We start from the raw sequence: 72,089 nt of genomic DNA on the forward strand, positions 1-72,089 counted from the left end.
TTGCCGCGACGGGCATCCTCACCGCGTCATGCCCACTAGGGGGCCAGCTGTCTACCGAGCCGTAAGTTATTCATTAATTCAAAAGTGTGGTGTTACTCCAAGATCCATAACCAGGACTTTGTCTTTTGTAGTCCGGCGAGCAGCTCTTCTCAACAGAGTTTGTCTTCGGGGGACCTTCGTCCGGAGATGATGGAGAGTGAGAATCCACCCACCTCTCCGCCTCATGAAGCGGGAGACACAGAGGTGTCGTCACGGAGGAGTCCGAATCTACCAAAGCCAGAGGCTAATATGTCAGTCGCCCTGAGCCTGGAGCATTTGGCTCCCACAGGGGGCGATGAGAAGGGTCCGGCGCAGTTTAGTGTCCGGCCGGACGTACTGACGGGTCGTCTGGAGCGAGCCGCGCTCTCGGAGGAGCACCGCTCCTTAATGAGCACGGTGCTTACGAAGATTTCATCCGCTACCAGCGGCTTGAATGAGGCATTTACAAGCCTGCTCAAAGGCTTTGAGGTATGTAGTAAAAAATGCACAACTTTTTGGTTATGAAGCACGCGCTAGGTGTGCTCCCTATAGATAGTAGCCCCTGAGACTCTGGTTGCCCGCCGCAGGCGGCAAACGGGGGATCATATACTAATGGCTGCATCGTACATTTGCGCAGGTATACAAGGATTCGACAGCCGACCAACCTTTTGAAGCTGTCGAACTAAGTAGGCAGATCGGATCAATTGATGCCGATATCACGCTGGTGAATAAGAGGCTGGAGGAGTCACAGGGCATGTGCTCGGCTTCCCTTGTTCTGATGTATAGGGAAATGTAAGAGGGGCAGAATATTAGTACCATGTGGTTGCACTGCAGATGGTGCTGCTGCCGCAGAGGCCCTAAGGGCGGAGCTTGCTCAAGCCAAGGAACAAGCTCGGGCTAGCAATGCGGCTGCCCTAAAGGCGGCCGAGGAATTGAGAGCCGAACAGGCTGCTCATCGCCGAAGCGAAGAAAAGATAGCCGAAATGGCTGGGGAGTTAAAGAATGCCACCGACCGGTACACACTCATCGAAAAGGAGAGTAAGGCTAGTTCGGCCGAGCTGGACAAGGCACTTAATGCCGCCAAGGAGATGCGGACCGAGATCCGCAGTATGCAGGAAGAGCTCTAACAGGCCAACTAAATCGTGGCTGGGGGCTCATACTTGCTGCAGACGAAGTTCTTGGATCCCAAGTATGCTCCCCTGGCGGGGCACTTGAGTCCGGCAGACGCATATGCGGACTTGGCGAACAGTACAGTTGACGCTATCAAGTTCTTCGAGGGTCAAGGCGATGAAGAAGTGGAGAAGCTTTTCTGGTCGTAGTTCAATGCTCCCACTCGCCCGCTGCCGCTGAATGAGAAGGTGGCTGCTATGGCAGAGCTCCACAGGATGTCTAGGCTGGCAATGCGGTCTGTAATAGACCATCTTTGGCCGAAGGGGCCTAAGCCGGACAACTATTTTGGTTTGGTGCAGCAGTTCCTTGGAGCCGTATCTCGGATTAACGCCATGAGGAGGTCGGCGTGCATAGAGGGTGCGCGGATGGCACTGGCCCGCGTTAAAGCCTATAGGACAGATATGGAGGCCACTGTAATAGCGACCCAGGACCGGCGGGAGGCCAATATCCGACCGAGCACTACTTGGCGTAAGTCACGGAAGGTGCCCGCCTAATAGAGGCATAGTGCCCAAAGAATGTTTCATTCGAGTGATAAGTCGAATCATTGTAGAGAACAATGTTTTAGGTTAATTATGAGGCTATGTTTATACTTTCGCCCAAAAGTATGATTGTCCACCCTGTGCGGCCGTTCTTATATGTATAAGTAGTCCGAAAGATAGCAGTCATTGGCTTCAGCCCCCATGCATGTAATGCGGGGGTGTTCGCGAAGAAATATGCTTAATCACACTTGATCCAACGTCTTGGTCCATGAAGGAGGTGATCGCACGTCGAAATAGGCAACCTGACTATATAGTTGTAACACTTTCGCTTAGCCATGGGAGTATAATGGTGGGCTACTATGTAGCCCCTGGTACTTGAGCATGCATCCGATACGGGCGCATGTGTACATGGCCGGGAAACGGCCCTTCGTTAATGTGGAGGAATCTTTAGGGATTCCGGTGAATCTTCGAGTGGTTGAACAGTCTCTCGCTGTATCATGACGGTCAGTTTTCGGCTTTCTCTACTGAGGCGCTCATCCGGAATAACCAGGGCACAATCGCAGTAGTTCTCCTTTGGCCTGCCTTAGCCGGATGATAGCGGAACGTAAGGCGGCAAACCCAGGAGCCGGGCAAACCCAACATTTGACCAAAGACATGTTTCAGAGCTGATGCATATACGGCCAAACTCGTGACGCCGAATACTCCCGAGGGTATTCGGTCTTTTGTAAAAGAAGATAGGCTGACAAGAACCTGTTGTAATCCCTTTATTCCTAGGTACGTGCAATTTAGTCTACCGTGGCCAAATGCCAAAAATGGCAGTATCCTCTGTGGGTATAGAACCCATGGGATGGTTTAAACAACAAGAGGCAGTAGAAAAGGTTTACACAGGGGCTTAATCTAAAAAGAAACCTGTAGCACGGGGCCCTGCTGCACGTCTGCGCCTTTGTCTCCATTGTGCCGTATCCTGGAAGGGTATCACGCGAACATTGTCTGTAAAAAAGAGAAAAACTTGTAGGAGGTTGCAACGTAAGTGTGCGATTAGTAATAAAAGTGTAAGTTATTGGCCTGCCAATAAGGCCGAGCCGAGCGTGGGGTTGTATAAAATATATACAGCCCCTGGTTTCCATTATGGGATTATATATATGGTGCCCTGTTTGAATTTTATCTGGGCGACCGGACTCGTCTAACCGTGTATGTGGTCGTAATTACCAATCATGTTTTCTAATACTGGAGACCACATATCGTCCGTCCGCCAGGGCCGTCGCGTACTCCTCTGCGCGTGAAGGGCTCTCTATGATTCCATTAACGGTGATGACGCCACGGGGGCCGAGCATCTTGATTGTAAGGTGGCCATACTGTGGCAATGCGTTGAAGCGGGCGAAGGCTGTTCTTCCTAGCAATGCATGATAGCTGCTTCGGAAGGGTGCGACAGTGAAGAGCAGCTCTTTGCTTCTGGAGTTGCCTGGGGAGCCGAATATTACTTCCAGCACGACGGAGCCCCTGGCGTGGGCTGCAACACCTGGTATCACCCCTTCAAAAGTGGTGTTGCTTTGTTTAATTCTGGATGGGTCTATCCCCATTCTGCGGACAGTGTCTTCGTATATTAAATTGAGACTGCTGCCGCCGTCTATGAGGACATGGGTGAGATGGTATCCATTGATTATTGGGTCAAGCTCCAAGGCCTGCGATCCTCCTTGCTGAATTGTAGTTTGGCCGTCCATGTGATCAAAAGAGATCGGAGGGGACATCCAGTAGTGAGACGTGGGTACGACGTGCTCTACATCGTGCGCTTCTATGGGCGCACGTTCATGCCTTGTCGTGGATGTGTGAGTCGTGTGGATCATGTTTACTGTTTTAACCTCTGGCGGGAATTTTTTCTATCCCCTAGTGTTCGGCTGGTGAGGCTCATCCTTGTCTTCGCTTGGTGTGTCCCTCCCTTTGTGTTCGGCATTTAATTTGCCGGCCTACTTGAAGACCCAACACTCTCTATGGGTGTGGTTCGCAGGTTTCTCCGGGGTGCCATGAATTTGGCATAGTCTGTCCAGGACTCTGTTCAGACCGGTCGGTCCATCTTTACTAACTTTGAATGGCTTCTTTTGCAGATCAGGTCGAGAGCCCCTGAATCCGGCGTTGACGTCGTGTTGTCCGGGCTCTCTTCCTTGTTTTGGCGCTTGTTTTTATTACGCCGTGGCTTCCCGTTGCCATCCCTTATTTCGGATGTGCTGGGGTCGCTGGTGCCTTTACGGGCCAGCCAGCTATCCTCACCCGCGCAAAAGCGGGTCATAAGGCTTGTTAAAGCTGCCATTGTCCTTGGCTTTTCTTGGCCGAGGTGTCGGGCAAGCCATTCATCACGGATGTTGTGTTTGAAAGCCGCTAAGGCTTCGGCGTCCGAACAATCGACAATTTGACTCTTCTTAATGAGGAATCTGTTGGGGAACGTAGAAAAAATTCAAAATTTTCCTACGTGTCACCAGGATCTATCTATGGAGAGACTAGCAACAAGGGTAAGGAGAGTGCATCTACATACCCTTGTAGATCGCTAAGCGGAAACATTCAAGAGAACAGGGTTGAAGGAGTCGTACTCGTCATGATCCAAATCACCGGAGATCCTAGTGCTGAACGGACGACACCTCCGCGTTCAACACACGTACAGCCTGGTGACGTCTCCCATGCCTTGATCCAGCAAGGAGAGAGGGAGAGGTTGAGGAAGACTCCATCCAGCAGCAGCACGACGGCGTGGTGGTGGTGGAGGAGCATGGCAATCCTGCAGGGCTTCGCCAAGCACCGCGGGAGAGGAGGAGGACTTGGGAGAGGGGGAGGGCTGCGCCAAAACTTTTGTAAAGCTCCCATGCACCTCCCCACTATATATAGGGGTGGAGGGGGCTGGTTCCTTGCCCTCCAAGTCCATTGGGGCGTTGGCAAAGGTGGGAGGAAAGAAATCCTATCATTTCCTTCCCCACCGATTGTTACCCCCCCCCCTTTTAGGGATCTTGATCTTATCCCTTCGGGATATGATCTTATTCCTTCTAAGGGGGAATCTTGGTGCGCCTTGACCAGTGGTGTGGGGCCTTGCCCCCACTACACACGTTCATGTGGGTCCCCACATGCTGGTGGGCCCCACTCCGGAACCTTCTAGAACCTTCCCGGTACAATACCAAAAATTCCCGAACATTTTCCGGTGACCACAATAGGACTTCCCATATATAAATCTTTACCTCCGGACCATTCAGGAACTCCTCGTGACGTTCGGGATCTCATCCGGGACTCCTAACAACATTCGGCAACCACATACAAACTTCCTTTATAAGCCTAGCGTCATCGAACCTTAAGTGTGTAGACCCTACGGGTTCGGGAACCATGCAGACATGACCGAGACGTTCTATGGTCAATAACCAACAACGGGATCTGGATACCCATGTCGGCTCCCAAATGTTCCACGATGATCTCATCGGATGAACCATGATGTCAAGGACTCAATCGATCCCGTATACAATTCCCTTTGTCTAACGGTATTGTACTTGCCCGAGATTCGATCGTCGGTATACCGATACCTTGTTCAATCTCGTTACCGGAAAGTCGCTTTACACGGTCCGTAACACATCATCCCGCGATCAACTCTTTGATCACATTGTGCACATTATCATGATGTCCTACCAAGTGGGCCCAGAGATACCTCTCCGTCACACGGAGTGACAAATCCCAGTCTCGATTCGTGCCAACCCAACAGACACTTTCAGAGATACCTGTAGTGCACCTTTATAGCAACCAGTTACGTTGTGACGTTTGGTACACCCAAAGCATTCCTACGGTATCCGGGAGTTGCACAATCTCATGGTCTAAGGAAAAGATACTTGACATTAGAAAAGCTTTAGCATACGAACTACACGATCTCTGTGCTAGGCTTAGGATTGGGTCTTGTCCATCACATCATTCTCGTAATGATGTGATCCCGTTATCAATGACATCCAATGTCCATGGTCAGGAAACCGTAACCATCTATTGATCAATGAGCTAGTCAACTAGAGGCTTACTAGGGACATGGTGTTGTCTATGTACCCAGACATGTATCTGAGTTTCCCGTCAATACAATTATAGCATGGATAATAAACGATTATCATGAACAAGAAAATATAATAATAACTAGTTTACTATTGCCTCTAGGGCATATTTCCAACAGACTCCCACTTGCACTAGAGTCAATAATCTAGTTCACATCGCCATGTGATTAACACTCACAGGTCACATCGCCATGTGACCAACATCGAAAGAGTTCATGAGTGTCACTAAACTAGTTCACATCACCATGTGATTAAGACTCAATGAGTTCTGGGGTTTGATCATGTTTTGCTTGTGAGAGAGGTTTTAGTCAATGGGTCTGCAACATTAAGATTCGTATCTACTTCGCAAATCTCTAGGTCATATTGTAAATGCTGCTTCCACGCTCCACTTGGAGCTATTCCAAATGGTTGCTCCACTATACGTATCCGGTTTGCTACTCAAAGTCATTCGAATAGGTGTTAAAGCTTGCATCGACGTAACCCTTTACGTCGAACTCTTTATCACCTCCATAATCGAGAAACATATCCTTATTCCTCTAAGGATAATTTTGACCACTATTTGGTGATCCACTCCTTGATCACCTTTGTACCCTCTTGCCAGATATGTAGCAACGCACACATCAGGTGCGGTACACAGCATAGCATACTGTAGAGCCTACGTCTAAAGCATAGGGGACGACCTTAGTCCTTTCTCTCTATTCTGCCATGGTCGAGCTTTAATTCTTAACTTCGTACCTCACATCTTAGGTAAGAACTCCTTCTTTGACTGATCCATCTTGAACACCTTCAAGATCATGTCAAGGTATGTGCTCATTTGAAAGTACCATTTAGCATTTCTTGATCTATCCTCGTAGATCTTGATGCTCAATGTTCAAGTAGCTTAATCCAGGTTTTCTATTGAAAAACACCTTTCCAATAACCCTATATGATTTCCAGAAATTCTACATCATTTCTGATCAACAATACGTCAACAACATATACTCATCAGAAATTCTATAGTGCTCCCACTCACTTCTTTGGAAATACAAGTTTCTCATGAAATTTTTATAAACCCAAAATCTTTGATCATCTCATCAAAGCGCACATTCCAACTCCGAGATGCTTACTCCAGTCCTTAGAAGGATCGCTGGAGCCAGCATACCTTTTAGCATCCTTAGGATCGACAAAACTTTTCTGATTGTATCACATACAACCTTTCCTTACGAAAATTGGTAAGGAAACTCGTCTTGACATCCATCTGCCAGATTTCATAAATGTAGCTAATGCTAACATGATTCCGACGGACTTAAGCATCGCTACGGATGAGAAAATCTCATCGTAGTCAACTCCTTGAACTTGTGAAAAACTCTTCGCCACAAGTCGAGCTTCATAGATGGTGACATTACCGTCCACGTCCATCTTCTTCTTAAAGATCCATTTATATCAATGGCTTGCCGATCATCGGGCAAGTCCACCAAAGTCCATGCTTTGTTCTGATACATGGATCCTATCTCGGATTTCATGGCTTCTAACCATTTGTCGGAATTTGGGCCCACCATCGCTTCTCCATAGCTCGTAGGTTCATTATTGTCTAGCAACATGACCTTCAAGACAGGATTATTGTACCACTCTAAAGTAGTACGCATCCTTGTCACCCTACGAGGTACGGTAGTGACTTGATCCAAAAACTTCATGATCACTATCATAAGCTTCTACTTCAATTGGTGTCGGCGCCACAGGAACAACTTCCTGTGCCCTGATACATACTTGTTGAAGTGACGGTTCAATAACCTCATCAAGTCTCCACCATCCTCCCACTCAATTTTCGAGACAAACCTTTCCTCGAGAAAGGACCCGATTCAAGAAACAATCCCTATTTCTTTCGGATCTGAATTAGGAGGTATACCCAACTGTTTTGGGTGTCCTATGAAGATTCATTTTATCCGCTTTGTGTTCGAGCTTATCAACCTGAAACTTTTTCACATAAGCGTCGCAGCCCCAAACTTTCAAGAAACGACAACTTAGGTTTCTCCAAACCATAGTTCAAACGGTGTCGTCTCAACAGAATTACGTGGTGCCCTATTTTAAAGTGAATGCGGTTGTCTCTAATGCCTAACCCATGAACGATAGTGGTAATTCGATAAGAGACATCATGGTATGCACCATATCCAATAGGGTGCAACTATGAAGTTCGGACACACCATCACACTATGGTGTTCCAGGCGGTATTAATTGTGAAACAATTTCCACAATGTCTTAATTGCGTGCCAAAGCTCGTAACTCAGATACTCATCTCTATGATCATATCATAGACATTTTATCCTCTTTTCACGATGATCTTCAACTTCACTCTGAAATTACTTGAACCATTCAATAATTCAGACTTGTGTTTCATCAAGTAAATATATTTGTATCTACTCAAATCATCTGTGAAGTAAGAACATAATGATATCCACTGCGTGCCTTAGCACTTATTGGACTGCACACATCAAAATGTATTACTTCCAACAAGTTGCTATCTTGTTCCATCTTACTGAAAACGAGGCTTTTCAGTCATCTTGCCCATGTGGTATGATTTGCATATCTCAAGTGATTCAAAATCAAGTGAGTCCAAATGATCCATCTGCATGGAGTTTCTTCATGCGTATACACCAATAGACATGGTTCGCATGTCTCAAACTTTTCAAAAACGAGTGAGTCCAAAGATCCATCAACATGGAGCTTCTTCATGCTTTTTACACCAATATGACTTACATGGCAGTGCCACAAGTAAGTGGTACTATCATTACTATCTTATATCTTTTGGCATGAAAATGTGTATCACTACGATTGAGATCCAATAAACCTTTCCTATTAGGTGCAATACCATTGAAGGTATTATTCAAATAAACAGAGTAACCATTATTCTCCTTAAATGAATAACCGTATTGCGATAGACATAATCCAATCATGTCCATGCTCAACGCAAACACCAAATGACAATTATTCAGGTTTAATACTAATCTTGATGGTAGAGGGAGCGTGCGATGTTTGATCACATCAAAATTGGAAACACTTCCAACACATATCGTCAGCTCTCCTTTACCTAGTCTCCGTTTATTCCGTAGCTCTTTTATTTCGAGTTACTAACACTTAGCAACCGAACCGGTATCTTAATACCCTGGTGCTACTAGGAGTACTAGTAAAGTACACCTTAACATAATGTATATCCAATATAGTTCTATCGACCTTGCCAGCCTTCTCATCTACCAAGTATCTAGGGTAATGCTGCTCCAGTGGTTGTTCCCCTTATTACAGAAGCACTTAGTCTTGGGTTTGGGTTCAACCTTGGGTTTCTTCACTAGAGCAGCAGCTGATTTGCCGTTTCATGAAGTATCCCTTCTTGCCCTTGCCCTTCTTGAAACTAGTGGTTTCACCAACCATCAACAATTGATGCTCCTTCTTGATTTCTACTTTCGCGGTGTCAAACATCGCGAATACCTCAAGGATCATCATATGTATCCCTGATATGTTATAGTTCATCACGATGCTCTAGCAGCTTGGTGGCAATGACTTTGGAGAAACATCACTATCTCATCTGGAAGATCAACTCCCACTCGATTCAAGTGATTGTTGCACTCAGACAATCTGAGCACGAGCTCATCGATTGAGCTTTCTCCCTTAGTTTGCAGGCTAAGAAAATCGTCGGAGGTCTCATACCTCTTGATGTGGGCACGAGCCTGAAATCCCAATTTCAGACTTTTCGAAAACGTCTTTGGTGCCTCTACTCTAAACCATTTAACTGAACAATCATGTAGTTATCAAAACGTGTATGTCCGATGTTCGCAACATCCATAGACGACGTTTGGGGTTCTGCGCACTGAGCGGTGCATTAAGGACATAAGCTTTCTACTGATCGCATAATCGCTACTATCAACTTTCAACTATATTTTCTCTAGGAACGTATCTAAACAGTGGAAGTAAAGCGCGAGCTTACGACATAATTTGCAAAGATCTTTTGACTATGTTCAAGATAATTAAGTTCATCTTATGAACTCCCACTCAGATAGACATCCCTCTAGTCATCTAAGTGATTACATGATCCGAGTCAACTAGGCCGTGTCCGATCATCACGTGAGACGGACTAGCCATCTTCGGTGAACATCTTCATGTTGATCGTATCTACTATACGACTCATGCTCGACCTTTCGGTCTCTTGTGTTCCGAGGCCATGTCTGTACATGCTAGGCTCGTCAAGTTAACCTAAGTGTTTCGCGTGTGTAAATATGTCTTACACCCGTTGTATGTGAATGTAAGAATCTATCACACCCGATCATCACGTGGTGCTTCGAAACGATGAACTTTCGCAACGGTGCACAGTTAGGGGGAACACTTTCTTGAAATTTTAATGAGGGATCATCTTATTTACTACCGTCGTCCTAAGCAAATAAGATGCATAAACATGATAAACATCACATTCAATCAAATAGTGACATGATATGGCCAATATCATTTTGCTCCTTCTGATCTCCATCTTTGGGGCTCCATGATCATAGTCGTCACCAGCATGACACCATGATCTCCATCATCATGATCTCCATCATCGTGTCTCCATGAAGTTGTCTCGCCAACTTATTACTTCTACTACTATGGCTACCGGTTAGCAATAAAGTAAAGTAATTACATGGCGTTGTTCAATGACATGCAGGTCATACAATAAATAAAGACAACTCCTATGGCTCCTGCCGGTTTTCATACTCATCGACATGCAAGTCGTGATTCCTGTTACAAGAACATGATCAATCTCATACATCACATATCATTCATCACATTCTTCATGGCCATATCACATCACATAGCATACCCTGCAAAAACAAGTTAGACGTCCTCTAATTGATGTTTGCATGTTTTACGTGGCTGCTATGGGTTTCTAGCAAGAACATTTCTTACCCTTGCAAAACCACAACGTGATATGCCAATTGCTATTTACCCTTCATAAGGACCCTTTTCATTGATTGGCACCCGCTAGCCACCTTATGCACCAAGTGCATGTCAGTCGGTGGAACCTGTCTCACGTAAGTGTACGTGTAAGGTCGGTCCGGGCCGCTTTATCCCACAATACCGTTGAAACAAGATTGGACTAGTAACGGTAAGCATATTGAACAAAATCAACGCCCACAACAACTTGTGTTCTACTCGTGCATAGAAACTACGCATAGACCTAGCTCTGATACCACTGTTGGGGAACGTAGCAAAAATTCAACATTTTCCTACGTGTCACCAAGATCTATCTATGGAGAGACTAGCAACGAGGGAAAGGAGAGTGCATCTACATACCCTTGTAGATCGCTAAGCGGAAGCGTTCAAGAGAACAGGGTTGAAGGAGTCGTACTCGTCGTGATCCAAATCACCGGAGATCCTAGTGCCGAACGGACGGCACCTCCGCGTCAACACACGTACAGCCCGGTGATGTCTCCCATGCCTTTATCCAGCAAGGAGAGAGGGAGAGGTTGAGGAAGACTCCATCAAGTAGCAGCACGACGGCGTGGTGGTGGTGGAGGAGCATGGCAATCCTGCAGGGTTTCGCCAAGCACCGCGGGAGAGGAGGAGGACTTGGGAGAGGGGGAGGGCTGCGCCAGAACTTTTGTAAAGCTCCCATGCGCCTCCCCACTATATATAGGGGTGGAGGGGGCTGGTTCCTTGCCCTCCAAGTCCATTGGGGCGTTGGCAAAGGTGGGAGGAAAGAAATCCCATCATTTCCTTCCCCACCGATTGTTATCCCCCCTTTTTAGGGATCTTGATCTTATCCCTTCGGGATATGATCTTATTCCTTCTAAGGGGAATCTTGGTGCGCCTTGACCAGGGGTGTGGGGCCTTGCCCCCACTACACACGTTCATGTGGGTCCCCGCATGCAGGTGGGCCCCACTCTGGAACCTTCGAGAACCTTCCCGGTACAATACCGAAAATTCCCGAACATTTTCCGGTGGCCAAAATAGGACTTCCCATATATAAATCTTTACCTCCGGACCATTCCGGAACTCCTCGTGACGTCCGGGATCTCATCTGGGACTCCGAACAACATTCGAGAACCACATACAAAATTCTTTTATAACCCTAGCGTCATCGAACCTTAAGTGTGTAGACCCTACGGGTTCGGGAACCATGCAGAAATGACCGAGACGTTCTACGGTGAATAACCAACAGCGGGATCTGGTTACCCACGTTGGCTCCCACATGTTCCATGATGATCTCATCGGATGAACCACGATGTCAAGGACTCAATCGATCCCGTATACAATTCCCTTTGTCTAACGGTATTGTACTTGCCCGAGATTCGATCGTCGGTATACCGATACCTTGTTCAATCTCGTTACCGGCAAGTCTCTTTACTCATTCCGTAACACATCATCCCGCGATCAACTCTTTGATCACATTGTGCACATTATGATGATGTCCTACCGAGTGGGCCCAGAGATACCTCTCCGTCACACGGAGTGACAAATCCCAGTCTCGATTCGTGCCAACCCAACAGACACTTTCGGAGATACCTGTAGTGCACCTTTATAGCCACCCAGTTACGTTGTGACGTTTGGTACACCCAAAGCATTCCTACGGTATCCGGGAGTTGCACAATCTCATGGTCTAAGGAAAAGATACTTGACATTAGAAAATCTTTAGCATACGAACTACACGATATCTGTGCTAGGCTTAGGATTGGGTCTTGTCCATCACATCATTCTCCTAATGATATGATCCCGTTATCAATGACATCCAATGTCCATGGTCCGGAAACCGTAACCATCTATTGATCAACGAGCTAGTCAACTAGAGGCTTACTAGGGACATGGTGTTGTCTATGTACCCACACATGAATCTGAGTTTCCTGTCAATACAATTATAGCATGGATAATAAACAATTATCATGAACAAGGAAATATAATAATAACTAATTTATTATTGCCTCTAGGGCATATTTCCAACAGAATCTGTTCCAAAGCTTGCGGGCGGACTCTCCGGGTTGTTGGATTATGTGACTTAGATCGTCTGCATCCGGAGGTCGGACATAAGTCCCTTGGAAGTTGGGCCTGAAAGCGTCTTCGAGTTCCTCCCAACTCCCAATTGAGTTTTCGGGGAGGCTTTTCAACTAGTGTCGAGCTGGACCCTTCAACTTGAGGGGAAGGTATTTGATGGCGTGGAGGTCATCCCCACAAGCCAAGTGAATATGTAGGATAAAATCCTCTATCCAGACCCCTGGGTCTGTCGTGCCGTCATATGCCTCTATGTTCACAGGTTTAAAGCCTTTTGGGAATTCATGGTCCAGAACCTCTTCGGTGAAGCACAAGGGGTGAGCAGCCCCTCTGTATCTGGGCGCATTGTGGCATGTAGTCAGCTGTTGTTGTTCTGTTCGGGGTTGATCCGAACTGGTATCTGGCTTGTATGAGCATTTGGGTGACCAAAGTCCCTCGCTTGGGTGGGTCTTCTAGATCCATATATGGAATTGGCTGCACCGGCCTTCTTATTCGGATGCTCGCGTGGATCGTGAGCAGTGTCCGCAGCCGCTCTGTTATGGTTGTGAAGCGGTACGTATGGTTTCTTGGTTGGATTTTCTTTTGGTGGAGCGGCCGCATCGTCGAATTCTGGCAGTAGCTTGCACTTTCGATAGCTTTTCGTATGGGGGTCATCGCCATATCTTTCTTCATTGTCTAGCACTTCATTCCATCTTCGGCTGAGCTTTTCTTGTGCAGCTTTGAGCCATTGCTTCTGTGATTTTAGACTTCTTGCGGTGGCCATAAGCTTTCTGTGGAGGTTGTCTTGTTCCACTTGTTCGTCTGGGATGATGAATGCATCGTCGTCCGGGATGTCTTCCTGTTCTGGGGCGGCATTATGGGCTCGTCCCTCCAGATCATTGTGATCGGGTATTTGCTCCGAACTTGATTTGGCGTGACCTAGCTCGTCCTGCTCCATCACTGGGTCCGTGTGGTCATTATTGCTTTCAGAGTTTGCGGGCATATCAACCATTCTTGGGCTCTTGTTGCTGTTTTTGCCATTGCTGGACTTTGAGCGACGTCTATGCTGCCTTTTTGGTTTTATCTGGGCGTTTTATCGTCCGGTTTATCACTGCCGTCCTTATTGGGCGTATCTACCATGTATATATCGTGTGCCAAGGTAGTAGTCCCACGCCCCAGGGATTCTCGAGTTTCTCCTGCATCGTCATCCATACCGTCGATGTCTTCGGAGTCGAAGTCATGCATGTTGGGTAAATCTTCGATCGTGGCAATGAAGTGGGTGGTGGGTGGGCATCGAATTCCTTCGTCGCTTGCTTCCCACTCAGGCCGGACATAGTTTGGCCCAGAGCCTCTTGACAAAGAGAAAGACCTTACTAAGTTTAGCATGTTGCCGAAGGGCGAGTGGTGAAAGGTGTCCGCAACTGTAAACTCCATTACCGAAGCCCAACCTGGCTCGGATGGCACAAGAGCGAGCGGACCGCCACCAACAGCCGGATATGAGTCCAGGGGCCGAGGGTAACTGGCCTCCACAGAGGTGGGACCTATGTTCGGCTCCACCGCCGATGATTGTGCGGCCCACGGGATGGGGTCCAGCCCTCCGTCCATAGGCAACGCAACTAGCCCTGGATGTAGATCCGGGGCTGCTTCAGGGATGATGTCCCAAGCATTGTCCGACTGCAGGTCTAGGCCGTGCTCGTTGTGATTCTCGGGCGTTTCTGGCGCAGGCTCGAATCCGCCGAAGATCAAGTCTCTGCGGATATCTGCCATGTGGTTCAAGTTTCCAAACCTGATCTGGCGGCCAGGGGCGAAGCTATCGATCTGCTCCAACTGGCCAAGCGAATTGGCCCGCAGTGCGAAGCCGCCGAACACAAAGATCTGTCCGGGGACAAAAATCTCACCCTGGACTGTGTTGTTGACGATTGAAGATGCCATCAAGCTTCGAAGCAAAGACACAGAGGAACTCTCAATGAAAGCACCAATGTCGGTGTCAAAACCGGCCGATCTCGGGTAGGGGGTCCCGATCTATGCGTCTTAGGCTGATGGTAAGAAGAAGCAAGGGACACAATGTTTACCCAGGTTCGGGCCCTCTCGATGGAGGTAAAACCCTACTTCCTGCTTGATTATATAGACACCGGAGAGCTAGGGTTTACATGGAGTCGGTTATAAGGAAGGAAACGTAATATCCGGATCGCCAAGCTTGTCTTCAACGCAAAGGAGAGTCCCATCCGGACACGAGCCGAAGTCTTGAGTCTTGTATCTTGACGCTTCTATAGTCCGGACGATGAATATAGTATGGCTGTCCGGATACCCCCATATCCAGGACTCCCTCACCCCTACTGTGCCTCTACTTGACTAACTCGTTAATCAAAGATGGTTATGTTTCCTAACCATAGACATGTGTTATCATTTGATGAACGAGATCACATTATTAGAGAATGATGTGATGGACAAGACCCATCCGTTAGCTTAGCATTATGATCGCTATAGTTTAATTGCTACTTCTTCATTCATGACTTATACATGTTCCTTTGACTATCAGATTATGCAACTCCCGAATACTAGAGGAACACCTTGTGTGCTATCAAATGTAACAACGTAATTGGGTGATTATAAAGATGCTCTACATGTGTCTTCGAAGGTGTTTGTTGGGTTGGCATAGATTGAGATTAGGATTTGTCACTCCGTGTATCGGAGAGGTATCTCTGGGCCCTCTTGGTAATGCTCATCACTATAAGCCTTGCAAGCAATGTGATTAATGAGTTAGTTGCGGGATGTAGCATTACAGAACTAGGTAAAGTGACTTGCCGGTAACGAGATTGAACTAGGTATGATGATACCGGTGATCGAATCTCGGGCAAGTAACATACCAATGACAAAGGGAAATACATATGTTGTTCTGCGGTTTGACCGATAAAGATCTTCATAGAATATGTAGGAGACAATATGAGCATCCAAGTTGCACTATTGGTTATTGATCGGAGATGTCTCTCGATCATGTATACATAGTTCTCGAACCCGTAGGGTGCACATGCTTAATGTTCGATGATGATCTGTATTATGAGTTATGTGTTTTTGATGAACGAAGTTTGTTTGCAGTCCCGGATGAGATCACGGACATGACGAGGAGTCTCGAAATGGTCGAGACATAAAGATTGATATATTGGAAGGTTATGTTTGGACCCCGGAATGGTTTCAGAGAGGTTCAGACATTTTTTGGAGTAAAGGGAGGTTACCGGAACCCCCCGGAGGATTAATGGGCCTTCATGGGCTTTAGTGGAAGAGAGGAGGCGGCGGCTAGGTGGAGGCGCCCCCCCCAGCCCAAATCGAATTGGACTAGGGTTGGGGGGCGCCCCCCCCTTTCCTCCTTCTCCTCCACCTCTTTCCCTCTTCTCCTATTTCGGAAAGGAAAGGGGAATCCTACTAGGACTAGGGAGTCCTAGTAGGACTCCCCACACTTGGCGCACCCTAGGCCGGCTGCCTCCTCCCCTCCTCCTTTATATACGGCGGCGGGGGGGCACCCCAAAGGCAGATCAATTGTTCTGTTTGCCGTGTGCGGTGCCCCCCTCCACAATTTACTCCTCCGGTCATATCGTCGTCGTGCTTAGGTGAAGCCCTACGCGGGTCACATCATCAACACCGTTGCCATGCCGTCGTGCTGATAGGAACTCTCCCTCGACTCTCTACTGGGTCAAGAGTTTGAGGGACGTCATCGAGCTGAACGTGTGCTAAACACAGAGGTGCCATACGTTCAGTACTTGGATCGGTTGGATCATGAAGACGTTCGCCTACATCAACAGCGTTAACTAAACGCTTCCGCTTTCGGGCTACGAGGGTACGTGGACACATTATCCCCTCTTGTTGCTATGCATCTCCTAGATAGATCTTGCGTGATCGTAAGAATGTTTTTGAAATTGCATGCTACGTTCCCAAACACTTATACCTTCCTCAAAACAACCACCATACCTAATTATCATGGCATTTCCATAGCCATTCCGAGATATATTACCATGCAACTTCCATCATTCTGTCACATGACTTGTGTGTTCATTATCATATTGCTCTACATGATCATATAGAGTTGATATGATATTTGTGGCTTAGCCATCGTTCATCATTGTTACACATGTTATGCTAGATCATCGCACATCGTGGTACACTGCCAGAGGCATTCATATAGAGTCATATTGTTCTAGTTTCATCGAGTTGTAAGTAAATAAAAGTGTGATGATCATCATTCTTAGAGCATTGTCCTAGTGGGGAAAGGACTACGGAAACTATGATTCCCCCACTAGTCGGGATGAGACTTCAGACGAAAAAAATAAAGAAAAAAAGAAGAAAAAAATGAGAGATAAACAGAGAAATGGCAATGTTACTATGCTTTACCACACTTGTGCTTCAGAGTATCACCATGTTCTTCATATACAGAGTCTCCTGAGTTATCACTTTCATTTACTAGTGGTAATTTTTCTTTATAAAACTTCGCTTGTATATTCCAATGATGGGCTTCCTCAAATGACTGAGGTCTTCATGAGCAAGCAAGTTGGATGCACACCCACTTAGTTTCTATTGAGCTTCCATACACTTATAGCTCATAGTGCATCCATTGCATGGTAATCCCTACTCCTCGCATTGGTATCGATTGATTGTCATCTCCATAGCCCATTGATCTGCCTAGTTGAATCGAGAATTTCTACCTTTTTGACTTCTCCTATTGATCCCTACCACCGCATTCTATTCCAGCTAGTGCTATATTCATGGCTCACACTCATGTATTGCGTGGGTGCTGAAGTATGATCCAATTGCCTGGTTTGACACCGAGCTGCTCATGATTTATATTCATGCGGTGAAGGCAGGGTCATGCCATGTTAACATGATAAAATGAGGGGGGGTATTAAGGATCGTATATTTTGAAAAGTAATGATTATGCTTCCTGTATTCATGGATATTATTATTGTTATTGTTACTTCACTGTTTTCAATATTTATACGGTAGAAGAGATTACATGATACACATGTTAGGTAGCATTTCACATAAAAAATTATGTGTTTACCATTTACCTACTCGAGGATGTTCAGGAATTAAGCTTGGGGATGTTGATATGTCTCCAATATATCTATAATTTTTAATTATTTCGTGCTATTATATTATCAATCTTGGATTGTTTCATATGCATTTATATGCTATTTTATATCATTTTTGGGGACTAACCTATTAACCCAATGCCCAATGCCATTTCCTATTTTTTGCTTGTTTTTGGGTTTTTAGAAAATCAATTCCAAACAAATCCCAAACATGATGAAACTTGACGGCAATTTTTATGGACCAAATGGGACCCTAGAAGGTCTGGGAGGAGGCCTAAAGAGATACGAGAGAGCCACGAGCTCACAGGGCGAGCCCTGGGGGTATGGCGCTGTCGGTGTTCTAGGAACGGGGGTCCCCAGACTTGCCTGCTTGCGGCCTGCGGCGTGGGTCAAGTGGTGGCCCAGTACGGCCCAACTTCATCAACCCAAGCCCAAGACACTCGCGAGGGGCCAAGCCTCGCGGGGCGTACGAAGAAAGGCTTCCTCACGAGCAGCCTCACCAGGCAGGCTCGCGAGGGGGCGGAGAGATCAAGGCAGGGGTACCTCGCGAGGTGCTCATGACGCAAGCCATGACGATCGTGACCAGGCGGGCGCCGGCCTATGCAGTGTCCTTGTTTCTTTTTTGGTGCAAAGGGGGCAAGCACAGGCGCGGAGTATCAAGGCATCAAGCAACGGTTACCGTTTTGGTGCAACGAGACCAAGACCAGCAGAGTGGCAGGACAGAGGTCATCGTGGAGCCCAAGACAGCGTCATCGCCAGTGCCTTTGGCAGCCAAAGACCAACTTTAGTCAGGATAACTTGTACTAGATGTGCCTTTGGGGCCCTTCCCGCTCAATATTTGGGAAGAGGACCAGGGCCTCTATAAATAGGGCTAGCCACCACAGTAGAGAGGCAACTGATCAAGGGCATCTGATCCAGAGCTGATCGAATCCTTCTCAAGAAAGCCACCACCACAAGAACACCTCTCGCGAGGTTGTTCTTCCCTTGTACTGTTCATCATCAGCCCCTGAGGCAATCCACCACACCAGACACTGGAGTAGGGTATTACACCACAACGGTGGAACGAACCAGTATAAACCTTGCGTCTCTTGTGTTGTTCATCGTTTAGCTTAGATTCTAAGTGAGGCGTTGGGACGTGGATCGGTAGGGGAAAGATCTTCGCACGCACCCCCAGAGTTTGAACCTTAAGGTTTTTCCGGAACCCCATATCCGACATTTGGCGCGCCAGGTAGGGGTGCGCCGGAATCTTTCTTCTGTTGTTCCATGTTCGATCGTTCGTCGCATCCATGGCTGACGCTCGCAGGGCTCGCGCCGAGCATCGGGCTGCTCTCGCCACCCACCTCGCCCAGACGGCTCCCATCGGCGGGCCTCCCCGTTGTTCCCCGTCGCCTGCCGCCCACGCCACCACCGGCCCGATGGGGAACGAGCAGCAGACGTTGTTGTTGCATCCCTCGGTGCGGCGGGAAGGCCGTACCGCCACCACGTCGCTGACTCTAGCTGGTTTGTCGTCAAATGCCCATCGCGCTCCCACGGACGCGCATGCGGCTTTGCTCCTGGCACGTGAGCTCCTGCACTACCGTCCCATCGACAACCTCTACGAGGAGTGGCTTGCTCGCATCACCGAGCTCGTCAGCACCGTAGGGGGCTCCCTGCGCCGTCCCTCTCGCTGCCTCGCCCTCCTTCCTGCGCGGGTGATGCAGCTCAGGAGGTGCCTCCGCCACCTCCTCCCCAAGAAGGCGCCCTGGCTCCAAGACGCGTGGCCCCTGGACGAGACCCACCGTGTCCAGTGCCCACGCGACAAGAAATGAGCTGCTAAGAAATCCCTCGTCCCCAAGAAGGTGCTTGCGTGCTTCCTGCACCGGCACGTCATGAACGCATCCCAGCGCCACTGTGTCAAGACCCCGCGCTGACTCTGGCGGCGGCGCGCGGGAATTCCCAGGAGCAAGCCCCGCGTCAGCAATGGGCTCCGGTGGCCACCACAGGCTGCCGCGCCTTCACCACCGACCTGCACAGTGTCGCCTGGCCGGGCAAGTTCAAGCTGGACCTGCCTCCTCGCTACGACGGCACTGCCGACCCCGCGGAGTTTCTGCAGCTCTACGAGCTGGGCATTGAAGCGGCCAACGGAGATGAAATGGTCATGGCAAATTGGTTTCCCCATGTTGCTCAAATACGGTGCCCGCACCTAGCTCCTGAACCTGCCTCCCGGCACATCTCCTCCTGGGACGAGATGCACACCCACTTCATCGCCAACTTCCAGGGCACTCACGACCGTCCTCCGGTCGTGGGTGACCTGCGCCGCATCAAGCAGCAACCCGAAGAGACCCTGCAGAAGTACATCCAACGCTTCAACAGCGCTCGCGTCAAGATTCCCAAGGTAACTAAGGAGGCCATCATCTCAGCGTTCTTTGATGGCGTCCGTGACATCAATATGAAGGAGGAACTGGCGATCCACGAAGACCTATGCACGTCCCTGCAGCTGTTCAAACTGGCGACCAAGTGCGCAAGGGCTGAGGAGGGACGCCTCTCCCTTCTCAAGCTCCTAGCTACTGACCAAGAAGAGAAGAAAGCAAAGGCCAAGGACGTGAAGCGCAAATGAGTAGATGTGCTTGTGGTAGAGCCAGACACGAAGCGCGGAAAGGACCAGGCAGAGTCGTCCAAGGGCAGTCGGTACTGCGTGTACCACGACCTCCACACCCACAACACCAACGAATGCCAAGAGCTCAGGGCCGTGCGAGAAGGACGTGTCGGTCGACGCCCCAAGCGCAACGAGTGGGGCTATGGCCGAGGAGGAGGAAGAGGTGGAGGACGATGTGACGACGGTGGCCCTCGCCAAGGATGGCGTGACCGGCCTCGAGAGGGGGCTTGGAGGGATCAGCCTCGTGAGGATCGCTCGCAAGGCAACACAGGCCTTCCTCCTCTACCACCACCACCAAGAAGGAATGACGACCATCATCAGGACGAGGGGGCCGAGGGCTTCCAGGAGCCACGTGCCCAAGCCCCAACCTCTCAGCGCATCTTCAAGCAGTTTGCTCATGAGGTGAATGCAATCCTCCCCAAACTCGAGGCCACGCTCCCTCTCAAGTTGTCCATGTGCGCCATTACGTTCAGCTCAGTGGATCAGCTCGAGTGTGCGGCAACAGCCGGTGTCCTCCCAATGCTCTGTTCCCCAGTCATCAGCAATGTGCAAGTCACCAGGACCCTCATTGATGGCAGTGCAGGACTCAACGTTCTATCTGTCGAGACGTTCAACAATCTCCAAGTGTCGTATGACCAGCTTCAGCCGACCAAGCCTTTCTCAGGAGACACTGACGGCTCCACCACTCCGATAGGGCAGGTCCGCCTCCCTGTCACCTTTGGACAACGCAAGAACTACCGTACCAAGCTCATCGACTTTGATGTTGCCCACAATCGACTGCCATATAATGCCATCCTTGGGTATCCAGCCCTGGCCAAGTTCATGGCAGTGACTCACCATGGCTACAATGTCCTCAAGATGCCGGGAAGCGGCGGAGTCATCATAGTCCCCTGTGAAGATAAGGATGTGGTATGCTCTCTCAAGCGTGCCTTCCAAGCCACGGCAATCGAGGACCCAGACAACAACAGAGGGAACCTTCCCAAGGCCGCTCCCAAGAAGAACAAGACATCACCCATGTCAAGGCCTCAGGAGGCAGGCACCTCCGGTGGCACCGCACCAGGATCTACGCCCGTCCAAGGGGCGCCGTTGCATAGGAAGGCGCGCCCGGTGCCCTGCTCGGGCAAGGCTCGGGGGCTCTCTTCTAGAGGGCCACTGACTTTGCCAAGCTCATGAGGGAGGCACTTGGGCACCACTTGGAGGTGTGCTTCGTGGCACGTTTCCCTCAGGAAGGCATGTGGCAAGGAGGGCCCAACCCTCAGGAGCTCATCACCAAGGTCACTTAGGAGCTGCAAGAGGCGAGAGTCATGCGCGGCAGCCGCCGCCTACCCGGCGTAGCTCCCCATCCAGGCGAGGATGGCGGGATGCGCGTTTGCATCGACTACCTAGGGCTCAATCAAGTCGCGTCTCAGGAGCACTTCTGGCCTTCGCGCCTGGGACGTTACAAGGGTCCACCTCATAGCTATGTTCGCATGCCTTTCGACCTGCCGAACGCGACTGCTGGTCACCAGAGCCTCCCGAGGCTCAGGGCTCTGAAGGCTCGTGAGGATTGGCTTCTTCACCATGTGTTGACAGCTACTCCAACACTCGCTCTGTAATGATATCAGGTGACATCTTTCGAGTTTCATTTAGCTGGGAGCGCCCTCAGGGCTGCATCATTCCCAGGTCGCTTGGGTCTGTCCCCGCGGCATGTATCCGTTTTGCTTATGTCTTTAGCTTACCTTGTTGGGGGCGCCCCTCGGGCTTCATCATCCCCAAGCTGCTTGGGCCTAACCCAGTGGCGTGTATCTTTCCTGCATCTATCTAAGCTGATTTGCTCCTTGCGGTTAACCTTCTTATGATTATCATCTCTCGCCCATCGCGGCCCCTTTCTTCTCCTTCATAAACTCTTGCACGTTAAAAGAGGGGCGCCTGACCATCACGACTCAGGGGCTCTAACTGGCTCTCCAGCCCTCACCCCCTGGCCTTGTCCACAACATCGTGACCTAGCATACGAGCGGCGGCTGAGCTAGCTCGAGGGCCGGGACCTGAGGACGTAGAGCGTTTGCATCTAATCGCCTTGTAGGAACACTCAGCCACCCAAGGCTCAAAATTAGGCGCAACCCGCCTTGAGGTAGGGCCTTGTGAGTCCCGTGCTAGCTCACGAGTGCCCAGATACACCTCGTCTAGCGCTACCGTGCCGGCCACGTGTCAGGGCAGGGTTGTACACGCCCCGGGGGCTCCTCCCGGAGGGCCCCCCCTCCCACGTACCAGTGGAAGCACCATGCTCCGCGCTGGCTGACGACACTACTGAGGAGCGGCTACGCCCGTACACATAAGAAAGCGCTATGCTCCGCGCTGGTGATAAACAACTGAGGGCAGCCCACGGCTGTATCAACCTCAGGGAGCCCAGAGCACAGTGTCTGACCTCATCTCAACGCCTCCCCTCGGGAGCGCCGTGCGAGGGGGCTGGACATGGGGGCTACGCCTGGGTCACGACCGAGCGCACACCACCCAGCCAGGTCCCTCGGACCTGGTCGTCGCGCGCCCCTCCCCGAGCGGAGCCAAGGTATGAAGACCATTTGAGCGTCGAGGGGGACTCCTAAGCATCGCGACTCAGGAGCCTATCTGGTCACATAGCCCCACACTCCTTAGTTCCAAAAGTCTAACGATGGTTGAGGTATGCGTGGGGCCGGGCCCTGCCGATGTAGAACGACAGATCCACTCCTACACCCCTCCCTATTTGCTGTTTGCGCGCCAAGGGGGACTCTTGAGCATTGCAACTCAGGAGCCTAACTTGCCACGTAGCCCCTCACTCCTTAGTTCCGTCCTGGTGATCCGGTCGGGGCTAACGGCGGCTTAGGTATGCGCGGGGACGGGCCCTGCCGACGTAGAACACAAAGCAAATAGGAAGGAAACCACAAAATGTCAGAAATTCAGAAGCAAATATTACAGACCATAAATTGTTCTCACGATACCAAACACAAGTTTAAACGCCTCCACGAGGCACGGTACATGTTGCAGGAATTGGAGCAGGAAAGAAGCCGCGAGAAGATCACCCTTGGGCAACGTCGCCGCTCGTGGTGGAGTTGCGCTTGTCAGGTCCACCCCACGAGGCCGCGGAGCCAGCAGCACTTCGCTTGGGCGCAGTGTTGAAGGCGTGGAACTTCGCCAGCAAGGCCTCCGCTTGGCCCTTCACGGCCTCAGCAGCAGCGGTGGAGCGCTCGGCATCCACAAGTTCCAGCAAGTCGTCAAGGTTGGCGTCGGGGTTGCGGAGGTAGACGTGGCTAAGGATCCGCGTCAGCGCTGCAGAGGAAAGGACGCGAGCTTCAACCTCGGCCATGGGACCGATGCCGGTCACGACCTCCTCAAGCGCCTCAACCAAGAAGGGAAGCAACTTGGCAGGGCCTTCCGTGGCTCTCGCCAGCGGCTTCTCCAGACCCTCTTCATAAAGCGTCTTCAGCACCTTGCGAGATCTCACCTCATAGTCCGTGAAGGCCACGAGGTCCTCGGCCAAGACCTTCGCCTTGGCGTCCAGCTCAACCCTCTCCGCATTTAGCGTCTTCTCTAACGTCTTCAGCCGGCCACGATCAGCTGAGAGTTCGGCGTCGCAGTCCCTGATGGCAGCCTCCCGAGCCTTCATATCCTCCTCCTTCGCGTGACGGTCGCGAACCTCCGTGGCGAGCTCATCACGCAAGCCTTGCAGCTCGTCCTCCAGCGCCTTGCAGTGGTCCCAGATAGTTGAAGCATCCTTCAACGCTGCGTCACGAGCGGCTATGGCCTAGGAGGTGACTTGGTTCTCCTGCTCGGAAGCCGTCACAGCCTGGCTCAGTGCCGCTCGGACGGAAGCGTCAGAGCGAACCCAGCCAGAGACCAGCTCTAGGAGCCCGGCCACCAGGAGGGGGTTGGCGCCCTGGAGATCTTCTCGTAGCCAACTCAGCTCGTCAGCAGCACGGTCCAAGGGGGCGGAGGAGACGGGGACCGGCAGAGTAGGAGGAGAAGACGGCAGCGTGATCACGGCTTGAGAGGCCGGGACCTCCTTAGCCTTGGCAACCTCGGCGATAGCATCAAGCGCAGGCGCCTCCAGAGTCAGCGGGGCCATGGGGGCTGGCTCCCCACTAGAGTGTCCCTCCTGGCCTTGCGAGGACGACCGGGCAGGGGAGGTGCGAGCCCTGCTGCCTCCCTTTCCTGCAGGTGTAGGCGCGGCCACAGCAGATGAGCCTGCCCCGAGTAAGGCCGTCGTGTCCCCTTTCAGCCTCTTCGCCACAGGCCGCGGCCTAGCCAAAAATGGAGGATGTCAGGCCTTGACGGGAAAAACAGAAGCAAAGTAGAGTTTGAGTACTTACTGATCGGCTGCTGCGGGTTCCAACAGCATCCGGACGAGCTTGAAGCCTGAGAGCCTCCTGCAGGGCTCAGCCTCGGGAGGTCCGGCAGTAGAGGAAGGCGCACCGGAAGGGCTGGAGCTGGCTTTGGGCAGCACCAGGGCTGGAGTAGACCCTCGGGAGATCAACCTCGACCTATCCTTCTTCGGGATCAAGGGCGGGTCCTCTCCCCCTCGCCTAGCGCCTGCTTCGTCATCGTCCGGCATGGAGCGGAGGGCGCTGGACCTGTGCTAGGGGGAAGTCTCCCCCGTCCCCTTGGTGGTTGCCTCCGAGTCACACTCTTCCTCCTCCTCCTCATCTTCCTCCTCTCCCCCGCCGGAATCATCGGAAGACAAGTCCACTGTTGTCATCGCGGCCGGGCCCTCAGGAGCCTCCGCCGGCACCAGACCGTCCCTGTTAAAGGTGGGCATGGCGTCCACCACCCGCTCCCAGTCGTCGCGAAGGAATAAGGGGACCGGAGCGCCCTTCGGGCTTGCCACGTCCTCTCCGACTAGGAAGCAGAGAGCTGCGGTCAGATCCTCACCAGCCAGGGCCTCCGAGATCAGGCGGAGGACGGCGTCCGCATCCTCAAGCCTCCACAGCGGGCGCGAGTGCGCCTGAAGTGGAGCCAGCCGGTGCGCTAAGAACTCCCTCAGGAGCGTGGCCCCGGTCAGCTTCGCTACCCTCAGGTTGCCCGGCCTCAGGTTAGCGTTCATCTTCTCCAGCACCAGCTTCGCCCGCCGGTCGTCAAGCTTCGCACGAGACCACGCCTCAACGGTCTGGGGCTGCCCCATGGGCAGCGCCAGCCGGGAGTTGATGCATCCGGCATCCATCATGACCCACTTGCTCCGGAAGCCGTCGGCCCTCTTCACGGCCTTCGAGATGGCGTTGGCTTTGGAGTACGCAACAAAGCCTGCGCACGCCGAGATATTGGCGCAAGTGACTCGGAGGGAGAAGAAGTGGCGCAGTAAGGCCACGGAGGGCATCACATCGACGTGTGCCTCATAGTAGTAGGCGAAGATCGACAGGAGGAGAACAGAGTTGGGGTGGAGATGCAGAGCATGCAGCTTATACTGGCGGAGGATAGCAAAGAAGAACTTAGAGAAAGGAGGCATCATACCAGCAATGATGATGCTCATGAAGAAGGGATAGAAGGTGCTCCCCTTGTCCCCCGGCTCGGCGGAGCCGGGCCGGAGCGCAGTCTCCCCCATCTCGCTGCCTTGCGCCACCGTCATCAGGTGCGTAAGGGCGAGATTCTTCTCCGTCATGTTTGGGGGATCCAGAGCCGACGAGTACCAGGCTGGTGGAGCCCCGGTCGCGGGCGCCATTGCTCGCTGGAGGTGAAAGGTTGAGGCGGATCTGGAGATTTCGGAAGCAGGAGGGCGAAGAGCAAGAAAGGGGATCTGAAGCAAGGCGAATGAGAGTAATGAAGGTAAGCCTAACACAGGCCAGCCTTTCGTCAGACGGGCGGTTGCCGAGGCAGCATGGGGAAGCAGAGACGCCCATGTCCAATCAACCACCACACGGTGACCAAGGCCGCAGGCTGTTGGGGGCCTGCGGCGCTCCGCACTTGCCCCTTCGCTTCTCTGCTAAGCTAAGTCCGAGCGCGCCTTGACCCCGGGGGCTACTGTCGGTGTTCCGGGAACGGCGGTCCCCAGACTTGCCTGCCTGCGGCCTGTGGCGTGGCTCAAGTGGTGGCCCAGTACGACCCATCTTCATCAACCTAAGCTCAAGACCCTCGCGGGGCGGACGACAAAAGGCTTCCTCAGGAGCGGCCTCACCAGGCAGGCTCACAAGGAGGCGGAGAGATCAAGTCAGGGGTACCTCACGAGGTGCTCGTGAAGCTAGCCATGATGATCGAGACCAGGCGGGCACTAGGCGGGCACCGGCCTGTGCAGTGTCCTTGTTTCCTCTTTGGTGCAAAGGGGGCAAGCACAGGCGCGGAGTACCGAGGCATCAAGCAAAGGTTACCATTTCGGTGCAACGAGACCAAGACCAGTAGGGCGGCAGGACGGAGGTCACCGTGGAGCCCAAGACGGCATCATCACCAGTGCCTTTGGCAGCCGAAGACCAACTTTAGACTGGATAAATTGTACTATATGTTCCCCTTCAAAATGGCCGTTGTTGGTGCCCTTCCCGCTCAATATTTGGGAAGAGGACCAGGGCCTCTATAAATAGGGCTAGCCACCACCGTAGAGAGGCAACTGATCAAGGGCATCCGATCTAGAGCTGATCGAATCCTTCTCGCGAGGCTGTTCTCCCCTTGTACTGTTCATCATCAGTCCCTGAGGCAATCCATGACACCACACACTGGAGTAGGGTAGTACACCACAACGCTGGCCCGAACCAGTATAAACCTTGCGTCTCTTGTGTTGTTCATCGTTTAGCTTAGATTCTCAGTGAGGCGTTGGGACGTGGATCGGTAGGGGAAAGATCTTCACGTGCACCCCAGAGTTCGAACCTTAAGGGTTTTGCCGGAACCCCATATCCGACAGGCGCACCCCTAAGCTTATGGGCCCTACGCAACTCCGTTTGACCTAATTCTACTTCTATAAATTCCTGAATATTCCCAAAACACCAAAGAGCCACCCGAAACACTTTTTCCGCCGCTGCAAGCTTCTGTCCTTCTACTGTGACAACCTCGATTTTTCCTTCTCACTTTTCCAGACTTTCATTTGCATTTGCTTTGGATTTGGAGTTTTGAATCAATTCAAATGGACTTGAACACTTGGGCCTACCCTTGATTTTCACCCAAGTGACCCATCCACCTCTAACTCACCTTTCCTTCTGTGAAAGCCTCCAACAAAAGCCCGAGGAATATTTTTCATAAAAGAAAAATATTCATTTTCTTCCCTGGAAATCACTTCACAGAAGTATGGTCCAAAGCAACCCCTAGATTTCTTGCTCCAAAAATCTTGAATAAATTCACAAATATACTTTGAACCCTAGGGCACCTTCCCGAGCAAAAATATTGCATAACTTTTTGGAATATTTTTGCTACAGAAAATCATTTCTGTTGTGGACAGAATGATCACTTTGCACAACAAGTATATTTTTGCTTCATCTTTCGGGGCTGATCTTTTGTGAGCTTGATTACCCTCCTAAGAGATTGCTAAACCCCAAAGCACAACCCTTAGTTCTCACTAAAATTTTCTTAGTGAAGCTCACAAGTTTCTGTCCAGAAACTTGCCAGGAAGAAAGCCACTCCCACAGTTCACCTATGACCCAGCCAACCGTGCAAAACAACTAAAACCACTAAGGACTAACTGCCAGACATAGTGTTTGCGCTTAGATTAGCCTGATGCCATAGTTCACGCGGTGACCATGTTCGTCCAAGGGGGTTGGCATGCAGCCGATGCGCTCTGAGGTGCGCTAGCGCCTTTGTTTCGCACGTGCTCGCTGACCTGGTAGGCGCACCTTGCCAAACCACGCTAGCATCTTCATTTGCACCCCCTTAACTCCGCCCTAGCGCTCGCCGACGCCGGAGCTCAGCGCAGCCAGCACGGGCACGACGCGGCCAAGGCAATAGTGCGCCCGTGCCCCTGTGCTCATCGCGTACCGCGGTCCTGTGCTCGTTGCAGCTCGTCTATAGCCCCTGTGTGATCTCCGGCGTCTCTCCCCCTATGACTGATGCCACTCGTCACCGGGCGACACTCCAGAGAGCTCCGACGAGCTCTCGATCCCCATCTTGGCCTCGCCTATAAAGAGAGCTCCCCCGAGCTCGTTTCTCTCTGCACACACATGCTTAGCACACCTCCACACCCCCGTAGGAAACCGCAGCTCAGCTGGGAAAGCCTCTGGCCGCCGTCACCGGAGCTTGTCGGCGATCCCCGTCCTCTGCCTCTCCCTCGCCAGAGCCACTCGAGCTCCACTAACCACTCCAATGTGTTCGTGGTGGTCCACTGGTGTGTTGTGGTGCTGTTGGAGCTGGTGGAATTAGCCCTACCTCGCCAGAACCGCCAGCTTTGACGAGCTCCGCCAACTGCCGCCGCTAGAGAGCTCCGTTTCGACCCCATCCAGCAACCCCTAGCCACACTACGGGTACGGGCAGGTGTGCCTCGATCTCCTCTACAACCCTATCCTCTCAGATCACACCGTCGGGCACTCCTGGCCGCAGAAAGCACCATCGGCGCGGCGCCCGACTCTGCTTCTCTCCCCCTTCCCCTCTGACCTGACCACTTGGGCCTGCTGTCAGCCACTCAGGCCGCGGCCGAAGCAGTCTGAGTGGTGGCTCCCAGCCGGTTTACGCCTTCGACGTCACCCCCCTCTGGTTGTTTCAATTCAAATTTAGTTCAAATTTCACCAGAACTTTGACTAGCTGTAACTTTTATTCTACAAGCCCAAATGAGTTGATTCTTTTTGCATTCTGTTCTTACTAGAAAATCCTCATAGCAGACCCAAGATGGGATTTTTCTTTGCTGCCTAGAATTTCTGGTAATTTTCATAAGTGTTCTTGATATTTTCTTTTTGTCATTTGATTTATTTTCGGAAGGTGAAGCTTATCTTGAAGGCATACAGGAGGAGTGTGAAGCTCCTCTGCACTAAGGCAAGCCACAACAACATGGTCATGGTGTCTTTGCAATATCCATGATTTTTTACTTGAATTTATATGATGTTCATTAAATATAGTATTAAAATAAATAACGCTTGTGTTATTTAGTTTGTCACGATCAAAATGCTTAGTTTCCAAAAGTGAATGCTTGAACTAGTCAGATAGAGCTTGAGTACTTGAACTAAGTAAATTTGTCATGGCTATGATAGTATGATCATCGGTATTATTTTTCCTATATGCATAATAAGTTTTATTTGATAAATGCCGACTAAAGTGATGCCTATATATAACCAGTAAGTAAGAACCAGAAATGTTGAAAGTTGAGTTTGTGCAAGTTGAACTTTGAATAAGGTTGATCTATTGCTTCTAAGTGATATGTGACACATGATATATGGTTGCATAAGCATGGCATATAGTGACTCAAGCATTTTATTTTCAAGTTAAACCTGATGATAATTGAACTCTAACATAAAGTTGGTCGGGCCATGGTGCCACTGAATTGGGCTGACAAGTACAACCACATTTGCCTTAGTATGGGTAGGCCGTTAGTCGTCTTGTTGTCATGCCTTTTGTCGGTGCCTCCAACAAGGGAAGGTTATGGACGTGTGTTACCCTGGCCCGGTAAGCAGACATAACCTTGTGGACCTGTTGTTGTTGTTGTTTTGGTACCTTGTCCCCATTTGGTACTGTTTATTTGCCACGACAGTGGTTGTTTTGCCTTTGGTAGGCTTGGTCACTCATGACTAATCCCAGTGGGGAGTTGGTCGGAGTGGCCGTAAGAGTGCCATGGCAATGGGAGAGTTCTGTCGGAATGTCGTTGGTCTACCTAAATGGGAGTGCGAGGACATGGGTTCTATGGTGTGGGTAAAGTGCGCTACCCCTGCAGAGTGTATTAATCTGTCGATAGCCGCGCCCGCGGATAAGGGCCCAGTTCGTAAGTAAGTCACACCATGGATCAACTTTCATAAATAAATCTTGCACACTAAGTTATTTGCATTGCACTAGTTGAATCATGATGTCAGTGAGACTGACTGTTGTGGTATCACTTGTGATCTGAGAGTGATCACTGATTGGTTACAAGGTAACCTGTTGAACCAAGTATGATTCCGGTTGTGATCTGTTGTGATCACTATTCGGTTGCGAGGCAACCTGTTGGTAAGAGAGAGTCCGAGTGACTCAATGGACAAGTTTGGTTTCACTGCATGAGTAGCATGTTGATGTTTGCATTTAACTTGATTAAATGTCATGATATTGTTTGTCATTATGGTTCTATTTTCTGTGAGCTTGCAAGTACATTCAATGTACTGACTTGGCGTGTTATGCCAGATTTCAGGAAAGTCTAGCTGGATCAGAGTGCTGCCGTGTCTAGACCGTGTCCACATTGGTGTCCCTGTGCTATGGAGTCCCGCTACATCGTTTTTCTGCTCTCGTGAAGATGTCGTGATCGAGGCCCCTTTATGTTCACTAAATAATGTAGATATTGTTCAACCGCACCGAGTGTACTGCTTGGCCTCGCTACTTGATGTAATGTCACATTATGCTTCCACTAGTTTCAATAAAGCGGTGATTTCTGTACCAAGATGTTGTGTATTGCCAGAAGACATGATCTCTGGGTTGGCAATGCGAGGCAAACCGGTTGCTCTGAGCCGGGGTGCCACAACGCTTGGTATGAGAGCCGTGCTGAGTGTAGGACACGCTGGACCCCGACATGCAAAGTAAACATTAGTAAGTTTGCTAATTGAGTGCCGTTAGTGTTTTCATCTGGACGCTGCATTGCATGCATTAGACTTATTCTTATTTCTAACCGGTTAATGGTTGTGAGTGTAGATGGCTCCGGTGTTGTATCCATGTCAGTTACAGCTGATGCCCTACACTTCTCCGCATCTCCTTCGTAGCGTGTGGCATCGATTGTACCCTCATGGTGATGACCCAGCATATCGAGTGTACTGGGAGCATCTAGCTGACTCCGTGTATGAGTATCACGCCGTGGTTACTCTGCACACCAGTTCGTCAGTAGGTTCTTACACTCGTACCTCTCAGAGCGGTTATGCATCCACCACCGCTCAGGCCGTCCAGTATGTTGCATTCGAGGTTCTTGTTGAGTTATGCAAAACCACCCAGGTTTTCATTTCTACCCATCTTTGCACGAGATGGTCATGTTCGCTTTCATTCTGTTGATCCGGAGTCTGATAGTGACACTAGCCACCTTTCTTAATATATCACTTCTAGTTATCTTCTGATTCACGAGTTGGCTCGAGAGCTGAATCGTGCTCGTTCTGCTTTAGCCGCCGCTAGATCCTACCCTACTCCACCATCTATGGGATTTACTCCTTATATTGTGCCTAGTTATAGCTCGCGTATTTCTCCAGTTACTCCCCCGAGTAACTCGGGCACCTCGACTGTGAACCCACACAGTGCTCCGGCTAAGTGGGCATCTCTTCTTGCTGCCCCTGCAGCTCCCATGATCCCTTCTATTCCCGTGCCTACACCTGAGGGAGAGCCCTTGAGGCAGAGTTGTTGCGTTACCTTTAACCCAGAGGTCTCGGTTAGCACCGTCAGTTCAGGATCTGGGTCTGACTCAGGAGAGGATCCAGCAGCACCAGCAGAGTCCTAGAGCGTCTGAGTATCTTCAGTGGTCATGTGATGTATGGATGTAGTTGTCTGAGCCATGATGTATCATTGCATGTATGCGAGTATTCACACCCGTCATGATGTCTACCTTTCATGTATGAGTCTATGTATAATTATGTTGGAACTTTCTATTCGATCGATGTGTTTCTCGGTTCGTTCGTTTTGCTTTTTCGGGTTTGTCGCTGGTTTTCTTCCCATGATTGGATGTTTTTCATCACGGTTGCTCTTATTGGAAAAAATAAAAAGTAGGATGACACGGGGAGGCAGCAGCACACAGACTTGTGAGGATGTCCCTGTTTGTCGCTCAGGTAGATAGGCAGGACACTCCCCCAAGCCGTATCCGCAACCACCGCCTCCACCGCCAAATCCACCCTCCACCGAACAAATTTTGCGCATGTTTCAGGAAAGAAGGAATAATGATCTGATTGAGCTGTTAAAAAGTGTGCATGCTATGGTTGGGAAGAACGGAAATCAAAATGGCCATCACTCCAAGCTGTCAGATTTTCAAAGGACTAAGCCTCCCAGTTTCAGTCAAGTGGTTGACCCTTTGGAAGCAGATGACTGGTTATGAACTATTGAGAAGGAACTTGAGATTGCTCATACCGACGAAGCTGACAAGGTTCTGTTTGCTACCTACTATCTTGAGGGAGCCACTGCTATATGGTGGGATAATCCTAAAGCTCTGTGGCCTGCAGGAGAAAAATTACGTGGACTAATTTCAAGGACCAATTTTTCAAGTATCATATTCCAGCTGGTATCATGAAGGTCAAGCAACGTGAATTACTTGGTCTCACTCAAGGAAGTCTATCAGTAAGCGAATATTTGCACAAGTTCAACCATCTGGCTCGTTATTCCCTCTATGTTGTGGCCACAAAGAAAGGAAGATTGACAGGTTCCTTGGAGGATTAAATCAACACCTCAGGAGTTCTCTCTGCATGCTCGACTTTCCAGATTTCCAGTCGCTGGTGAACAAGGCCCTCATTGCAGAAAGAGAGTACAAGCCTGTGTAAGACAACCGACCCGCAAATAATGACCACAAGCATAGATTTGAGCCGAAGAAGGATGGACATCCCATACATAAGGCCCGTACATGGCAACAGACTCAAGTGGAGTATAAACCAAATTCGCAGCCGAATGTGAACAAGACCACTACTGAAGTCAAGAATGTTGTGTCCAGCCCAGTGCACGAGGAGCGTCAGCGCAACAACGCCTAATTTAATTGTGGCCTGACCGGACATTATGCCAGGCAGTGTCCCAAGAAGTCAAATGCTTTGTTCCGGCCACAAGTCAATCACATGGGGCCATATCATACTCAGAAGATCGGCCAAGGGCAAGTTCATAACCACTCCACAGATGAAGCCCTGGATAACCCCGAAGTCATCATTGGTATGTTTCTCGTTAATAAAATACCTGCAATAATTTTATTTGACTCTCAGGCTTCCCACTCTTTTATTTCTCGGAGTTTCGTAGCCCAAAACAAATTTCCGTGCTCACTTTTGGGAAAAAGCATGCTGGTTCAATCCCCGGGATCTATGATCAAAAGCCATCTAGTCTGCAAAAAATTGGAAATTGATATCAAGGGAGTCCGTTTTCCAACCAATTTGATAGTCATCAAGTCTGCCAAGCTGGATGTTATTTTCGAAATGAACTGGTTGACTAAATATCTAGTATGCATAAATTGTGTGACCCGAGAAGTCACCCTGACAAATCAGGAAGGGCGAGCAATAAAGTTTATGCCCACAAAGCCATACCAAAAAGGGAGATGGTCTTCACTCCAGTAGTTGAAGAATTGGACCTGATTCCTGTGGTCAGTGAATTTCCCAATGTATTTCCTGAGGAATTGCCCGGAATGCCCCCAGACAGAGAGCTTGAGTTTGCAACTGATCTTGTACCTGGGACTGCACCGTTGTACAAAAAGTATTATCGGATGCCTTCCTCCAAACTCGTGGAATTAAAGAAGCCGTTGGATGACATGCTGCAAAAAGGATATATCCGCCCAAGCTCGTCACCATGGGGATCACCTGCAATATTTGTAGACAAGAAAGACGGTGGGCTCAGAATGTGCGTGGACTACCGTCAGTTGGATGATGTCACCATCAAGAACAAATACCCGCTACCAAGGATTGATGATTTGCTCGATCAGCTCAGTGGTGCAAAAGTATTTTCTAAGATTGATTTAAGAACCTGATATCATCAACTGAAGATCAAGAAGGAAGATATTCCTAAGAACGTGTTCACTACCTGTTACGGTCTGTATGAATATACGGTGATGTCCTTCGGTCTCACAAATGCTCCCGCCTTTTTCATGCATATGATGAATAAGGTGTTCATGGAATTCTTGGATAAGTTTGTGGTAGTTTTCGTCGATGATATTCTCCTATACTCTAAAAGTGACGAAGAACACAAGGAACACCTCTGAGCAGTCTTACAGAGACTCTGTGACCATCAGCTTTATGCAAAATTTAGCAAATGTGAGTTTTGGATCAAACAAGTCGGATTTCTGGGGCATGTTCTATTAGAAGAAGGTATCGCAGTGGATCCCAGCAAAGTAAAAGATGTGCTCGATTGGGCAGTAACCATGACAGTATCCGAATTCTGGAGTTTTCTTGGACTAGCCCGATACTACCGTCGGTTCATTGAAGGATTCTACAAAATTGCCAAGCCAATGACAGAACTCCTCGAGAAAGACAAGAAGTTTGAATGGACTAAGGATTGCAAGGAGAGCTTTTATGAGCTAAAAACCAGATTGAGATTAGCACCAGTACTAGCTCTCCCAAACATCTGTCGCAGCTTTGATGTGTATTGTGACGCATCCAGAAAGGATATTGGGTGCGTACTTATGCAAGACGATGAGGTGGTAGCTTAAGCATCTCGCCAGCTATGACCTCATGAAGGAAATTATCCTACACATGATTTGGAACTGGCCGCTGTGGTGCACTCTCTAAATATTTGGAGACATTACATCATTATAAAGAGATGTCAAATATTTACCGACCACAAGAGTCTCAAATATATATTTACTCAGCCAGACTTAAACCTTCGACAGTGAAGATGGCTTGAGTTGGTCCAGGACTATGATGTGGGAATAAATTACTATCCGCGAAAAGCCAACGTGGTTGCTGATGCCCTCAGTCGCAAGCCCGCCAGTTTAAACGCCATGCTGGATACTTTGCCTCCAAAACTCCAGCAAGAGATCGCTCAGCTCAACTTGGTAATTGTAAATGTCGGTCTTGCGAATACTTTGGAAGTAACTCCTACTCTAGAAGAGGATATTCACATGGCACATGCTGATGACAAGATTATGCAAGGATATCTCAAACGTCTGCACGAACGCAAGACTTATGATTTCTCAAAGGACGCACTGGGTACACTCAGGTTCCAAGGAAGGATATACGTACCTGAGCAAGCAGATTTGAGGAAGAAAATTTTAACAGAAGCACATGAATACTCATACTTGTTACACCCAAGTGGCACTAAAATGCATGAAGACCTTAGACAGGTATTTTGGTGGGATTGAATGAAAAGGGACTGAAGGAAATATGCCCTAGAGGCAATAATAAAGTTATTATTTATTTCCTTATATCATAATAAATGTTTATTATTCATGCTAGAATTGTATTAATCGGAAACACAATACATGTGTGAATACATAGACAAACAGAGTGTCACTAGTATTCCTCTACTTGATTAGCTCGTTAATCGAAGATGGTTATGTTTCCTAACCATAGACATGATTTGTCATTTGATTAACGGGATCACATCATTAGGAGAATGATGTGATTGACTTGACCCATTCCGTTAGCTTAGCACTTGATCGTTTAAGTATTCTGCTATTGCTTTCTTCATGACTTATACATGTTCCTATGACTATGAGATTATGCAAGTCCCGCTTACCGGAGGAACACTTTGTGTGCTACCAAATGTCACAACGTAACTGGGTGATTATAAAGGTGCTCTACAGGTGTCTCCGAAGGTACTTGTTGGGTTGGCGTATTTCGAGATTAGGATTTATCACTCCGATTGTCGGAGAGGTATCTCTGGGCCCTCTCGGTAATACACATCACTTGAGCCTTGCAAGCATTACAACTAATGAGTTAGTTGTGAGATGATGTATTACGGAACGAGTAAAGAGACTTGCCGGTAACGAGATTGAACTAGGTATTGAGATACCGACGATCGAATCTCGGGCAAGTAACATACCGATGACAAAGGGAACAACGTATGTTGTTATGCGGTCTGACCGATAAAGATCTTCGTAGAATATGTGGGAGCCAATATGAGCATCCAGGTTACGCTATTGGTTATTGACCGGAAACGTGTTTCGGTCATGTCTACATTGTTCTCGAACCCGTAGGGTCCGCATGCTTAAGGTTTCGATGACAGTTATATTATGAGTATACATGTTTTGATGTACCGAAGGAGTTCGGAGTCCCGGATGAGATCGGGGACATGACGAGGAGTCTCGAAATGGTCGAGACGTAAAGATTCATATATTGGATGATATGGTTAGGCCAAGGGGTCAAGCCCATGAGGCTTTAGGTCGGTGCAAAAGGAGTTTTGCGGAGGCCAGGGGGCCAAACGCCGGAGACCCTGGCGTCTGGCCCTGGGCCAGACGCCGAGGCCCATGGCGTCTGGGCCAGACGCCAAGGATTGTGGCGTTTGGTCCTGGAGTCCGAGTGGGACTCTTGCCTTTCGAGCAAAACCGACTTTGAGGAGGCTTTTGCTCCAAGTTTCGACCCCGGGCCTCAACATATATAAATAGAGGGGCAGGGCTAGCACCAAAGACACAACAATTGATCCCTTGGATCTCTTAGCCGTGTGCGGTGCCCCCCTCCACCATAGTCCACCTCGATAATATCGTAGCGGTGCTTAGGCGAAGCCCTGCAACGGTAGAACATCAAGATCGTCACCACTCAGTCGTGCTGACAGAACTCTCCCTCGACACTCGGCTGGATCGGAGTTCAAGGGACGTCATCGAGCAGAACGTGTGCTAGAACTCGGAGGTGCCGTAGTTTCGGTTCTTGATCGGTCGGGCTGTGAAGACGTACGACTACATGAACCGCATTGTGCTAACGCTTCCGCTTACGGTCTACAAGGGTATGTAGACAACACTCTCCCCTCTCGTTGCTATACGTCACCATGATCTTGCGTGTGCGTAGGAATTTTTTTGAAATTACTACGTTCCCCAGTGGCATCCGAGCCTAGGTTTTATGCGTTGATGTTATATGCACGAGTAGAACACAAGTGAGTTGTGGGAGATACAAGTCATACTGCTTACCAGCATGTCATACTTTGGTTCAGCGGTATTGTTGGATGAAGCGGCCCGGACCGACATTACGCGTACGCTTACGCGAGACTGGTTTTATCGTCGTGCTTTGCACACAGGTGACTAGAGGGTGTTTGATTCTCCAACTTTAGTTGAACCGAGTGTGGCTACGCCCGGTCCTTGCGAAGGTTAAAACAACACTAACTTGACGAACTATCATTGTGGTTTTGACGCGTAGGTAAGAACGGTTCTTGCTCAACCCATAGCAGCCACGTAAAATTTGCAACAACAAAGTAGAGGACGTCTAACTTGTTTTTACAGGGAATGTTGTGATGTGATATGGTCAAGACGTGATGCTATATTTTATTGTATGAGATGATCATGTTTTGTAACCGAAGTTATCGGCAACTGGCAGGAGCCATATGGTTGTCGCTTTATTGTATGAAATGCAAACGCCCTGTAATTGCTTTACTTTATCACTAAGCGGTAGCGATAGTCGTACAAGCAATAGATGGCATAACGACAACGATGCTACGATGGAGATCAAGGTGTCGCACCGGTGACGATGGTGATCACGACGGTGCTTCGGAGATGGAGATCACAAGCACAAGATGATGATGGCCATATCATATCACTTATATTGACTGCATGTGATGTTTATCCTTTATGCATCTTATCTTGCTTTGATTGACGGTAGCATTTTAAGATGATCTCTCACCAAAATTATCAAGAAGTGTTCTCCTTGAGTATGCACCGTTGTGAAAGTTCTTCGTGTTGAGACACCACGTGATGATCGGGTGTGATAGGCTCTACGTTCAAATACAACGAGTGCAAAACAGTTACACACACGGAATACTCAGGTTAAACTTGACAAGCCTAGCATATAACAGATATGGCCTTGGAACACGGAGACCGAAAGGTCGAACGTGAATCATATAGTATATATGATCAACATAGTGATGTTCACCATTGAAACTACTCCATCTCACGTGATGATCGGACATGGTTTAGTTGATTTGGATCACGTGATCACTTAGATCACTAGAGAGATGTCTGTCTAAGTGGGAGTTCTTAAGTAATATGATTAATTGAACTTAAATTTATCATGAACTTAGTACCTGGCAGTATTTTGCTTTCATATGTTTATTTTGATATGTTCCTAGAGAAAATTGTGTTGAAAAATGTTAGTAGCAATGATGCGGATTGGATCCGTGATCTGAGGTTTATCCTCATTGCTGCGCAGAAGAATTATGTCCTTGATGCACCGCTAGGTGACAAACCTATTGCAGGAGTAGATGCAGACGTTATGAACGTTTGGCTAGCTCAATATGATGACTACTTGATAGTTTAGTGCACCATGCTTAACGGCTTAGAATCGGGACTTCAAAGACGTTTTGAACGTCATGGACCATATGAGATGTTCCAGGAATTGAAGTTAATATTTCAAGCAAATACCCGAGTTGAGAGATATGAAGTCTCCAACAAGTTCTATAGCTAAAGGATGGAGGAGAATCGCTCAACTAGTGAGAAAGTGCTCAGATTGTCTGGGTACTACAATCGCTTGAATCAAGTGGGAGTTAATCTTCCAGATAAGATAGTGGTTGACAGAGTTCTCTAGTTACCATCACCAAGTTAGTAGAACTTCGTGATGAACTATAGTATGCAAAGGATGACGAAAATGATTCCCGAGCTCTTCGTGATGTTGAAATCAACGAAGGTAGAAATCAAGAAAGAGCATCAAGTGTTGATGATTGACAAGACCACTAGTTTCAAGAAAAGGGCAAAGGGAAAGAAAGGGAAACTTCAAGTAGAATGGCAAACAAGTTGTCACTCCCGTGAAGAAGACCAAAGCTGGACCAAAGCCTGAAACTGAGTGCTTACACTTCAAAGGAAATGGTCACTGGAAGCGAAAATGCCCTGAATATTTGGTGGATAAGAAGGATGGCAAAGTGAACAAGGGTATATTTAATATACAGGTTATTGATATGTGCCTTACTAGTGTTTATAGTAACCCCTGAGTATTTGATACTTGTTCGGTTGCTAAGATTAGTAACTCGAAACAGAAGTTACAGAATAAACAGAGACTGGTTGAAGGGGAGGTGACGATGAGTGTTGGAAGTAGTTCCAAGATTGATATGATCATCATCGCACACTCCCTATACTTTCGAGATTAGTGTTAAACCTAAAGAAATGTTATTTGGCATTTGCATTGAGCAAGAATATGATTTGATCATGTTTATTGCAATACAGTTATTCATTTAAAGTCAAAGAATAATTGTTGTTCTATTTACATGAATAAAACCTTCAATGGTCATACACCCAATGAAAATAGTTTGTTGGATCTCGATCGTAGTGATACACATATTCATAATATTGATGCCAAAAGATGCAAAGTTAATAATGATAGTGCAACCTATTAGTGGCACTGCCGTTTAGGTCATATTGGTGTAAAGCGCATGAAGAAACTCCATGCTGATGGGATTTTGGAATCACTTGATGCTTGCGAACCATGCCTCATGGGCAAGATGACAAAAACTCCGTTCTCCGGAACAATGGAACAAGCTACTGACTTATTGGAAATAATACATACTGATGTATGCAGACCAATAAGTATTAAGGCTCGTGGCGGGTATCATTATTTTCTGACCTTCACAAGATGATTTGAGCAGATATGGGTATATCTACTTGATGAAACATAAGTCTAAAATAGTTGAAAGGTTCAAAGAATTTCAGAGTGAAGTGGAAAAATCATCGTAACAAAAAAATAAAGTTTCTGTGATCTGATCGCGGAGACGAATATTTGAGTTACGAGTTTTGTCTTCAATTAAAACAACATGGAATAGTTTCACAACTCACGCCACCTGGAACACCACAACGTTATGGTGTGTCCGAACATCGTAACTGCACTTTATTGGATATGGTGTGCTCTATGATGTCTCCTACTGATTTACCACTATTGTTTTGGGGTTATGCATTAGAGACAGCTGCATTCACGTTAAAAGGGAACCATCTAAATCCGTTGAGACGACACCATATGAACTGCGGTTTAGCAAGAAACCCAAGTTGTCGTTTCTTAAAGTTTGGGGTTGTGATGCTTATGTGAAAAAGTTTCATCCTGATAAGCTCAAACCCAAATCAGAGAAGTGCGTCTTCATAGAATACCCAAAGGAAATTGTTGGGTACACCTTCTATCACAGATCCGAAGGCAAGATATTTGTTGCTAAAAATGGATCCTTTCTAGAGAAGGAGTTTCTCTCGAAAGAAGTGAGTGGGAGGAAAGTAGAACTTGATGAGGTAACTGTACCTTCTCCCGAATTGGAAAATAGTTCATCACTGAAATCAGTTCCAGTGATTCCTACACCAATTAGTGAGGAAGCTAATGATGATGATCATGAAACTTCAGATCAAGTTACTACAGAACCTCGTAGGTCTTCCAGAGGACGGTCCGCACCAGAGTGGTACGGTAATCCTGTTCTGAAAGTCATGTTACTAGACCATGATAAACCTACGAACTATGAGGAAGCGATGATGAGCCCAGATTCCGCAAAATGGCTGGAGGCCATGAAATCTGAGATAGGATCCATGTATGAGAACAAGGTGTGGACTTTGGTGGACTTGCCCGATGATCGGCAAACCATAGAAAATTAAATGGATCTTCAAGAGGAAGACGGACGTTGATAGTAGTGTTATTATCTACAAAGCTCGACTTGTCGCAAAACGGTTTTTGACAAGTTCAAGGTGTTGACTACAATGAGATTTTCTCAACTGTAGCGAGCCTTAAAGTCTGTCCGAATCAAGTTAGCAATTGCCACATTTTATGAAATCTGGCAAATGGATGTCAAAACTGGATTCCTTAATGGTTTTCTTAAAAGAAGAGTTGTATATGATGCAACCAGAAGGTTTTGTCAATCCTAAAGGTGCTAACAAAATATGCAAGCTCTAGCAATCCATCTATGGACTGGTGCAAGCATCTCGGAGTTGGAATATACGCTTTGATAAGTTGATCAAAGCATACAATTTTATACAAACTTGCGGTGAAGCCTGTATTTACAATAAAGTGAGTGGGAGCACTACAACTTTTCTGATAAGTATATGTGAATGACATATTGTTGATTGGAAATAATGTAGAATTATTCTGCAAAGCATAAAGGAGTGTTTGAAAGGAGTTTTTTCAAAGAAAGACCTCGGCAAAGCTACTTACATATTGAGCATAAAGATCTATTGAGATAGATCAAGACGCTTGATAAGATTTTCAATGAGTACATACCTTGACAAGATTTTGAAGTAGTTCAAAATGGAACAGTCAAAGAAAGAGTTCTTGCCTGTATTGCAAAGGTATGAAATTGAGTAAGACTCAAATCCCGACCACAACAGAAAATAGAAAAGAGAATGAAAGAAATTCCCTATGCCCCAGTCATAGGTTCTATAAAGTATGCTATGCTATGTACCAGACCTATTATATACCTTGCTTTGTATTTGGCAAGGGAGTACAATAGTGATCTAGGAGTAGATCACTGGACATTGGTCAAGAATATCCTTAGTGAGGACTAAGGAAATATTTCTCGATTATGGAGGTGATAAAAAGCCCGTCGTAAAGAGTTACATCAGTGCAAGCTTTTACACAGATCCAGATGACTCTAAGTCTCAATCTGGATACATATTGAAAGTGAGAGCAATTAGCTAGAGTAGCTCCATGCAGAGCATTGAAGACATAGAATATTTGCAAAATACATACGGCTCTGAATATAACAGACCCGTTGACTAAGCTTCTCTCACGAGCAAAACATGATCACACCTTAGTACTCTTTGGGTGTTAATCACATAGCGATGTGAACTAGATGATTGACTCTAGTAAACCCTTTAGGTGTTGGTCACATGACGATGTGAACTATGGGTGTTAATCATATACAGATATGAATATTGGTGTTAAATCACATGGCGATGTGAACTAGATTATTGACTCTAGTGCAAGTGGGAGAATGAAGGAAATATGCCCTAGAGGCAATAATAAAGTTATTATTTATTTCCTTATATCATGATAAATGTTTATTATTCATGCTAGAATTGTATTAATCGGAAACATAATACATGTGTGAATACATAGACAAACAAAGTGTCACTAGTATGCCTATACTTGACTAGCCCGTTAATCGAAGATGGTTATGTTTCCAAACCATAGACATGAGTTGTCATTTGATTAACGGGATCACATCATTAGGAGAATGATGTGATTGACTTGACCCATTCCGTTAGCTTAGCACTTGATCGTTTAAGTATTCTGTTATTGCTTTCTTCATGACTTATACATGTTCCTATGACTATGAGATTATGCAACTCCCGTTTACCAGAGGAACACTTTGTGTGCTACCAAACGTCACAATGTAACTGGGTGATTATAAAGGTGCTCTACAGGTGTCTCTGAAGGTACTTGTTGGGTTGGCGTATTTCGAGATTAGGATTTGTCACTCCGATTGTCGGAGAGTTATCTCTGGGCCCTCTCGGTAATACACATCACTTAAGCCTTGCAAGCATTACAACTAATGAGTTAGTTGTGAGATGATGTATTACGGAACGAGTAAAGAGACTTGTCGGTAACGAGATTGAACTAGGTATTGAGATACCGACGATTGAATCTCGGGCAAGTAACATACCGATGACAAAGGGAACAACGTATGTTGTTATGCAGTCTGACCGATAAAGATCTTCGTAGAATATGTGGGAGCCAATATGAGTATCTAGGTTCCGCTATTGGTTATTGACCAGAAACGTGTTTCGGTCATGTCTACATTGTTCTCGAACCCGTAGGGTCCACACGCTTAAGGTTTCGATGACACTTATATTATGAGTTTACATGTTTTGATGTACCGAAGGAGTTCGGAGTCCCGGATGAGATCGGGGACATGACGAGGAGTCTCGAAATGGTCGAGACGTAAAGATTCATATATTGGATGATATGGTTAGGCCAAGGGGTCAAGCCCATGAGGCTTTAGGTCGGTGCAAAAGGAGTTTTGCGGAGGCCAGGGGGCCAAACGCCGGAGACCCTGGCGTCTGGCCCTGGGCCAGACGCTGAGGCCCATGGCGTCTGGGCCAGACGCCATGGATTGTGGCGTTTGGTCCCGGATTCCGAGTGGGACTCTTGCCTTTCGAGCAAAACCGACTTTGAGGAGGCTTTTGCTCCAAGTTTCGACCCCGGGGCTCAACATATATAAATAGAGGGGCAGGGCTAGCACCAAAGGCACAACAATTGATCCCTTGGATCTCTTAGCCGTGTGCGGTGCCCCCCTCCACCATAGTCCACCTCGATAATATCGTAGCGGTGCTTAGGCGAAGCCGTGCGACGGTAGAACATCAAGATCGTCACCACGCCGTCGTGCTGACGGAACTCTCCCTCGACACTCGGCTGGATCGGAGTTCGAGGGACGTCATCGAGCTGAACGTGTGCTAGAACTCGGAGGTGCCGTAGTTTCGGTGCTTGATCGGTCGGGCCGTGAAGACGTACGACTACATCAACCGTGTTGTGCTAACGCTTCCGCTTATGGTCTACAAGGGTATGTAGACAACACTCTCCCCTCTCGTTGCTATACGTCACCATGATCTTGCGTGTGCGTAGGATTTTTTTTTGAAATTACTACGTTCCCCAACAGGGACATCATATATTTTGTCGCTTGTTGTGACATCTGCAACAAAGTAAAGGCGGAAAACCAGAAACCCGCCTGACTGCTCCAACCTCTACCCGTCTCACAATGGAAATGGGATGATGTCTGCATGGACTTTATCACCGTTCTACCTAGGACTCACCGAGGCAATGATGCTATATGGGTCATAGTGGACACGCTGACTAAAGTGGCTGACTTTATTCCTATCCGCACCACCTTTCGCGCTGAGCAACTTGCACATTTATTCGTATCCCGGATTGTTAGTCTGCATGGAGTGCCAAAAACAATTACTTCGGATCGAGGTTCATTATTTACCTCCGCATTCTGGTCCCGACTACATCAATCTTTGAGGACCGCTCTCAAATATAGCACCACCTATCATCCACAGACAGATGGTCAGACTGAGCGGGTAAATCAAATTCTTGAAGATATGCTTCGAGCATGTGCTTTAGCCCGTGGACCCAAATGGGAAGATTGTTTGCCATATGCAGAATTCTCATACAACAACAGTTTTCAAACTAGTCTGAAGATGTCACCCTTTGTAGCTTTGTACAGCCATAAGTGCCACACTCCATTAAACCAGTCTCAAACCGGGGACAGCCGTATCTTCGGTACTGATCTGATACTGGAGGCAGAGAAACAAGTCAAGGAAATTCGAGATAGACTTCAACTGGCGAAGTCACGATAGAAAAGTTATTATGATGCCAAACATCAGAAGTCAGTTTTGAACCTCGTGAACACGTGTATCTCTGAGTCACGCCCATGAAGGGAGTGAAGAGATTTCAGACCCGAGGCAAATTGGAACCAAGATATATTGGTCCGTTCCCGGTCATGACACGAGTTGGCACAATTGCTTATCAGTTGGAATTACCACCAAAATTGTCGGAAGTACACTATGTGTTCCACGTATCACAACTAAGAAGGTGTATTTAACCACCTGAGAAGAGGACTGATATGTCAGAAATTGAGCTTGCCAAAGATTTAACTTATGAGGAGAGACCGTTCAGAATCTTGGATGAGGCAGAAAGGGTCACATGTAGCAAAGTGATCAAATTTTACAAGGTCCAGTGGGAGCATCACACCGAAGAAGAAGCAACCAGGGAAAGAGAGGAATTTCTAAGGACAACCTACCCAGAATCTCGAGGACGAGATTCATCTTAAGTGGGGGAGGTTTGCGACAGCCTGGATTTTGCCTTCTCTCTTTTTCTGGACTTTCATTTGCATTTGCTTTGGATTTGGAGTTTTGAATCAATTCAAATGGACTTGAACACTTGGGCCTACCCTTGATTTTCACCCAAGTGACCCATCCACCTCTAACTCACCTTTCCTTCTCTGAAAAACTCCAACAAAATCCCAAAGAATATTTTTCATAAAAGAAAAATATCCATTTTCTTCCCTGAAAATCACTTCAGAGAAGTATGCTCCAAAGCAACCCCTAGATTTCTTGCACCAAAAAATCCTGAATAAATTCACAAATATTCTTTGAACCCTAGGACACCTTCCTGAGCAAAACTATTGCAGAACTTTTTGGAATATTTTTGCTACAGAAAATCATTTCTGTTGTGGACAAAATGATCATTTTGCACAACAAGTATATTTTTGCTTGATCTTTTGGGGCTGATCTTTTCTGAGCTTGATTACCCTCCTAAGAGATTGTTAAACCCCAAAGAACAACCTTTAGTTCTCACTAAATTTTTCTCAGTGAAGCTCACAAGTTTCTGTCCAGAAACTTGACAGGAAGAAGGCCACTCTCACAGTTCACCAGTAACCCAACCAACCATGCAAAACAACGAAAACCACTAAGGACTATCTGCCAGACATAGTGTTTGCGCTTAGATCAGCCTGATGCCATAGTTCACACGGTGACCACGTTCATCAGAGGGGGCTGGCATGCAGCCGACGCGCTCTGAGGTCTGCCAGCGCCTCTGTTTCGTGTGTGCTCACTTCCCAGGCCGTTGCACCTTGCCAAACCACGCCACCATATTCGTTTGCACCTCCTTAACTCCGCCCTGGCGCTCGATGACGCTAGAGCTTGCCGCAGCGAGCACGTGCACAGCGCGGACAAGGGAACAGTGCGCCGGTGCCCCTGTGCTCGTCTCGTACCGCGCTCCTGTGCTCGTCCCAGCTCATTTACAGCAGCCGCGTGATCTCCAGCGTCTTCTCTGCCTCTCACTGACGCTATTCATCACTGGGCGACACTCCAAAGAGCTCCGGCGAGCTCTCGATCCCCGCCTCGGCCTCGCCTATAAACAGAGCTCCCCCGAGCTCGTTTCTCTCTGCACACACACACTCGGCAGACCTCCACACCCTCGTAGGAAGTTGCAGCCCGGCCGGGCAGGCTTCTGGCTGCCATCCCCGACCCGAGCTCGCCGACGATCCCTGTCCTCTGCCCCCTCCCTCTCCAGAGCCGCTCGATCTCCACTAACCACTCTGGCGTGTTCGTGGTGGTCCGCTGGTGCGTGATGGTGCCGTTGGAGCTGCTGGACTGGCCCTGCTTTGCCGGAACCTCCATCTCCGACGAGCTCCGCCTGCTGCCACCGCTAGAGAGCTCCATTCCGACCCTATCCGACCACCCCTAGCCATGCTACGGGTACGGGCAGGTGCGCCTCGATCTCCTCTACAACCCTATCCTCTCAGATCTTGCCGCCTGACACTCCTCGTCGAAGAAAGCGCCATCGCCGCGCCTCCTGACTCTACTTCTCTCCCCCTCCCCCTCCGACCTGACTGCTGGGGCCCGCTGTCAGCCACTCAGGCCACGGCCGAAGCAGTATGAGTGGTGACGCCCAGCCGGTTTACGCCTTCAATGTCACCCCCTCTGGTTTTTCTTTTAATTCATTTTTTTTCAAATTTGACCAGAACTTTGATTAGCTCTAACTTTTATTCTACAAGTCCAAATGAGTTGATTCCTTTTGCATTCTGTTCTTACTAGAAAATCCTAGCAGCACATCCAAGATGGGATTTTTCTTTGCTGCCTAGAATTTCTAGTAATTTTTAGAAGTGTTCTTGATATTTTCTTTTTGTCATTTGATTTATTTTCAGAAGGTGAAGCTTGTCTTCAAGGCATCCAGGAGGAGTGTGAAGCTCCTCTGCACTAAGGCAAGCCACAACAACATGGTCATGCACTATAAAAAAATACACTTACCTGATGATACGTGTTTGTCGCAGTAGGTCACGTTTTTTGCCATGCATGTACATACATGACAAATTTATGACAGAATCAAGATAGTCATACCTGTGCTGTCGTAGAAGTGTTCCATGACATTACCAAAATTACCGACACGTGGCATCCACCGTAACGGAACGCCGTTAAGCTATCGGGTCGGGTTTTGGATCCGATAACCCGTTAACAGCCCCAACCAATGGGGATTTTCCACGTGTAAAATCATCATTGGCTGGAGGAAACACGTGTAGGCTCATCATTGGGACATATGTCATCTACTCACTGGACAGAAGGCGCCTATGATACGTCGACACGTGGCACGACCCAACAGTGGCCCATTCCTGTGAAAAGGCCGGCCCGTTTGACTTGGTCAAAAGCTGGCGGGCCGGCCCACGGAAAGCATGTTAACGGCCTGTTAGCATATAGCCCATTTACAGCCCGCTAAACCAAGGCCCGTTACAACCTATGCGAATTAGGCCCAGTAGTGTCATTTGGGCCATCCAATATGATTCCAGCCCGTTTTCATTTCTGGCCCATGTATGGCCCATGACGTCTTTCGGCCCATATGAGGCCCTTTGTAACTCTTGGCCCATTAGCGGCCCATGCTGAAACTGGCCCGTAATGAACAGTGTATTACTTTACACCCATTAACGGCCCGCGGTGAAACTGGCCCGTAATGAACAGTGTAACAATTTATACCCTTTAACGGGCGGTTATTCCGTTGGGCCGTTTCCAGCCCAAGTTAACTTTTGTCCTTCTGAGGGCCCATTTATTCTTGGGCTCATTTGCAGCATTCGGTTACTTACGGACCGTTAATGTCATTTTCTGCTTGTGGGCCAAATTCAGCCCGTCGTTACAGTCGGCTCGGTTGTGGTCCATTAGTCTGTTGGGCCATTTTCATAGCATCACCAAATACGACCTATTAACGGCCCGTTATGGTCAGCCCATAAAACGTACGATTTCCATTATAGGCCCGTCTATGTCCCTTTAAAGGCCCATACAAGACCCATAAATGAGTCGGCGACCCATGGATCCTGCGAGACGTAGAAGGCCCATGGATCCGACGGCCCGTGAAGGCCCATGGTCGGGCGAGTTGGCCCCCATTTGAACGATATAGCATGTTCAAAGAATTATCCTACTCAATACTATCACCTCTAAAAAGCATACACTATACAACAAAGAGATTAAGGCATAGAAAGGTAGAATAATCCTACACTATACAATAAAGAAATTACAGCTGAGTATACCCACAGGGCATTATGGTTCGGCACAGGTGATAATAAAGCATACACAAACAGCAAATTACATACACTGGGCAAAATATAGCTCATACATCATGGACGCGCATCAACTTAACTCCATTTGAACTATAATCTCTTCACAAAATAGGATTGGCCGGATTCAGATAGTACAAATTTTAGTCTGCAAAATCTCCAATTCCTTCATGGTTACCTCGGTGTCTTGTTTCATTTTTTGACTCCTGCATCTAATACCTGCATGTCCAGTCTCAACTTATTGATTATACGTTGACAATCATGTACACGTTGTCTTGCCACCTCTAGTTGATGCTCGAGAACATCAGCACATTCCAATTCCAATCCATAATCATTCGGTAATGGCCATGCCGCACTGCTTGCAGATTTTTGTGTTGATGTCACTTCATCCTGAAATGTTTCTGTAAGTACACATGACTAGGGCAAAAATATAGTTACAACAGTGAAGCGAACAAGACACTATTTTGTACTACATGGCAAAACAGGACTAATAATAATGTTACACGTCACTTTCACAAAAAAATGTTACACGTCATGAATCATAAGCAGGTGATATTTTAAAAATTATAAAAAAGATAGTCTGTGCAGCCTGCATATAGAAATCCCTCTTAGCTCACCAGAGGAGCATCATGTTGGGGCCCAATCAAAAACACAGACAAGTTACAAATTTAGATAGAACGTTGCGTATAAGTAAGCAAGCAGTTGGCCATTCTGTACCTCAATTAAAGTCTTAGGGAGCATAATGAACAACAGAGGGTTTCATACAAACATACTACAGCAGGCAAAACTATGCAATCATTAGCGTAGTATAAACTAGATTGTGAGCCTAATGCAATAATAGTTGGTTAATAGACTTCAAAGCTTCAGGCACACTTCGGCAGAGTAATTAAATGGTAACGCCTTTAATTATGTCAACTAATAGTGATACAAGTATAGCACATCAGGCATAATTATTTGGGCATCTCATTAAGTGAGGACAAATAAAGCAATTGAAAAGAGAAAATTAACTATGCCTAAAACAAACAAGGAATTGAACTGTTGAGTTGCATACAGTGACTTACCTTAGCAGGTTGAAGAGGCTCAGTGCAGCTCCTACTTCTCTTGCAAGGCTCCTTCCTAACATCTTGTACTTGGAAATCCTCAATCTTATCTTCATTGCACCCCTCAGCAAGGTGACACAAACTAGTTACTTGTCTCCTTGGAAGATAAATATGCATACTTTCCAGTCTGTGAACACAAAAGGATGAGATTATAACAAAACAACACCACATAATGAAACATGCCGCATCTCTTGCACTTGCACACAATGAAATGAGCATTTACTATGTCTGCACTATGTAAAAACTAGGCATACCTTCGAACTGGATCTGCAGGTACTCTTGGAGAGCCTACTGTAGTGTACAACCAAACCTTTATGTCACCTATGAGTTAGACAAGGCCCCACTACAGCAGCCCATAGTGTTTAAATCATTGACAAGATTTGTTAGAGTGTTATGTCAACAACAGCAAGTAATCAAAGCAAACAGTCCTAGTATGGCTGACTGATGCAAATAAGCAATTTAACAGATGTGTGAGCAAATCTTACATATCAAGAAAAGAAGCAAAGAAGGAGGCTTAAAGACCATCACTTGACTGACCAGATTTAAGGGGCATTTAAACATCATGTGCAACGTATGAACTAACATAAACATTGCATATTCCAGATTCTACAATGGAATGCACATGTATTAGGTTATGCCATGTATGATGATGCCTAAATATACAGATAGCAGGCAGGAGTGATTCATCATTGCACGCACAATTGAATTGCAGGTTAAGGGCCAGTTCGATTCGGCCTTTTCAAGGCATATTGTCAAAATAAGCCATAAAAGATGTAAGGAAGTCATTTTTGAGTTATGGGCTTGGGCTTAACTAATTTTGCTTTGGAGGGGGGTGTTTCGGGTAGAACCTCACTAAAAATTGAAGGGAAGGGGAATAGTGAAATGACTCTGTTGTCTGACTATATTACACTCAAAATGCAACTGCTGACGCCCGTGTCACACCTGACCCTCAAGTAAAAACAAACACGCAAGCATTCATTGCCCTGCCCGCTTGCATCTCCTCTACCCTTTCCCTCTACCTCGATCCCCTACCTGCAGCACTAGGGTTCCTCCAGCGAGCTGTCGCCACTGGTCTCATCTGGCCTGGTCCTCGACAATGGTACGTCCAGCTAGGCTACATGGCCGGCGAATAGGGGCAAATCTCCCTGGCTGCTCCTCCCTCTTGCGCCGCCACTCATTCTCATGGTCTCCAACAGCTGCTCCACTGTGGTTCGTCCAATGCACTACTCCGGCGGGCGCTACACAACTACGGCTGATGCCACACTGTGGCAGAAGGCACCTTGTTCCCCCTGCCCTCCTCCTAGGCCATGGCCTTGAGGTGCTGCTGAAGGATGAGCTCATCCAACAAGGTGAGGATCTCCTCTGATTTTTTGCCAAATTTTCATTCTGATCCACTATACGATGAATTGCTATGAGCTGCTTCTGCTGCTTCTATATGATGCATTGCTATGAGCTACTCCTGCTGCTGCTATATGATGAATTGCTATGAGCTGCTGCTGCTATATGATGAGTTGCTATGAGCTGCTGCTGCTATATGATGAATTGCTATGAGCTGCTGCTGCTATATGATGAGTTGCTACAAGTTGCTCCTGCTGCTGCTATATGATGAATTGCTATGAGCTGCTCCTGCTGCTACTATATGATGAATTGCTATGAGCTGCTCCTGCTGCTGCTATATGATGAATTGCTATGAGCTGCTGCTAGTATATGATGAATTGCAGACTGGTGTTGCTGTATGATGAGTTGCTATCAGCTGCTGCTGCTATATGATGCTTTGAGGTGGTGCTGCTATATGATAATAAACAGCCACTTGGACCATGGAATTTTAATAAATAATTGTTCTTCATTTAAATGTGGGTCATGCGTTCTTCGTTTAAATTAGGCAATGGGATCTCTATGGAAAACATTTACCAAAGTAGATTGTGCCAAGTAGATGGTATCTTTGTATTTGCATTTTTTGAGCAAATAGTGATGGTCTGTGTTCCTATCATATTAATTACTGCACTGGGTTCAATTTGTGATGTTTGCATGTCAAATTAATTTCCATATGGGCAGCAAAATGAAAAATATATAATGCAATCTAGACTTTCCATTGATCATACCAAAGATAAGCTGAAAACGCAATGAAAAGAACTGGTTGGCGTATTACATGGAGCTTATATTCACATGTTCTTATTTTCTTAGGATAACTCGTAATAACTATCCCTAAGAAACTTGGCTAATAGAACTGGCATACAAATAACATGTCACGATGATTGCAATGGAGGAGTGACGTACCATAGCACACTGTATAGGCTCACTGCTTCCTCTCCTTTTTTTGCGATGTTCCATGAAATTTCCACATACATCTTGTACTTTTTCATTGTGTAACCCTATCTGCAAGTTGACACGGGTAATTTCAGACATCTCTACATGATACTACATTGCATATCCCTTGCACATATTTAAACCACCAATTAATGATTGTGTGCGTACCATAAACTAGCCATGACTCTGTATGCTGGACTAGCAGGCACTCCAAAGGAGCTTCTGTAGTGCACTGGAATTCCTACATGCCACCTAAGATTTTGTGTAATGTACTGCCCCTGTTCCTAAATATATGTCTTTGTAGAGATTCCAGTATGGACCACATACAGATGTATATAGATGCATTTTCGTGTGTAGATTCACTCATTTTGCTTCGTATGTAGCCTATAGTGGAATCTCTAAAAGACTTATATTTAGGAACAGAGGTACGAGGTAGTATCATGTATGACATCTACATATCTAATTTAGTAGCCATTAGTAGAAATCATTGTCTTCACAAATGGATTACTGGTCGAAAATCCTAGCAAAGCACGCTGGCAGGCACAGAACAATACAAGAGAGAGAGACGCGCTTACAAGATCATAGCAATGCCTCAGTCCAGGATCTTGGTTGGACAAGCTGTTAGATCCAGAAGAAACATCGTCCTTGTAGTTTTTGCCAGCTGCATAACAGGTAACAGCGACTGGTTAGTATATTTGAAGTGCATCGGGCAGGTGATGTTGGACGGGTTTAAAGGTGACAAGTACCTAGGCCGTGGTGGGTGCTTGGCATCTCTCCAGACGGTGGGAGTCAGGTTAGAAACGTTGAGGGTGATGACGCTGCACTGGCTGTCAGGGTCCGGTAAGGAGATCTAGAACCGTCGAGTAGGGTGTTTGTGGAGCGGCTCCAGTAGGGTGGACTACGGTGTGGGCGAAGCGGATCTGTGCCCGTGGATGAGGGCATAGGTGAAGATGCTCCGGTGGTTGGGTTAAGGATGGTGTCGACGACGGGGATCTGCAGCCATGGACGGGGCATTAGAAGCTGCTCCGGTGGTTGGGTTAAGGATGGTGTTGGCGATGCGGATCTGCGGTCGTGGACGGGGCGTCAGAAGCTGCTCCGGTGGTTTGGTTAAGGGTGGTGTCCACGATGCGGATCTGCGGCCGTGGACGGGGCATCAGAAGCTGCTCCGGTAGGTTGGATGAGGGCGCGAGGAAGCAGATCTGAGGCCGTGGACTTGTGAGTTGGCAAAGCGGCCCCGGTAGGGTTGAGAATGGTATAGGCGAAGCTACTCCAGTAGGGTTGACGATGGTGTCGGCGAAGCGGCTCCGGTAGGGTTGAGGAAGGTGTCGGTGAAGCGGCTCCGGTATGGTTGAGGAAGGTGTCGGCGAAGAGGATCAAAGGCCGTCGACAGGGGCGTTGGTGGGGCGGCTCCGGGGGGTGTGGATGAAGCGTCTCCAGTGGGGAGTACGAATGAGCCACTGCAGATGCACTGCGGTTGACGAGAGTACCGGCGAAGCAGATCCGGCCTCGTGGACAAGGCCGACACTGAATGGGCTGTGGTACAATGGTGGATGAGCAGTCTACTTGTTTCTAGGGGAGGTGGGAGGGGTAGATGCAGCTGCAGAAGCAGATCCGGCGAGGTGGACGCCGCTGGCAGTGAATGGGCTATGGTACGCTGGTGGATGAGTAGTCTAGGGTTTCGAGAGGGGAGGGGAGAAAGGGCGATGAAGTACGGACGGCGTGATGTAAGATGCTCTGGTGCTGTGGAGTTAATCGTTTTTGCGGGAGGGGAGAGGAAATGGGGTTGCCGTGTAGTCGAGGGAACCGGAAGTTACCAAAGCAGCCCCGACCTATCATGTAGATGAGGGCGGTATTGTAACTGTTGGTTTCCGTGCACCAAGGACAAAAGGGGGATTTCGCATGCTAAAGACTAAGGTGGCGGAAATTTTAGAAGCAGGCGGGAGATTTTGCCGCCCGCGGGATTGTTCGTATCCAGTTTCAACTAATTTTGGACTGTGCTAGCGGGAAGGTCATGCTAGACTGTGTACACGGGGCATGCGTCAGCAGTTAATAACTGGTGTGAAGTCCACCCCAGAAAAAAGACAATAACTCGGGATGATGCGCCGATAACTTGGACGTTCACATAGGCACGGCCAATCGTACGGGTGTAGTGGTGCGTTCTCAAAAAAAGGGATCAAACGCTCAGCCTATGTATTTCTCGTGTAAATAGATAATTTAGTGCCATTGGTTATTTACTTTAAACATAATGCATTGACGTGTTAGTGTAGAGGCGCACAAAAAGAAATGGATATTGTAGTTAGCTACTTAAAAGTGTTACCTCATATCATTACATATCCTCCATTTCATAAACTGCGTACCCGTTGAATTCATATATGAATATTACATATATTACTTCAAAATTGAAACTTAAATCATCCAAGACTAATGAATTTGAATGCAAGAGTAACAATGGTGCATGTGCATGATAGCTACATTGGTTGTTTGAAGAAACATCACTGTAACTTTGGCATGCACAACTGAAAAGGTTTATTTAAATAGAAAAAAATGTGATATGTGAGTGTCCAATCTTTATAGCGTTGAATCGATATTGTACCTTTGGCCACGATACGAAGTAGATGTTGACTTATGTTCAAGCGATGCACGTCCATGATCGCTAGATAGTGATACGTGAATGAATTGTGCAATCTCTATCACACGCATACATATCTCATTTCCCTCTGGGCATCGGAATCACACACGCGCACTTCGTGTATTTCTCTCCCTCCATCAGGGTTAAACTCGTCTTTCTACCCCGTCCTACAAGTCTCTCACACTGAAACACACACGCTCTCTATGTCTAACACGCCCACCCCTTTAGTTCCGCCCACCCGCAGCAACTAATGTCTCAAAGTGTAATAATGTCTCTCACACATATGCTATCTACCAATCCCTTAATATAGCTAGATATGTGTCACACAAACTCCTTCTCCCAACTAGCAAGATGCCCATGCGTTGCACGGAACATCAAGATGCATTTGTATGAGAAGTTTATCTTGTGTGAGAAAAGGATGAACGAGGGAATGCCTTATTTGCAAATGCGGAGAGGGGTGTGGGTATCTTTTTGCAAAATTGCCATATTTTCCTTCCTGTCCGTCGGATATAAATCGGATGGCCTATATTGCAGGATGGCAGGAACACCATCATCACCAACTCTATTTTTTATAAGAGTAGAGATATGTAAGTGTCACTGCCCCCCCCCACACACACACCCACACTTCCCAACACCGAAGGAGTAGGGTGACACCTCGATCTTGATACTAATCTATCGATTGGCTTCTCTCTCATACATACACACACACACTACCCGGCACCGAAGGAGTAGGGTGACACCTCGATCTTGATACTAATCTATCGATTCGATTCTCTCTCAAACATACACACACACACACTACCCGGCACCGAAGAAGTAGGGTGGCACATCGATCTTGATAATAATCTATCTACTCCTCTTTCAAACACACACACACACACACACACACACACTCGCTAGTTGTGCCTCTGTGCCTACCGTGCACACTCTCGATACGTCTTTCTCCACCTGCCCCCCAAACAATGACAGCAGAAGGGTGACAACTCGATCTGATCATAATCTGTCAATTGGTTTCTCTCTCAAACATTGTGTCTCGGTGCCTCGCTCGGTAGCCCCCTCGATATGTAGACTTCTCGCGCGCACACAGCTATAGTGACGATGATGCTGAACCTAGTGTGCCTTGTTTTTACCGGCCTCATGTGATAGTTTTCACCCTGTTTTCTTTTAATTAACAAGGCAACCTTTTCTTTGTTACTACTAGTGAATATGAAATCATTCGGGGCAGACATAAAATATATCACTTCAACCCAATTATCGCAGCAACTATTTTAAAAGAAATTAGCTAGCCCGTGCGTTGCATGGAACATCTAGATGCATTTGTATGAGTAGTTTATCTTGTGAGAGAAAAAGGCTGAACGAGGGAAGGCCTTATTTGCAAACGTGGAGAGACGTGTGGGTATATTTTTGCAAAATTGCCATAGTTTCTTTCCTATCCGTTAGATATAAATCCGACGGCCTATATTGCAGGATGGCACGCACACCATCATCAGCAACTCTATTTTCTACTCCCCCCGTCCGAAAATACTTGTCATCAAAATGGATAAAAATAGATGTATCTAAAACTAAAATACGTCTAGATACATTTCCTTTTATCCATTTTTATGACAAGTATTTCTGGACGGAGGGAGTATTTGTCTTTTTAGAGATTTCAACAAGTGACTATGACCGGACCTTACCAACATACTCAAAAAAGTAGTCCATAATTTTGATGTTACCCTCTTTTCTTGGCGGTGCAGTGCCATCTAGACATATTTTAGAGTGTAGATTCACTCATTTTGCTACGTATGTCTTTTCAGGAAGGGGTCAGATTTGTCCTTGATTTATTTATGAGGTATGTGGTAGTCCATTTGAAATCTGAAAAAGACAAATATTTAGGAACGAATGGAGTATATATAAGAGTAGACATGGAGATATATCTCCACCATGGTCTACAACAAAAATGTGCTGGGCTGGTCAGCGCCGGATGCTCGCAATGCGATGACATGAGTTTGAATTATGTCTTTTAAATTTAGATTTTTATATTGTATATTACTCTACTTATTTAATATATACTTCTTTCGCTACTGTACTGACAGTGGAACCCACAGAGTACTTAGAATATTAAGGATGGACTTGTTTCTTTTTAACTTTCTGTATGAAGCTGTAGCCACCCTGCAAGTCACGTGTACACTGTACATGCAATCAACTTTTTATAGAGGGAGAATCATACAGGAAATTAACTCAAATGGATTGGATGTCACTCTATTATTTCTAGCCTAAAGAGCATCTCCAACGGCAGCCGACAAATTTCCTCCCTCTTCCTTCCACGAAGGACGACATCAAACGCCAGCGGCATACATTTTTACAACTCTAACCAACTAGATGAAATTCGTGCAAACATGGACTGATTTCATATAAGCATGAAGGATTTCGTATAAAAAAGCTGGACCTTCATACAAAAATGATGGATTTCATTACATTTACATGAACTAAGAGGTGCCAATCCGTCTCTCTTGTATAATTAATACTCCGTCCGTCCGGAAATACTTGTCCTAGAAATGGATATATCTAGACTTATTTTAGTTCTAAATGGCCGCCCGCGGATCCCTTTGTCTTCCTCATGTCCGTCAGACACTTGCGGGGTTGATGAAGGTCCTCGGAAGAGACGAAGCAGCAAAGAAACCACCTGAATCCGTGGTCGTCGCCTCGGCGGTGGCCTTCATGGGTCCCAAGTGGCGGCGGCCTCCCGTGTTCTACTTCTCCTCGATGATGGCGGCGGACATGGAGAAGCTGGCCACCGACTCGTCACTCTCCATGCCCCCGGCTTCTGTCTCTGCCTGCATGGCTCTGCCGCAGGCACGGGAGGCGCGCCCACAGACACGGGAGGCGCGGCCACCGCAGACACTGGTGGCGCGGTACGACGCGGCAGCGACGGCGCCCGTACCGGCGTGCTCGCTGCCGTGCCAACGTGGAGCAACTCGCCACTCCTCATCGAGCTAAACTGGAGCGGCGAGTTGCTGAACCACGCGCCTACTTTGGGCGGCAACTGGCTCTGTCGGGCCAAGCGAGGTTGGTGAAGCACCGAGCAGCCTAACCCGTATCCGGAGGGCTCGGTGGGCCACCCAGCTGGGTAATATGCCGGAGAATGGCTCATCGGAAGCCATCGGAAGGGTGGAGAATATGGTGAAGGAGGAGATGGGGGAGTGGCAGAGGGGTGCGATTCTTGCCCACTGTCTGTCTGGCCTTGTGTAAATAGAGGGCGGACGGTAGGAGCTTGGCCGGCGTCTGGCCTCGTTTAAACTGAGGGCGGACGGGAGGAGCTCGGCCGGTGTTGCGTTTAATTCTAACCTGCTCATGAACGGACGTGTGGCCGGAGTAGGATTCTCGGTTTGCATGCGGGTTTAACGGAGGGATTTAATGGAGGCGCCGGGCGTGCAGCGGGCGGGGCAGTACTATTCGATTTGACAGCATTAATGAGCCGTCAAATCACAAAGGCCCTCGCCTCTCGTGAATCCGACCGAGCTAGACTGCCCCGCCCTCTAGCCTTTAAAAAAATGTATATACTCCACTTTTGTACAGTAGTAGTATCGATGGATTGCGCCATGGAGCAAAACTTGAAATTAAAAAAAGGTGGTACATATAGAGAGCGCTCGTATCTATGTGTCATTACATGGCAACAAATAAAGTGCTACATGATACTAAGGCTGGTCGTAATGGGAGTATCATAGGTAGTATCACGCATGCCAACTAAGCAATTTTGATGAGGTGTCATTGAGTTAAATGAGGAAAGAGGAGCTTGAGTATCATATACTACTTTGTGTCATGCATGGCAATAAATGTAGTCCTATATGATACCAACATATGATACCATGCGTTACGGATGTAGTATCATACACTAGTATCATATGCATGATACTAGTATATGATACTCCCCGTTACAACCAGCCTAATATATGATACATGGCGCAGGAGTACTAAGTATTATTAATACAGTTTTGCTATCTCATTCATCTTTTATAGCCATTGGATGTGATGCTATAAGATGCATGTGTGCTGACGTGGGTTGTATTTGTTCTTGTGCAACGACATGACCACTGCATGTCATGTTTGATAGTCCTAAGTCATTAAAGGCATACAAGCCCCACATCTCTTCTTGGTTGATTCCTCTATTTATGTCAAAAAATAAGAAACAACGTGAGAGTTAATGCACCACGCCTAGGTGTTTACTAGTATTTGGTTTTCGTAAGATGACTTAATACTCACCTAGACGGAGGGAGTATTCGATTTGACAGCGGGCGGCACAGTTCCCGATACGGCTTTAATGCAGACGAGGGAGGGAGTAGCGGTTCCCGATATGTTGAACGGCCAATGCATCCTCCTTCAATTAATGCATGAGGGAAGTAATGGGAGGAGGTCCGGGAAAAGAGGCTGCACGATGTGAATGCAACGCAGTTTGCCCTCATTGCCCTCATATAAAGGCGCCCCTCCATTCCAATGCATCTACCACATCGTACGCACCTAAGAATTTGCCTAAGCACCTACACTAAGCGCAAAATAGCTTGCTCCAGACCCATGGAGGTGATGCGCGTGAGCGGCTAGCGGCTGTGCCAGATGGTCCACGACGCCGGCCTGCGGCATGGCGCTGAGGATCGTCTCCAGACGGTGTTGAAGACCGGTTGGTGGATGGCCGTCGTCGACGCCAACTACGACTCTCAGTTGGACCAGATGATCGTTGCCACCAGCAACAAGTTCACCGTCCTCAAGAAGCTCGCGGACGACATCGCCGCACTCCTCCAGCCCGCGCGCTTGGGCTCCTCATTGCCTGCCACCCTAATCGGCCTCCATGGCCGGAACCTCTTTCAAGCACTGGTGGCCCTGCGACTCCCCGTCGACGCCACGAAGAATGTCCACCTGGAGGTTGCTCTCGCTGCGAGGCGCCTCGCCCTGCAAGAATTCGTCGACCTACACATCCACGCGTATGAGAAAATCGTGTACATAGGTATCTACAAGGCCAGTGAGGACGCTACGACCTTGGCCTTCCTCAACCGGCTGGAAGCCTTGGATGCCTTTGTTGAGAAGCACCTCGACCTCGCCACAAAAGCCGCCGCTCCTTAGCCGCCGGTGGTGGCCCGGCGCACTAAGTTGAGGAGGAGGAGGTCGTACGTTCGTGGATCCATCTTTCTTCTTGCCTTCTATAACCACCACTGCGATCGCCTCATCGTGGCCTTAATTCTTATTGTGCTATTGCATTCTTGTTCTAGTCAATACCGACATGTGCGATCCCTTTGTTAATTATATGCATCATTGTAACTAGTACTCCATCCATCAATTTATAAGTTGTGCTTACCTTTTCCATCAACTTCGTGCAACGCACGGGTATCTTGCTAGAAACACTAGAATATGTCTAAATAATCCGTATGTGATAGTCCATTTGAAATCTCAAAAAAGACAAATATTTAGGTACGGAGGGAGTAATATATTAGGAGTATATCAAAACAATAGTGATTTCTTCCAAGTTTGTGAACAAATACTACTATTCTACTACTTTGGATCCGTCGCAACGCACGGGCACATTGCTAGTAAAAGGAAAAGGCCTGCCGCGTTCGCATCGCACCCCCACATGCCGGGAATTGGGAGTACAACACGGCCCGTCCGGCACGACACATAGCTTTGGGAAGGCGTGTTGCCTGCCTAGCATTTTCACTTTCATGTGGGACCGCCGTTGAGCAAACCGACACCCCGCCCGCCGCTGGGTTGGAAAACAGAAACAAGGGGAAGATCTAGCTGTAGCATGGAAGCCAAGAAATTTTGTGTCATACAGGGCTCGTTGATAGAGTAGGATCATTCCGTACTAGTACTACTCCTACTAGTACTACCAAGTTTGTACTCCTAATACTATATTACTAGTACTACCACTATACAACTACTAGTAGATACGTGCACGGCACAACATCGTAGGAACAAAAAACGGGAAGATCTTGTTTTGGGTGATTTATCTTTTTTTCAATCAACATAGTATGAATAATATGATGTGGGGGGCACCCATGAAGCTTATGTGTCTTGGTTGCACTGCTACGGAAGGTTAGAGAAAAATAAATAGATAATGTGTTTAGAGTGCACTCCACTAAATAGATATACTTTGGATCCATTGCAACGGACCGGCACATCTATATCTATACCCCCTATATAGTGTGTGAAAAACTTTGAAAGTTAGTCGTTGGATGAAGCCAATCCAACGATACAAAGATGGCAAATCCGAGCACTACTGGCCGTTGGATATCATCCACCAGATTCTGCCACATGTATAATCTAGAAGACTCCATGGTGGAACTTAAGTCATGACTAACTTTGCCACAACTAAGCTTAGGCAAAGTTATTAGTTCTTCAAAATGAGAGCCACAATTTGGCAAGCCTAAGGGAATCTTGCCACATTTTGTGTGTGTATGTCATGTTGGGCCTTAGTGTGGATTGCCTAAGGTGTGGCCAAACACTTACCTATGTTAATCAAACTTGCCTAACCTTACATTCCACCAGATTTTGCCACATGTTAGAATCCCAAAAACTCCACATGTAGAAGCATAATGCACAAACCACCAGAATCTCATACGTGCAATGCACGTGTACCTTACTAGTACTAGTTGGTAGTAGTAAGAAACAAATTCCAGTTTTGGCACGAGCTCGTACAGTGGGAGCACCACAAGGCCTGCCGCAGGAGTTACATTTCCCTCTCGGGGCCCACGGGACCGAACTTCAGTGGCTTAGTGATACGTCCATTTTGCATCATGCTTTTATATCAATATTTATTGCATTATGGGCTGTTATTTCACGTTAGGTCACATTACTTATGTCTATTCTCTCTTATTTTACAAGGTTTACATGAAGAGGGAGAATGCCGGCAGCTGGAATTCTGGGCTGGAAAAGGAGCAAATATTGAAGGCCTATTCTGCGCAACTCCAAAAGTCCTGAAACTCCACGGAATATCATAAATTAAATAAAGAAAAATCGTCACCAAAGATGAAGGCCAGGGGCCAACACCCTGCTCACGAGGGTGGGGGGCACGCCCCCCTACCTCGTGGCCCCCCTGGTGGCTCGCCGACGCCCATCTTCTCCTATATGAAGTCTTTCGATGAGAAAAAAATAGAAGGCAACCTTTCGGGACGAAACTCCGCCGCCACGAGGCGGAACCAATCTAGGGCTCCGGCAGAGCTGTTCTGCCGGGGACACTTCCCTCTAGGAGGGGGAAATCATCACCATCGTCATTACCAACGCTCCTCTCATCGGGAGAGGGAAATCTCCATCAACATCTTCACCAGCACCATCTCATCTCCAAACCCTAGTTCATCTCTTGTATCCAATTCTTGTCTCCAAGTGCGGGATTGCTGCTAGTAGGTTGCTAGTAGTGTTGATTACTCCTTGTAGTTGATGGTAGTTGGTTTATTTGGTGGAAGATCATATGTTCAGATCCTTTATGCACATTATTACCCCTCTGGTTATCAACATGAATATGCTTTGTGAGTAGTTACGTTTGTTCCTGAGGACAAGGGAGAAGTCTTGCTATTAGTAGTCATGTGAATTTGGTTTTCGTTTGATATTTTGATAAGATGTATGTTGTCTAACCTCTAGTGGTGTTATGTGAACATCGACTACATAACACTTCACCATTATGTGGGCCTAGAGGAAGTCACTGGGAAGTAATAAGTAGATGATGGGTTGCTAGAGTGACAGAAGCTTAAACCCTAGTTTATGCCTTGCTTCGTAAGGGGCTGATTTGGATCCATATGTTTCATGCTATGGTTAGGTTTACCTTAATACTTTTTTGTAGTTGCGGATGCTTGCAATAGAGGTTAATCATAAGTGGGAGTCTTGTTCAAGAAAGAACATCACCCAAGAACCGGTCCACCCACATATCAAATTATCAAAGTACCGAACGTGAATCATATGAGCGTGATGAAAACTAGCTTGACGATATTCCCATGTGTCCTCGGGAGTGCTTTTCCTATTATAAGAGTTTGTCCAGGCTTGTCCTTTGCTACAAAAAGGATTGGGCCACCTTGCTGCACTTTATTTACTTTTGTTACTTGTTGCTCGTTACAATTTATCTTATCACAAAACTATCTGTTACCACTTATTTCAGTACTTGCAGAAAATACCTTGCTGAAAACTGCTTATCATTTCCTTCTGCTCCTTGTTGGGTTTGACACTCTTACTTATCGAAAGGACTATGATATACCTCCTATACTTGTGGGTCATCAAGACTCTTTTCTGGCGCCGTTGCCGGGGAGTGAAGCGCCTTTGGTAGGTGGAATTTGGTAAGGAAAAAATTATTTAGTGAGCTGAAATTTTCTGTCACTTGTTACTATGGAAAGTAATTCTCTGAGGGGCTTGTTCGGGGTATCTTCACCCCATCCAGTAGAGCAAAGAGTTGCTCCTCAACCTACTCAACCTACTGAACCTATTGAAAATGAAAGTCCTTTTGAGATTGTTTCGGGTATGATGGAAAAACTGCTAGCTAACACTTTTACAGGAGATGGAACAAAGCATCCTGATCAACATCTACGCTATGTGGATGAAGTTTGTGGACTATTTAAGCTTGCAGGTATTCCCTATGATGTTGTTAATAAGAAGGCCTTCCCTTTATCTTTGGAGGGAGACGCATTGACATGGTACATGCTATGTGATGATATGACATCATGGAACTATAAAAGATTGAAATTGGAATTTCATCAAAAGTATTACCCTACGCATCTTGTTCATCGTGATCGCAATTATATATATATAACTTTTGGCCTCGCAAAGGAGAAAGCATTTCTCAAGCTTGGAGGAGGCTTAAATCAATTCTATATTCATGCCCAATCATGAGCTCCCAAGAGAAGTAATTACGCAAAGTTTTTATGCTCGGCTTTCTGATAACAAATTTCCGTGCTCGCTTTTGGGAAAAAGCATGCTGGTTCAATCCCTGGGATATGTGATCAAAACCTATCTGGTCTGCAAAAAATTGGAAATTGATATCAAGGGAGTCTGTTTTCCAACCACTTTGATAGTCATCGAGTCTGCCAAGTTGGATGTTATTTTCGAAATGAACTGGTTGACTCAATATCTAGTATGCATAAATTGTGTGACCTGGAAAGTCACCCTCACAAATCAGGAAGGGCGAGCAATAAAGTTTATGCCCACAAAGCCATACCAAATAGGGAGATGGTCTTCACTCCAGTAGTTGAAGAATTGGACCTGATTCCTGTGGTCAGTGAATTTCCCAATGTATTTCCTGAGGAATTACCTGGAATACCCCTAGACAGAGAGCTTGAGTTTGCAACTGATCTTGTACCTGGGACTGCACCATTGTACAAAAAGTATTATCAGATGCCTTCCTCCAAACTTGTGGAATTAAAGAAGCAGTTGGATGACATGCTGCAGAAAGGATATATCCGCCCAAGCTCGTCACCATGGGGATCACCTGCAATATTTGTAGACAAGAAAGACAGTGGGCTCAGAATGTGCGTGGACTACCGTCAGTTGGATGATGTCACCATCAAGAACAAATACCTGCTACCAAGGATTGATGATTTGCTCGATCAGCTCAGTGGTGCAAAAGTATTTTCTAAGATTGATTTAAGAACCTGATATCATCAACTGAAGATCAAGAAGGAATATATTCCTAAGACCGTGTTCAGTACCCGTTCCGGTCTCACAAATGCTCCCGCCTTTTTCATGCATATGATGAATAAGGTGTTCATGGAATTCTTGGATAAGTTTGTGGTAGTTTTCATCGATGATATTCTCCTATACTCTAAAAGTGACGAAGAACACAAGGAACACCTCTGAGCAGTCTTACAGAGACTCCATGACCATCGGCTTTATGCAAAATTCAGCAAATGTGAGTTTTGGATCAAACAAGTCGGATTTCTGGGGCATGTTCTATTAGAAGAAGGTACCGCAGTGGATCCCAGCAAAGTAAAAGATGTGCTTGATTGGGCAGTACCCATGACAGTATCCGAAGTCCGGAGTTTTCTTGGACTAGCCGGATACTACCGTCGGTTCATCGAAGGATTCTACAAAATTGCCAAGCCAATGATAGAACTCCTCGAGAAAGACAAGAAGTTTTAATGGACTAAGGATTGCAAGGAGAGCTTTTATGAGCAAAAAACCAGATTGAGATTAGCACCATTACTGGCTCTCCCAAACATCTATCGCAGCTTTGATGTGTATTGTGACACATCTAGAAAGGGTATTGGGTGCGTACTTATGCAAGACGACGAGGTTGTAGCTTACGCATCTCGCCAGCTATGACCTCATGAAGGAAATTATCCTACGCATGATTTGGAACTGGCCGCTGTGGTGCACTCTCTAAATATTTGGAGACATTACATCATTGTAAAGAGATATCAAATATTTACCGACCACAAGAGTCTCAAATACATATTTACTCAGCCAGACTTAAACCTTCGACAGCGAAGATGGCTTGAGTTGGTCCAGGACTATGATCTGGGAATAAATTACTATCCGGGAAAAGCCAACGTGGTTGCTGATGCCCTCAGTCGCAAGCCCGCCAGTTTAAACATCATGCTGGATACTTTGCCTCCAGAACTCCAGCAAGAGATTGCTCAGCTCAACTTGGTAATTGTAAATGCCGGTCATGCGAATACTTTGGAAGTAACTCCTACTCTAGAAGAGGAGATTCACATGGAACATGCTGATGACAAGATTATGCAAGGATATCTCAAACGTCTGCACGAACGCAATACTCAGGATTTATCAAAGGACGCACTGGGTACACTCAGGTTCCAAGGAAGGATATATGTACCTGAGCAAGCAGATTTGAGGATGAAAATTTTGGCAGAAGCACACGAATACTCATACTTGATACACCCAGGCGGCACCAAAATGCACGAAGACCTTTGACAGATATTTTGGTGGGATTGAATGAAGAGTGACATCTACAACAAAGTAAAGGTGGAACAACAAAAACCCGCCTGACTGCTCCAACCTCTACCCGTCTCGCAATGGAAATGGGATGATGTCTGCACGGACTTTATCACCAGTCTACCTAGGACTCACCGAGGCAATGATACTATATGGGTCATAGTGGACATGCTGACTAAATTGGGTGACTTTATTCCTATCCGCACCACCTTTTGCGCTGATCAACTTGCACAGTTATACGTAACCCGGATTGTTAGTCTGCATGGAGTGCCAAAAACAATTACTTCGGATCGAGGTTCATTATTTACCTCCGCATTCTGGTCCCGACTCCATCAATCTTTGAGGACCGCTCTCAAATATAGCACCACCTATCATCCACAGATAGACGGTCAGACTGAGCGGGTAAATCAAATTCTTGAAGATATGCTTCGAGCATGTGCTTTAGCCCGTGGACCCAAATGGGAAGATTGTTTGCCATATGCGAAATTCTCATACAACAACAGTTCTCAAACCAGTCTGAAGATGTCACCCTTTGTAGCTTTGTACAACCATAAGTGCCGCAGTCCATTAAATTGGTCTCAAACCGGGGAAAGCCGTATCTTCGGTACTGATCTGATACTGGAGGCAGAGAAACAAGTCAAGGAAATTCGAGATAGACTTCAACTGGCGAATTCATGATAGAAAAGTTATTATGATGCCAAACATCAGAAGTCAGTTTTGAACCTCGTGAACACATGTATCTCTAAGTCACGCCCATGAAGGGAGTGAAGAGATTTCAGACCCGAGGCAAATTGGAACCAAGATATATTGGTCCGTTCCCGGTCATGACACGAGTTGGCACAATTGCTTATCAGTTGGAATTACCACCAAAATTGTCAGAAGTACACTACGTGTTCCACGTATCACAACTGAGAAGGTGTACTTAACCACCTGAGAAGAGGACTGATATGTCAGAAATTGAGCTTGCCAAAGATTTAACTTATGAGGAGAGACCGTTCAGAATCTTGGATGAGGCAGAAAGGGTCACATGTAGCAAAGCGATCAAATTTTACAAGGTCCAGTGGGAGCATCACACCGAAGAAGAAGCAACCTGGGAAAGAGAGGAATTTCTAAGGACAACCTACCCAGAATCTCGAGGACGAGATTCATCTTAAGTGGGGGAGGTTTGCGACAGCCTGGATTTTGCCTTCTCTCTTTTTCTGGACTTTTATTTGCATTTGCTTTGGATTTGGAGTTTTGAATCAATTCAAATGGACTTGAACACTTGGGCCTTCCCTTGATTTTCACCCAAGTGACCCATCCACCTCTAACTCACCTTTCCTTCTCTGAAAAACTCCAACAAAAGCCCAAAGAATATTTTTCATAAAAGAACTTTATCCATTTTCTTCCCTGAAAATCACTTCAGAGAAGTATGCTCCAAAGCAACGCCTAGATTTCTTGCACCAAAAAATCCTGAATAAATTCACAAATATTCTTTGAACCCTATGGCACCTTCCTGAGCAAAAATATTGCAGCACTTTTTGGAGTATTTTTGCTACAGAAAATCATTTCTGTTGTGGACAAAAGGATCACTTTGCATAACAACTATATTTTTGCTTGATCTTTTGGGGATGATGTTTTCTGAGCTTGATTACCCTCCTAAGAGATTGCTAAACCCCAAAGCATAGCCTTTAGCTCTCACTAAATTTTTCTCAGTGAAGCTCACAAGTTTTTGTCCAGAAACTTGATAGGAAGAAGGCCACTCTCACAGTTCAGCAGTAACCCAACCAACCATGCAAAACAACGAAAGCCACTAAGGACTATCTGCCAGACATAGTGTTTGCACTTAGATCAGCCTGATGCCATAGTTCACACGGTGACCACGATCATCAGAGGGGGCTGGCATGCAGCCGACGTGCTCTGAGGTATGCCAGCACCTCTGTTTCGTGCGTGCTCACTTCCCAGGACGCTGCATCTTACCAAACCATGCCACCATCTTTGTTTGCACCTCCTTAACTCCGCCCTGGCGCTCGCTGACGTCGGAGCTTGCCGCAGCGAGCACGTGCACGGCGCGGCCAAGGGAACAGTGCGCCGATGCCCCTGTGCACGTCTCGTACCGTGCTCATGTGCTCGTCAGAGCTCGTCTACAGCACCCGCATGATCTCCAGCATCTTCTCTGCCTCTCACTGACGCCATTCATCACTGGGCGACACTCGAGAGAGCTCCGGCGAGCTCTCGATCCCCGCGTCGGCCTCGCCTATAAATAGAGCTCCCCCGAGCTCGTTTCTCTCTACACACACACTCGGCACACCTCCACACCCTCGTAGGAAGTTGCAGCCCGGTCGGGCAGGCTTCTGGCTGCCATCCCCGCCCCGAGCTCGCCGGCGATCCCCGTCCTCTGCCCCCTCCCTCTCCAGAGCCACTCGAGCTCCACTAACCACTCCGGCGTGTTCGTGGTGGTCCGTTGGTGCGTGCTGGTGCCGTTGGAGCTGTTGGACAGGCCCAGCTTTGCCGGAACCTCCATCTCCGACAAGCTCTGCCTGCTGCCACCGCTAGAGAGCTCCATTCTGACCCTGTACGGCCACCCCTAGCCATGCTACGGGTACAGGCAGGTGCGCCTCGATCTCCTCTACAACCCTATCCTCCCAGATCTTGCCGCCTGGCACTCCTCGTCGGAGAAAGCGCCATCGTCGCGCCTCCCGACTCTACTTCTCTCCCCCTCCCCTCCGACCTGACCACTGGGGCCCGTTGTCAGCCACTCATGCCACGGCCGAAGCGGTATGAGTGGTGGCGCCCAGCCGGTTTACGGCTTCGATGTCTCCCCCTCTGGTTTTCCTTTTAATTCAATCTTTTTTCAAATTTGACTAGAACTTTGACTAGCTCTAACTTTTATTCTACAAGTCCAAATGAGTTGATTCCTTTTGCATTCTGTTCTTACTAGAAAATCCTAGCAGCACATCCAAGATAGGATTTTTCTTTGCTTCCTAGAATTTCTGGTAATTTTCAGAAGTGTTCTTGATATTTTCTTTTGTCATTTGATTTATTTTTAGAAGGTGAAGCTTGTCTTGAAGGCATCCAGGAGGAGTGTGAAGCTCCTCTGCACTAAGGCAGCCACAACAACATGGTCATGCACTACAAAAAATACACTTCTGTGATGATACGTGTTTGTCGCAGTAGGTCGCATTTTTTTTCATGCATGTACATCCATGACAAATTTATGACAGAATCAAGATAGTCATACATGTGCTGTCATAGAAGTGTTCCATGACAGTACCAAAATTACCGACATGTGGCATCCACCGTAACGGAATGCCGTTAAACTATCGGTTCGGGTTTTGGATCCGATTACCCGTTAACAGCCCCAACCAATGGGGATTTTCAATGTGTAAAATCATCATTAGCTGGAGGAAACATGTGTAGGCTCATCATTGGGACATATGTCATCCACTCACTGGACAGAAGGTGTGACGCCCTCGATTCAATCGTACACTAATCATACACGCAAATGTGTACGATCAAGATCAAGGACTCACGGGAAGATATCACAACACAACTATAGACACAAATTAAAATAATACAAGCTTTATATTACAAGCCAGGGGCCTCGAGGGCTCGAATACATAAGCTCGAATACACAAGAGTCAGCGAAAGCAACAACATCTGAGTACAGACATGAGTTAGACAAGTTTGCCTTAAGAAGGCTAGCACAAAAGCAACATCGATCGAAAAGGCAAGGCCTCCTGCCTGGGAGCCTCCTAACTACTCCTGGTCATCGGCGGTCTTCGTCACGTGGTAGTAGACGCCCTCGGTGTAGTAGCAGTTGTCAAAGGTGTCATCTGGCTCCTGGACTCCGTCATCTGGTTGCGTCATCCGAGAAGAATGGAAAAGGGGAAAAGAGGGAGCAAAGCAACGTGAGTACTCATCCAAAGTACTCGCAAGCAAGGATCTACACTACAGATGCAACATTATCAAAGAGGGGTTGTATATGTGGACGGGGCTGCAGAAATGCCAGAATAGAGAGAAGGCCTAGTCCTATCGAAGACTAGCATCTTCTGGAAACCACCATCTTGCAGCAAACAGGAGGGAGTAGAGTAGCGTAAAGTAAGGTAGTAGTAGTGTTATCAACCTCGGCCAGAGATCCTTTCTCGACTCCCTGCGAGAAAGCAATCCCAGAGCCATACTATCCGGTTATCACCTCATCACAATCCAATTCTCATCACAAGTATCCAGTTTTAGTTGTATCGATCGGGATACAACTCCAAGTGTCCATTACCGTAGGACAGGCTATGCATAGATTAGTTCTTCCCTACAGGGGTGCACCAACTTACCCACCACGCTCGATTGACTCCGGCCGGACACACTTTCCTGGGTCATGCCCGGCCTCGGCCAAACAATACGCCGCAACCCGACCTAGGCTTAATAGAGAGGTCAAGCACGCCGGACTAAACCTATGCCCCCAGGGGTCATGGGCCATCTCCCCGGAAACTCCTGCACGTTGCGTACGCGGCCGGTGAGCAGACCTAGCTACCTCCTTCAACAAGGCAGGCGCTTGCGCAGTCCAACCCGGCGCGCGCCACTCAGTCGTTGACGTCTATTAAGCTTTGGCTGATGTATACGACGCAGAACGCCCATACTATGCCCACGTGATGGTTAGTGCTATCAGGCCAGAGGCCCCTCGGATCAAATATCCAAATCGTAGTGGATTAGGAACGCGCGGTAACAAGCAGAGACTCACAAAAGATGTGACCCCGTTGCCCCGTCTCGAGGACTTGCGGCAAGGGCTAAGAATGCCCGGCCACGCCTCGTAATTATCTCACGGGCACCTTCCAGGTCAACCCGACTCCTCATCACTTGCAATTATGCTCGCGCGGGCACCCCTCAGGGTCGACCCGTCTTTAGTAACATGGTTCAGTGTAAAGTCATAGTAACCATAGTAACTGTGTGTTTAAACATCGAGGGGAAAACCCGAGGAATCACCCCCGGTGAATTCCACTCAATGTAATCATCAAGGTGAACGTAAGAGGAATCACCCCCGAGGTTCACACTTGAGGGGTTGCACGACAGAGTCATATCTTAAGTGGTTAAGGTGGAATCACCCTCGATGACCACGACCGAATAGCTACACTACATGGTTAACATCAGAAGTGCTGTAGAGGTCTCACCCTCGGCACTCGATAGTAACCCAGCAGTGTCGAACAACTAAGAGGAAAGTGATGTGCGGTGCCGGGGCCTGGTCTTCAATCCCGTTGATCGGGTCTTCAATGATGAAGCAGGGGCAACAAGGACAAGGTGGGGGTCACTGATGGATCACTAACCAACCTATACTAAGCAGTTTAGGATAAGCAGGTAAGGTACAACAGTAGATACAAAAGCAGGCTATGCATCAGAATAGGAGCAAACAATAACAGTAGTAAAATCTAATGCAAGCATGAGAGAATGGAATGGGCGATATCGGGATGATCAAAGGGGGGGCTTGCCTGGTTGCTCTGGCAAGGAGGGGTCGTTGTCGACGACGTAGTCGATCACCGGGGCATCAGCGGCCTCGGGGTCTACCGGAGAGAAGAGGGGGAAGAAACAGTAAATACATAGTAAACAGAGGTAACACTAAGCATGACATGACCATACGTAGTGCTAAGCGTGCTCTAACGCGGTACTACACGTTACAGACGAAGGGGGGAAACATCCGAGGGTGAATTCCCGACGTTAGGTGGATTCCGGACAAAGGAAAAGAGGGGGAAGTTCCATGTTCAGCATGCTAGGGGCATGTGACAGATGAACGGACCACGTATTCGGATTCGTTGAATTTTTCTGAGCAACTTTCATATAGAAAACATTTTCATCGGAGTTACGTTTATTTTCTATGAATTTTTAAAGTTTTATTAATATTCAGAAATTATTTAAATTAACAGAAAAGGAAATATGACGTCAGCATGACGCCATGCTCACATCAGCAAGTCAACAGACCAGTTGACTGGTCAAAGCTGACCAATGGGGCCACTGGGACCCACATGTCAGCCTCTGCTGGCTTAATATTGGATTAACTAAACTAACAGGGTTAATTAGGGGCGTGGGCCCTGGGCGTCAGCGAGTGTTTTAGGTTAACTAATCATTTTTATTTATAAAACGTTATTATACTAATATAACAGAGGGGGGCCCACATGTCAGCGACTGGTCAAAACCAGTCATCGGGTGGACTGGGTCAACCGGGACAGCGGGACCCATTGGGTCCACTGGCCAGTGGCCCAGGCGGTGCCACATCGGCGCCAGGTCAGCGCAGCCGACGGAGTGACGCCGGCGAGCCTACCCGCGGCGGTGCGTCGCTGGAGTTGGCCGGAAAATGCGTACGGGGCACGTTCGAACGGTCACTCGACCGCGCGTCGAGTGGTGGTGGTGGCATCGCCGGACCTGGCCGGAAACATCGCCGACGACGAGGTCCGCGGCGGAGCGGCTACGGTCGACGGTGGAAAAGATGCTACGGCATGCTACAGCTCAGGCGAAAGGGCTAGGCGGCAGCAGCAGTCCTCCAGGAGTGCGCTACGGGGACTTGACGGAGCAGGAGGAGCTCGGGATCTCGTGCGCGGCAGCAATGGCGGACGGCGGAGCCGGTGCTGACGGCCAGCTAGCTAGGAAAGGAGGAAATGGAGCAAGGACGGGGAGGAAGGAGGCGGAGCTTATGGGGCAGGCACACGGAGGCCTCTCGGGGTTCGGGAGCGCAGAGGGAGGCCTGTGGCTCCGGTTATCGCCGGTGACCACCGAGAAGGGGAAGAGGGCGATGCCGACACCGCCAACCTTCCCGACTCCAGCTGATGGACGAGGATGGTGAAGCGGAGTACGGCGCACCTCCCAAGCTCGGTTTCCAGGCTCGGGGACGCCGGTGGCCGCGGGGACGACG

The sequence above is a fragment of the Triticum dicoccoides genome, chromosome 3B (genome assembly GCF_002162155.2).
Source record: "Triticum dicoccoides isolate Atlit2015 ecotype Zavitan chromosome 3B, WEW_v2.0, whole genome shotgun sequence".
In the NCBI taxonomy this organism is placed as follows: domain Eukaryota; kingdom Viridiplantae; phylum Streptophyta; class Magnoliopsida; order Poales; family Poaceae; genus Triticum; species Triticum dicoccoides.